Below are 72,089 nucleotides of genomic sequence, written 5' to 3'. Positions count from 1 at the left end.
GGATTCGGTTCCCAGAGAACCGAACCCTACCGTACTTTGCCTTCCGAGATCGGTTCCGAGCCAGGCTTGGGTTTTCCCGTCTGACTCGGAAACCCGAATGCGGCAAAACGTCATCATCCTGCTGTCGGATTCACGCAGGATTTGGATTCCATATAAGGAGACGCGCGTCACGGCCATTTTCACTACAGTCTCGGAGAGTGTATTGAGAGGACGTGTCCTCAGTGTTCAGATTCTGTGTGGGGGCGGGAAAGTGGGGTGGCGAGTCTTGTGCTGTGCTGTGCTTTGCTGCTCAGTCCAGTCCAGTGTAGTCAGTGTATTGTGCTGCATCAGTCCAGCCAGTCACAGTGTTGGTGTCCTCTGCTGCCATATGTTCAGTGCTGCTGTATAGGGTGCTGTGTTGTGCTGCATCAGTTCAGTGGTGGTGAATTGTGCTGCATCAGTCCAGTCACAGTGGTATCCTCTGCTGCCATATGTTCAGTGCTGCTGTATAGGGTGCTGTGTTGTGCTGCATCAGTTTAGCGGTGGTGTATTGTGCTGCATCAGTCCAGTCACAGTGGTATCCTCTGCTGCCATATGTCCAGTGCTGCTGTATAATAACTAGTGATGTGCACCGGAAATTTTTCGGGTTTTGTGTTTTGGTTTTGGGTTCAGTTCTGCGGCCGTGTTTTGGATTCGGACGCGTTTTGGCAAAACCTCACCGAAATTTTTTTGTCGGATTCGGGTGTGTTTTGGATTCGGGTGTTTTTTTCAAAAAACCCTAAAAAACAGCTTAAATCATAGAATTTGGGGGTCATTTTGGGGTCCTATAGTATTATTAACCTCAATAACCATAATTTCCACTCATTTCCAGTCTATTCTGAACACCTCACACCTCACAATATTATTTTTAGTCCTAAAATTTGCACCAAGGTCGCTGGATGGCTAAGCTAAGCGACACAAGTGGCCGACACAAACACCTGGCCCATCTAGGAGTGGCACTGCAGTGTCAGGCAGGATGGCCCTTCAAAAAAATTGTCCCCAAACAGCACACGGTGCAAAGAAAAAAAGAGGCGCACCAAGGTTGCTGTGTGACTAAGCTAAGCGACACAACTGGCCGACACAAACACCTGGCCCATCTAGGAGTGGCACTGCAGTGTCAATCAAGACAGGATGGCACTTCAAAAAAATTGTCCCTAAACAGCACATGATGCAAAGTAAAAAAGAGACGCACCAAGGTGGCTGTTTGACTAAGCTAAGCGACACAAGTGGCCGACACAAACACCTGGCCCATCTAGGAGTGGCACTGCAGTGTCAATCAAGACAGGATGGCACTTCCAAAAAATTGTCCCCAAACAGCACATGATGCAAAGAAAAAAAGAAGCGCACCAAGGTCGCTGTGTGACTAAGCTAAGCGACACAAGTGGCCGACACAAACACCTGGCCCATCTAGGAGTGGCACTGCAGTGTCAGGCAGGATGGCCCTTCAAAAAAATTGTCCCCAAACAGCACATGATGCAAAGAAAAATTAAAGAAAAAAGAGGTGCAAGATGGAATTGTCCTTGGGCCCTCCCACCCACCCTTATGTTGTATAAACAGGACATGCACACTTTAACGAACCCATCATTTCAGCGACAGGGTCTGCCACATGACTGTGACTGAAATGACTGGTTGGTTTGGGCCCCCACCAAAAAAGAAGCAATCAATCTCTCCTTGCACAAACTGGCTCTACAGAGGCAAGATGTCCACCTCATCATCATCCTCCGATTCCTCACCCCTTTCACTGTGTACATCCCCCTCCTCACAGATTATTAATTCGTCCCCACTGGAATCCACCATCTCAGGTCCCCGTGTACTTTCTGGAGGCAATTGCTGCTGGTGAATGTCTCCACGGAGGAATTGATTATAATTCATTTTGATGAACATCATCTTCTCCACATTTTCTGGAAGTAACCTTGTACGCCGATTGCTGACAAGGTGAGCGGCTGCACTAAACACTCTTTCGGAGTACACACTGGAGGGAGGGCAACTTAGGTAGAATAAAGCCAGTTTGTGCAAGGGCCTCCAAATTGCCTCTTTTTCCTGCCAGTATACGTACGGACTGTCTGATGTGCCTACTTGGATGCGGTCACTCATATAATCCTCCACCATTCTTTCCATGGTGAGAGAATCATATGCAGTGACAGTAGACGACATGTCAGTAATCATTGGCTGGTCCTTCAGTCCGGACCAGATGTCAGCAGTGGCACTAGCTCCAGACTGCCCTGCATCACCGCCAGCGGGTGGGCTCGGAATTCTTAGCCTTTTCCTCGCACCCCCAGTTGCGGGAGAATGTGAAGGAGGAGATGTTGACGGATCACGTTCCGCTTGACTTGACAATTTTCTCACCAGCAGGTCTTTGAACCTCTGCAGACTTGTGTCTGCCGGAAAGAGAGATACAACGTAGGTTTTAAATCTAGGATCGAGCACGGTGGCCAAAATGTAGTGCTCTGATTTCAACAGATTGACCACCCGTGAATCCTGGTTAAGCGAATTAAGGGCACCATCCACAAGTCCCACATGCCTAGCGGAATCGCTCTGTTTTAGCTCCTCCTTCAATGTCTCCAGCTTCTTCTGCAAAAGCCTGATGAGGAGAATGACCTGACTCAGGCTGGCAGTGTCTGAACTGACTTCACGTGTGGCAAGTTCAAAGGGTTGCAGAACCTTGCACAACGTTGAAATCATTCTCCACTGCGCTTGAGTCAGGTGCATTCCCCCTCCTTTGCCTATATCGTGGGCAGATGTATAGGCTTGAATGGCCTTTTGCTGCTCCTCCATCCTCTGAAGCGTATAGAGGGTTGAATTCCACCTCGTTACCACCTCTTGCTTCAGATGATGGCAGGGCAGGTTCAGGAATGTTTGGTGGTGCTCCAGTCTTCTGTACGCGGTGCCTGAATGCCGAAAGTGGCCCGCAATTCGTCGGGCCACCGACAGCATCTCTTGCACGCCCCTGTCGTTTTTTAAATAATTCTGCACCACCAAATTCAATGTATGTGCAAAACATGGGACGTGCTGGAATTTGCCCAGATATAATGCACGCACAATATTGCTGGTGTTGTTCGATGTCACAAATCCCCAGGAGAGTCCAATTGGGGTAAGCCATTCTGCGATGATCTTCCTCAGTTGCCGTAAGAGGCTGTCAGCTGTGTGCCTATTCTGGAAAGCGGTGATACAAAGCGTAGCCTGCCTAGGAATGAGTTGGCGTTTGCGAGATGCTGCTACTGGTGCCGCCGCTGCTGTTCTTGCTGCGGGAGGCAATACATCTACCCAGTGGGCTGTCACAGTCATATAGTCCTGAGTCTGCCCTGCTCCACTTGTCCAGTTGCCTCTGAATTAACGATGGATACCGGAACCACGTTTCTCACCGCCCAGGCTGCCAAGGCCTGAGTTATCTGCTTTGCAGCAGGATGACTGCTGTGATATTTCATCTTCCTCGCAAAGGACTGTTGGACAGTCAATTGCTTACTGGAAGTAGTACAAGTGGTCTTCCGACTTCCCCTCTTGGATGACGATCGACTCCCAGCAGCAACAACAGCAGCGCCAGCAGCAGTAGGCGTTACACTCAAGGATGCATCGGAGGAATCCCAGGCAGGAGAGGACTCGTCAGACTTGACAGTGACATGGCCTGTAGGACTATTGGCTTTCCTGGGTAAGGAGGAAATTGACACTGAGGGAGTTGGTGGTGTGGTTTGCAGGAGCTTGGTTACAACAAGAGGAAGGGATTTAGTGGTCAGTGGACTACTTCCGCTGTCACCCAAAGTTTTTGAACTTGTCACTGACTTATGATGAATGCGCTGCAGGTGACGTATAAGGGAGGATGTTCCGAGGTGGTTAACGTCCTTACCCCTACTTATTACAGCTTGACAAAGGCAACACACGGCTTGACACCTGTTGTCCGCATTTGTGTTGAAATAATTCCACACCGAAGAGCTGATTTTTTTTTGTATTTTGACCAGGCATGTCAATGGCCATATTCCTCCCACGGACAACAGGTGTCTCCCCGGGTGCCTGACTTAAACAAACCACCTCACCATCAGAATCCTCCTTGTCAATTTCCTCCCCAGCGCCAGCAACACCCATATCCTCATCCTGGTGTACTTCAACAGTGACATCTTCAATTTGACTATCAGGAACTGGACTGCGGGTGCTCCTTCCAGCACTTGCAGGGGGCGTGCAAATGGTGGAAGGCGCAAGCTCTTCCCGTCCAGTGTTGGGAAGGTCAGGCATCGCAACCGACACAATTGGACTCTCCTTGGGGATTTGTGATTTTGAAGAATGCACAGTTCTTTGCTGTGCTTTTGCCAGCTTAAGTCTTTTCTTTTTTCTAGCGAGAGGATGAGTGCTTCCATCCTCATGTGAAGCTGAACCACTAGCCATGAACATAGGCCAGGGCCTCAGCCGTTCCTTGCCACTCCGTGTCGTAAATGGCATATTGGCAAGTTTACGCTTCTCCTCAGACGCTTTTAATTTTGATTTTTGGGTCATTTTACTGAACTTTTGTGTTTTGGATTTTACATGCTCTCTACTATGACATTGGGCATCGGCCTTGGCAGACGACGTTGATGGCATTTCATCGTCTCGGCCATGACTAGTGGCAGCAGCTTCAGCACGAGGTGGAAGTGGATCTTGATCTTTCCCTTTAACCTCCACATTTTTGTTCTCCATTTTTTAATGTGTGGAATTATATGCCAGTATCAATAGCAATGGCCTACTACTATATTTACTGCGCAAAACTAAAATGCACCACAGGTATAGAATGTAGATGGATAGTATACTTAATGGATGACGAGTGACGACACAGAGGTAGGTAGTACAGCAGTGGCCTACCGTACTGCTATAAGTATATATATAGTATACTGGTGGACACTGTCAGCAAACTGCAAAACTGTCTAAAATGCACCACAGGTATAGAATGTAGATGGATAGTATACTTAATGGATGACGAGTGACGACACAGAGGTAGGTAGTACAGCAGTGGCCTACCGTACTGCTATAAGTATATATATAGTATACTGGTGGACACTGTCAGCAAACTGCAAAACTGTCTAAAATGCACCACAGGTATAGAATGTAGATGGATAGTATACTTAATGGATGACGAGTGACGACACAGAGGTAGGTAGTACAGCAGTGGCCTACCGTACTGCTATAAGTATATATATATAGTATACTGGTGGACACTGTCAGCAAACTGCAAAACTGTCTAAAATGCACCACAGGTATAGAATGTAGATGGATAGTATACTTAATGGATGACGAGTGACGACACAGAGGTAGGTAGTACAGCAGTGGCCTACCGTACTGCTATAAGTATATATATATAGTATACTGGTGGACACTGTCAGCAAACTGCAAAACTGTCTAAAATGCACCACAGGTATAGAATGTAGATGGATAGTATACTTAATGGATGACGAGTGACGACACAGAGGTAGGTAGTACAGCAGTGGCCTACCGTACTGCTATAAGTATATATATAGTATACTGGTGGACACTGTCAGCAAACTGCAAAACTGTCTAAAATGCACCACAGGTATAGAATGTAGATGGATAGTATACTTAATGGATGACGAGTGACGACACAGAGGTAGGTACAGCAGTGGCCTACCGTACTGCTATAAGTATATATATAGTATACTGGTGGACACTGTCAGCAAACTGCAAAACTGTCTAAAATGCACCACAGGTATAGAATGTAGATGGATAGTATACTTAATGGATGACGAGTGACGACACAGAGGTAGGTACAGCAGTGGCCTACCGTACTGCTATAAGTATATATATATAGTATACTGGTGGACACTGTCAGCAAACTGCAAAACTGTATAAAATGCACCACAGGTATAGAATGTAGATGGATAGTATACTTAATGGATGACGAGTGACGACACAGAGGCATACTTGCCTACTTTTTGGCAGCTCTCTCCGGGAGAGAGCTGCCAGGACGGCTCAATGGAGGGACTGGGCAAGAAAATGACGAGGAGTGGGCGGGGAGGAGGCAGAACGGGGCGGGGTGGAGGAGGGACAGAGGCGGAATGAGGGCGGGGTTACACCATTGAGCCACGCCCCCGCTCGGTAATGCCGCTATAACCGGCATTTTATAGCAGCGGGCGTGACTATGATGACGCGATTCAACAAGAATCGCGTCATCTACTGTCCGGACCGCCCACTTTACTCTCAAAGTGGGCGGCCGGGTAGGGGGTAAGTTAAAAACCGGGAGACTTGTCTGCTCTTCCGTGGGGCCGGGAGGGTCACCCAATTTTCGGGAGCCTCCCGGCCATTCCGGGAGAGTAGGCAAGTATGCACAGAGGTAGGTAGTACAGCAGTGGCCTACCGTACTGCTATAAGTATATATATAGTATACTGGTGGACACTGTCAGCAAACTGCAAAACTGTCTAAAATGCACCACAGGTATAGAATGTAGATGGATAGTATACTTAATGGATGACGAGTGACGACACAGAGGTAGGTAGTACAGCAGTGGCCTACCGTACTGCTATAAGTATATATATAGTAAACTGGTGGACACTGTCAGCAAACTGCAAAACTGTCTAAAATGCACCACAGGTATAGAATGTACATGGATAGTATACTTAATGGATGACGACACAGAGGTAGGTACAGCAGTGCACTCTGCACTGTACTCCTCCTATATAATATTAATTATACTGGTGGTCCCCAGTCCCCACAATAAAGCAGCACACTGAGCACAGATATGGAGTGTTTTTCAGGCAGACAACGTATACTGGTGGTCACTGTCAGCAAAACTCTGCACTGTACTCCTGCTATAGCTGCTCCCCAGTCCCCACAATTAAGCAGTGTGAGCACTCAGCACAGATATATTATGCAGCACACTGAGCACAGATATGGTATGGAGCGTTTTTTTCAGGCAGAGAACGGATAAAAAAAACTGGTGGTCACTTAAGTTATCAGCAAAACTCTGCACTGTACTCCTCCTCCTAACAGCTGCTCCCCAATCCTCCCCACAATTAAGCAAAAGCAATAAACCAATCAACTTCTCTAGTTCTACAATAAACGGAGAGGACGCCAGCCACGTCCTCTCCCTATCATCTCCAATGCACGAGTGAGAAAATGGCGGCGACGCGCGGCTGCTTATATAGAATCCGAATCTCGCGAGAATCCGACAGCGGGATGATGACGTTCAGGCACGCTCGGGTTAGCCGAGCAAGGCGGGAAGGTTCGAACCTGCCTCGGACCCGTGTAAACAAGGTGAAGTTCGGGGGGGTTCGGTTTCCGAGAAACCGAACCCGCTCATCACTAATAATAACTAGTGATGTGCACCGGAAATTTTTCGGGTTTTGTGTTTTGGTTTTGGGTTCGGTTCCGCGGCCGTGTTTTGGGTTCGAACGCGTTTTGGCAAAACCTCACCGAATATTTTTTGTCGGATTCGGGTGTGTTTTGGATTCGGGTGTTTTTTTCAAAAAACCCTAAAAAACAGCTTAAATCATTGAATTTGGGGGTCATTTTGATCCCATAGTATTATTAACCTCAATAACCATAATTTACACTCATTTCCAGTCTATTCTGAACACCTCACACCTGACAATATTATTTTTAGTCCTAAAATTTGCACCGAGGTCGCTGGATGGCTAAGCTAAGCAACACAAGTGGCCGACACAAACACCTGGCCCATCTAGGAGTGGCACTGCAGTGTCAGGCAGGATGGCCCTTCCAAAAAATACTCCCCAAACAGCACATGACGCAAAGAAAAAAAGAGGCGCAATGAGGTAGCTGTGTGAGTAAGCTAAGCGACCCTAGTGGCCGACACAAACACCTGGCCCATCTAGGAGTGGCACTGCAGTGTCACGCAGGATGGCCCTTCCAAAAAATACTCCCCAAACAGCACATGACGCAAAGAAAAAAAGAGGCGCAATGAGGTAGCTGTGTGAGTAAGCTATGCGACCCTAGTGGCCGACACAAACACCTGGCCCATCTAGGAGTGGCACTGCAGTGTCAGGCAGGATGGCCCTTCCAAAAAATACTCCCCAAATAGCACATGACGCAAAGAAAAAAAGAGGCGCAATGAGGTAGCTGTGTGAGTAAGCTAAGCGACCCTAGTGGCCGGCACAAACACCTGGCCCATCTCACGCAGGATGGCCCTTCCAAAAAATATTACCCAAACAGCACATGACGCAAAGAAAAAAAGAGGCGCAAGCTCTTCCCGTCCAGTGTTGGGAAGGTCAGGCATCGCAACCGACACAATTGGACTCTCCATTGGGATTTGTGATTTCGAAGAACGCACAGTTCTTTGCTGTGCTTTTGCCGCAAGTCTTTTCTTTTTTCTAGCGAGAGGATGAGTGCTTCCATCCTCATGTGAAGCTGAACCACTAGCCATGAACATAGGCCAGGGCCTCAGCCGTTCCTTGCCACTCCGTGTCGTAAATGGCATATTGGCAAGTTTACGCTTCTCCTCAGACGCTTTTAATTTTGATTTTTGGGTCATTTTTTTACTGATCTTTTGTGTTTTGGATTTTACATGCTCTGTACTATGACATTGGGCATCGGCCTTGGCAGACGACGTTGATGGCATTTCATCGTCTCGGCCATGACTAGTGGCAGCAGCTTCAGCACGAGGTGGAAGTGGATCTTGATCTTTCCCTATTTTTTTAACCTCCACATTTTTGTTCTCCATATTTTGCGCAGAACTAAAAGCCACCACAGGTATACAATGTAGATGGGTGGATAGTATAGTATTATATTACTTATGGACGACGAGTGACGACACAGAGGTAGGTACAGCCGTGGCCTACCGTACTGCTGCTTATATATATAATATACTGTATAACGGACCTGGTGGACACTGTCAGCAGACTGCTAAACTAGTATGAAGAAAAAAACAACAACACAGGTATACAATGTAGATGGATGGATAGTATAGTATTATATTACTTAAGGACGACGAGTGCACTGACGACACAGAGGTAGGTACAGCCATGGCCTACCGTACTGCTGCTTATATATATAATATACTGTATAACGGACCTGGTGGACACTGTCAGCAGACTGCTAAACTAGTATGAAGAAAGAAAAAAAAACACAGGAGTGTTTTTCAGGCAGACAAACGTATACTGGACTGGTGGTCACTGTCAGCAAAACTGTGCACTGTACTCCTGCTATAACTGCTCCCCAGTCCCCACAATTAGGCAGTGTGAGCAGAGCAGTGCACTCAGCACAGATATATCATGCAGCAGTGCAGCACACTGAGTGAGCACAGATATGGTGGTCGGAGCGTTTTTTTCAGGCAGAGAAACAAAGGATTAAACTCACTGGTGGTATAATCAAAACCCTGCACTGTACTCCCTAACAGCTGCTCCCCGTCCCCAATCCTCCCAACAATTATAACTAACTAAGTCACTCTATGTTCTACTATAACGGAGAGGACGCCAACCACGTCCTCTCCCTATCAATCTCAATGCACGTGTGAAAATGGCGGCGACGCGCGGCTCCTTATATAGAATCCGAGTCTCGCGAGAATCCGACAGCGGGATGATGACGTTCGGGCGCGCTCGGGTTAACCGAGCAAGGCGGGAGGATCCGAGTCGCTCGGACCCGTGAAGTTTGGGCAGGTCGGATTCCGAGGATCCGAACCCGCTCATCACTAATAATAACAAGTCCCTTACAGTGTTGCTGTGTTGTCCTGCATCAGTCCAGTGGTAGTGTCCTGTGCATCAGTCAGTCCAGTGACCAGTCACAGTGGTGTCCTCTGCTGCCATATGTCCAGTGCTGCTGTATAATAACAAGTCCCTTACAGTGTTGCTGTGTTGTCCTGCATCAGTCCAGTGGTAGTGTCCTGTGCATCAGTCAGTCCAGTGACCAGTCACAGTGGTGTCCTCTGCTGCCATATGTCCAGTGCTGCTGTATAATAACAAGTCCCTTACAGTGTTGCTGTGTTGTCCTGCATCAGACCAGTGGTAGTGTCCTGTGCATCAGTCAGTCCAGTGACCAGTTACAGTGATGTTCTCTGCTGCCATATGTCCAGTGCTGCTGTATAAGTCCAGTCCATTGCAGTGGTGCTGTGTTGTCCTGCATCAGTCCAGTGGTGGTGTCCCTGTGCGGTCGTATATTTCCAGTGTTACTGCTGTATATGTCCAGCGGTACTGCCGTATATGTCCAGCGGTACTGCCGTATATGTCCAGCGGTACTGCCATATAATTCCAGTGATCCTGCCATATAAGTCCAGTGATCCTGCCATATATGTCCAGTGATCCTGCCATATATGTCCAGTGATCCTGCCGTATATATGTCCAGTGATCCTGCCATATAGGTTCATTGATCCTGCTGTATATGTCCAGTGATACTGCAGTATATGTCCATTGATACTGCTGTATATGTCCAGCGGTACTGCCGTATAAATCCAGTGATCCTGCCGTATAATTCCAGTGATCCTGCCGTATAAATCCAGTCCAGTGATGCTGTCTTGTGCTGCATCAGTCCAGTGGTGGTGTCCTGTGCTGCCATAAGTCCAGTGGTGGTGTCCTGTGCTGTATATTATTTACTCCAAATAAAAGGGTTATATACATTACTTATATTATTATCCAAATAATTTTTACAGGGTTTGTCCTGTGTGGTGTAGGGGTATGCTCGCCTGTGCTGCAATTTATTATAATAGCTCCAAATAAAAGGGTTATTATTATACAAATTAATTTTACAAGCTTTGCCGTGTGTTTTGGTTGTTTTAGGGGTACGCTACCATGTGCCACCAATATTGTGCGTGTATTACATCTGGGCAAATTCCAGCACGTCCCATGTTGTTTGTGCCGCACACTTGTGTCGCTTATCTTAGTCATACAGCTACCTCATTGCACCTCTTTTTCGTCTTTGCATGATGTGCTGTTTGGGGCCTAGTTTTTTAAAGTGCCATCCTGTCTGCAACTGCAGTGACACTCCTAGATGGGCCAGGTGTTTGTGTCGCCCACTTGTGTCGCTTAGCTTAGTCATACAGCCACCTTGGTGCAACTTCTGGGCCTAAAAACAATATTGTGAGGTGTGAGGTGTTCAGAATAGACTGGAAATGAGTGGAAATGAATGTTATTGAGGTTAATAATACAGTAGGAGCAAAATTACCCCCAAATTCTGTGATTTTAGCTGTTTTTATGTTTTTTTCAAAAATCATCCAGATCCAAAACCAAAACACGAACGGGTGGTTTTGGCAAAACCAAGCCAAAACCAAAACACGAGCAGGGAATTAGAACCAAAACCAAAACACGAAAAGTGCCCACCGCACATCTCTAGTCCTCATACATCTAGCCTCAATACGCCACGCAGCAGGAGATGCCTGGTATGAGTGAGCTGACACGTCCCGTGCATCTCTGCTAACGTTGGACATCTTTTTGTGCCAGAAATGCGTCTAAGTCGCAACGCACTAAGGGACTGTGCTGATTCAACTTTATATGTGCCACTTGTCAGACTGTATATGAAGCACAATAGAACTTGGTATGGAAAAAACCTGCAGCTGCTGCATTGTAGCATTTCCTATGCAGATTATGACCAATGCACAGTCACAGGACACTACTACCACAGCACCCTACAGCAGCAAGATGCAGCACAAGAGAGACACTGTACTAGTATTACTGAGCAGCAATAAGCACTGATATTGAGCACTGATACTGAGAGAATGTAGCCATGTCCTCTCTGTACCCTCTACAATGCCCATGTGAAAATGGCGGCGACGCGCGGCTCTTTATATGGAATCCAAATCTCGCGAGAATCCGACAGCGGGATGATGACGTTTTGCCTCGTTCGGGTTTTCCGAGTTAGGCGGGAATAACCGAGCCTGGCTCGGACCCGTGTTTGACACGTGGAGTTCGGGGGGTGGGGGTGGGGGGTTCGGTTCTCGACGAACCAAACCCGCTCATCTCTAGTATGTATAGCTCTAGCTGCAATGAATATATTAAGATATATTGCTATACTGGTATAATAAGAGTTAATTAACATTAAAAACATTGTGATACCGCCTATGATTCTGTTTAACATTGATACATCAGTCAGATTACGGGAGTCATTCCGAGTTGTTCGCTAGCTAAAAATGTTCAATGCCCAGCTATGAAGCAAAAAAACGGCACTTCTGCGCATGTGGCGCAATGCTCATGCGCGACGTACTTTCACAATGGCCGATGCAGTTTTACACAAGGTCTAGCAAAGCTTTTCAGTCGCACTGCTCGCCGCAGAGTGATTGACATGAAGTGGGTGTTTCTGGGTGTCAACTGACCGTTTTCAGGGAGTGTTCGAAAAAACGCAGGAGTGCCAGGAAAAACGCAGGCGTGGCTGGGAGAATGCAGGGCGTGTTTGTGATGTCAAAACAGGAACTGAACAGTCTGAAGTGATCACAAGCGCTGAGTAGGTTTGAAGCTACTCTGAAACTGCTAAAAAAAAATTGTGACCGCTCTGCGATCCTTCCGTTTGCACTTCTGCTAAGCTACACTCCCAGAGGGCGGCGTCTTAGCGTTTGCACGGCTGCTAAAAACTGCTAGCGAGCGAACAACTCGGAATGACCCCCTATATACAGATATGTCCGAATACATATTTGCTACAGTCGCGCCAAACAGCCCCTTTTGGCACCGCAGGTCACGTGAGACAGTGCTAGTGTCAGGCGTCTTTTTTGCCAAAAATGCGTCTTAGGCGCAATGCAGCTAGGATGTATGGGGAGACTGTGCTGAGTAATGTGATATATGACACTTATCTGAGTGAGACTGAGTATAATCAGCCGTCCATTGATTTTATTAACGACCTCGCCGTTCACCCCCTACCCCCTTTTCTCCCCAATAAACACTCGGACAACTGAATTGCGATTTAAAAGGTTACAGCCAAATTTATTGATCGAATTAGAATTGGAACTCTATAAGTGGGTGGCGAGAAAGCAGTGCGTACCCCCGGCTACAGCCTACATATTAATTTCTCCTAAATTAAACAACGGGGCGGAACCTAAGTCCCGCCCTTGCGCAAGTTAGCTGAGCGGTACCACTTCCCACCATTGGCATAGCACCGGTCCACCCTTAAGATGACGACCGTGTCGGCCCTTGAGGCCACGACAAACTCGCCGAGTATCTGGGGGAAGTGCCGGCCAACCGACGTTGCGCTACTACAGACTGCCGAGGAGCACTGCTTGCCGCGCCTGCTGGACCTCTTTTGCCAGACCATAATTAAAGACCGAATTGGCCTGACGGTGCCTCCACCGGACGTAAACTTAATTTCAAATTCCAGTTACCTCACCTTTGCCCTGGTGATAATGAAAATTCTGGACTGGCCTACCGGTGCCACCACCGAAAATAACAAACAAATCTTAATTCCTAATCACCAGGGCCAATTGCCCTACCAACTGGGCGGGAGGGTGGGTGCCTTCTTGGATCCTTGATCAGCATGAAAAGAGGGAGCCTGCCTGGCATTCCTGGCCTTTTGTACCTCCCAGGTAACTCTCCTCCCCTTTTTCCTATAGGATGCTGCTATGCTACCTGCTCTATCCCCCCCCCTCCCCCTCCCCTCCCCCTTTCTCCCATTCCCTGTCCCAGGCTTCCTTCTTTTAAAAAACCCAGGACGCTTATTTATTCTCGGGCCTATTCGTCCCTCGAATTCTTTAAGCCGTCCATTGATTTTATTAACGACCTCGCCGTTCACCCCCTACCCCCTTTTCTCCCCAATAAACACTCGGACAACTGAATTGCGATTTAAAAGGTCACAGCCAAATTTATTGATCGAATTAGAATTGGAACTCTATAAGTGGGTGGCGAGAAAGCAGTGCGTACCCCCGGCTACAGCCTACATATTAATTTCTCCTAAATTAAACAACGGGGCGGAACCTAAGTCCCGCCCTTGCGCAAGTTAGCTGAGCGGTACCACTTCCCACCATTGGCATAGCACCGGTCCACCCTTAAGATGACGACCGTGTCGGCCCTTGAGGCCACGACAAACTCGCCGAGTATCTGGGGGAAGTGCCGGCCAACCGACGTTGCGCTACTACAGACTGCCGAGGAGCACTGCTTGCCGCCATAGCCTGGTTCCTAGAACCCAGGCCCGCCACCCGCTGCTACCTCCTGCCTCCCACTGACGCTTTCTGCTATGTCGCCCAAGAATAAAGCTAAACCCTTCTCTGTCAGGTGTACCCCGTCTTTCCTGAACAGCCCTTCCTCTCCGTACCTCAACAACGGGTGCCTGGCGATCGTATCGCCTTCTCCCGTTAAGAGACGGACTACCTTGTTCACCTTTCTTCTGACCCTTTGTAACCCCGGGCCCCCCTGTGCCCTTGGGACTATATCGGACCATGTGATCCGTGTATTAGGCCACCGGCCCTTCAGCCATTGTATGTCGGCTTGAATTGCCGTAATCAGCTCGCTCCCCTTGCTTTTTCCTAGATCGTTGCCCCCTAGACCTTTTGCACTCCTGAAAAGTAGAATTACACATAATCGTTACCCCCTGTTGTATGCGGACCTATGGTGCGAACTTTCGCGCGACCCATATGAAGGTGAAAACCACAAAACCTCTTTTTGTTTGAGGGCAAAATTGGAAAAAGTCCTTCATTCCCCCATTTATGGCGGGCAGCTTAAGGCCTTGGGTTTCGCGAAAGACGCCGAGCTGCCTTCTAGTCTTGCTTTTCCGCGCGTAAGTATACCTTGTACGCTCCTGGTTTCCACCTGCCCAGCTTTTTGATCTCGCCCGCTGGCAATCCCTTACGTGCCAATACTGCCATGTCTTGTCAGTTGATAATTACACTTTCAAATGGCCTGACGGTGCCTCCACCGAAAATAAAAATAAAATTTCTACATCCTAACGGTGCCACCACCGAAAATAAAAATAAAAAAAAATAAAAAATTTCTACATCCTGACGGTGCCTCCACCGAAAATAAAAAATTTCTACATCCTAACGGTGCCACCACCGAAAATAATAAATTTCTACATCCTAACGGTGCCACCACCGAAAATAAAAAATTTTTACATCCTAACGGTGCCACCGCCGAAAATAAAAAATTTCTACATCCTGATGGTGCCTCCACCGAAAAAAATAAAAAAAAAAAAGGAAAATTCTACATCCTAACGGGTTCAATCCGGTTAGGTATACTCATCATATAGCGCACTATGATCTATACCTAGCAACTATCATATGAAATAAGACACCCGAAAGTGCATATAAACTCCACAAAGAATGCTCTTAACTGGATTGAACCCATGACCTAAGCACTGTGAGGCCGTAATACTACCCATTGCCACATAACTGGTGCGTTTACGCTGAATTGATATTCATGCCTTGCGCCAGACTATAGTTGTCCTACGTTATCCCGTATACCGCTAAGGCACATGCAGCCTTGACCCCTACTTTATGCAGAGACTAGGTACTATTCAGCCCTTAAACCTTCGCTTTGCGCCTGGACCTTTGGCTTTCCTTTTCCTTCTGTCCTGTCTACCTTATTATGATACCATAAGTGACCATCATATTGCACGTTCACTAAAGTAGCTTTGATGGGTTATTACTGTGATCGCTACCGCTACTTGCTTTGCCTTGCATTTTGTATGACCGTTTGGTTATGGAACAAACTTATTCAGCGCTTAAAGACATAGCTAGTAAATGTAATATGAATTAAGAACTGGGATTGAACCCATGACCTCAGTGCTGCGAGGCCGCAATGCTAACCATTGCCCCATAAATGGTGCGTTTCTGCTATTCTGCTACCTAAGTGAACATAATACTGCGCATTCCCCAAAGCAGCTTTGATGGTTTTTCTATTGAGATCGCTATCGCTACTTGCTTTGTCTCCCAGGCCTGCCTTTTGTATGACACTCAGGTTATATAACAAGCTACTTTGTACTAAGCGGTTATCATTATAACTATATACCACATAATACAATGCCAGGGGATTAAACCCTGCGTTTAGCACCGTGGAAGTTGTACTGTGTAGCGCTGGGCTGTGCCGCACTATGCAAATCATGGCCTGTCTATTTTTTATTTATTTTTATTTATTTATTATTATTATTATTATTATTTTTGGTTTTTGTTACAGCCTAGTTATGCTCTGTGTACCCAGGCATTTTTCTAATGTATGGACTGTGCAAGGCATTGCAAATCGCCTGTGACGCCTTCCGACTAACTGCAATACAATAATAATGGAGCTAAGGCCACGGGTAATACCGAAAAATTTGCTAATATGAACGATATGGTGCGTGACTGTCCCACACTGATCTGTATTATACTGTTCTTATATACCTACTATCAATGCAATAATACCTGCTCACGGCAATGCGATGACTGTTCTGCCTTATATTTAAACATCCTAGTGATAATTGGTGGACCCCCTTATTAAAGTAAACCTTAGTTACCTTTTATACCAGTAAATAAAGACACGGAGACATGATTTTGGCAGAAAAATTGCTAGCTATTTATTTGACCCTAACCATAGCAAAACCTGTAATTGGGAAAAGTTTGTTAAGATGCCGAATCAGCCGGCATAATGGTGGCAGAAAAAAGAACGGCTCTATTAAACTATTGGTAAAATTAAATTGGTAAACTGACCGAAACCGTCCAGCACCCTATCAAAACCGGTAATAGGTGTCAACACAACCCCCACAGTGACTTCCCACCGCTCCTGGGTGCCCTGCCGCTGCCTCCCGGATAGGTGGTCGAGCGGCCATTAAGTCGATGGAGGTGAGTGCACCTAAACCATATAACACTGAAACTTACTACCTATAAAAAACCATACAACTACAAACTGCCGTTCTTTTCCGCCTATAAATAGCCAACGAATGAAAACAGCTAAGCAATTAAACGCCAATGCACTCCGCGTCAAAACAAACTTCAACCTCTACCCTTAGGGCGGGAGGGCGGGAAGGAAATTCAACAAGCAAAGAGACCCAAAATGGCCACTCCAGCCTATATATACCCTAACCCTCCCCCTTTTCCTAAGGCTGTACTACCTCACAGCTAGGTCCACCCCTCACAGGATGTTTAACTCATTACTCTCCTATGTAGTCAATTCTCTCTCCTAAACATCCTAGTGATAATTGGTGGACCCCCTTATTAAAGTAAACCTTAGTTACCTTTTATACCAGTAAATAAAGACACGGAGACATGATTTTGGCAGAAAAATTGCTAGCTATTTATTTGACCCTAACCATAGCAAAACCTGTAATTGGGAAAAGTTTGTTAAGATGCCGAATCAGCCGGCATAATGGTGGCAGAAAAAAGAACGGCTCTATTAAACTATTGGTAAAATGAAATTGGTAAACTGACCGAAACCGTCCAGCACCCTATCAAAACCGGTAATAGGTGTCAACACAACCCCCACAGTGACTTCCCACCGCTCCTGGGTGCCCTGCCGCTGCCTCCCGGATGGGTGGTCGAGCGGCCATTAAGTCGATGGAGGTGAGTGCACCTAAACCATATAACACTGAAACTTACTACCTATAAAAAACCATACAACTACAAACTGCCGTTCTTTTCCGCCAAAAGCGAAGGACTCCATCCCAGAGTCCTCGCACCGCCACCATAAACTACCCTAACTCCTGCAACACTAGGAACAGATCCTCCAGGAAAAACATCATCCCCTCATTGGATAGATGTACACCATCAGGCCGAAAAAGGTGTCTGTCTCGGAACCGAATCCTAGGGTGGTGAACCACTTTACCTCCGTGGGCCAAGACCCACTTCGCCACCGCCCCATTCACCTTTATCCTGGCCTCATCTATTACGCGTCCGTCCTTCACACCTCGCCAACTCAACCTTGGCACCATCATGGAAAATACCAATATACAATTGGTCCATGCTGCGGCCACCCTTGCCAGATCTTGTATCATGGCCCACCGTAGCTCCAAGGAAGTCCTCTTCCCTAGGTCGTTGCCACCTAAGTGGACAACCAAAACCTTGGGAACTCCATGCTTCCTGGCCTGACTGACCAGTCTACTCAATAGATCTGTCCACATCATTCCTTGCCAACCAAGCCATCTGATTCCCTGACCTCTAGGAAACCTCTGAGCAGTATCAGAGGCCAAAAACCTTGCTGCCCAAAAGACATACGAGTGGCCGACCACCCAAACGGACAAGCCATCAGCGAAACAACCTGAATGGAAGGAAAAAGGGGTAAAATGTGTTACTATAATTCTACGCCATAACATGTAATTGTGTTAACCTGAAGGATCTGCCAAAAAGAAAAAAATTTTATTGCTCCCTAATGCCGCAGCAGTCACGGCCTAGCCGATCTCCCGAGCTTCTAGCCAATTTGAAGTAAAAGTATTAAGACATTAAGGGAAAGGCAAAAGAAACAAAACGAAATTAAACAGGGGGGGGGGTATAAAAAAGAGGGTAAAACATGAAATAACTCAGCTGGAGGTGAAAGCATAAAACCTGCTCAGGGACTTTGATTAGAACAGATTAGCCGAATTAATGATTGGAATTCAGTCCGTCAAGTCAGGCAAAAATCGCAAAATAACTCCAGACCCCCGCTGCCGGCTCACGCCCGCAGCGGCAAGTGGCTAATCCCTGAGTAGGATCACACACGGGTAAACGAACCAACATACAGCGAACATAACATATGCATAAACACCAAGCAAACATTATCTTACTCTAACTTATTGATGCAAGCTACGCTTAAGCAAGTATCTCAGGCGACGGGGCGAATGTACCGCTTATAACAGGACGACTTCCATCGTCCCACCGCCTGGATTTGGGCCCCCGAAAAACCCGCGGCCGCTGCCGCCGTAGCAGCCCCTATGCGGAAGGAGTGTGTACCGAAGTGGGAGGGGGAAAGGCCCAAGCTCGTCAGACAGCGACCCATCATCCACCGAAATTGGAACTTCGTTACTGGCAGCCCGTCATAGTGCAGCAACCACGACCCCCGACAGTCGGGCCTCACTGCCTCATATTGTACTGCCAACCGTACTGGGCATATGCTCTCCTCAAGTGCCGGAACCAGGGTGACCCATCGGCCCTTCCCCACCTGGTCCGTCTTAGAGCGTCGCAATCTGCACAGCAAGGACCTCCCACTCACCACTACGTCCTCTACCAGCATGCGCGAATCAGTTTGCTTAGAAGGCGCTACCAACTCCGATATCCTAAAGGCGCCGTGGTAAGCCATAGAGAACGCCAATCTAAAAAGCAGCGATTCAAACATAGACGATGCGATGGCTCCAACCGACCCAATGATGCCTGGCAGCAACGCCGCATCAATGGGCCGCCTTCTGTCAGGCGGCGTAGGCGCTACGCGCGCCCATCCTTTCATAGCCTTAAGCAGAATCCCACTTTTCGTCAAATCGGGAACACCCTTAATTCTGCAGAAGAACGCAATGCCAGCCAAGTACCGGGACACCACCGCTCTAGACCTACCCGAAACATAAAGCTGCCAAATAAAAGAAAGCATCATCCGGTGCCCGCTCTTACCTCGTTGCCTCCGTCCTCTAGCAAATTCTTCCCATTCGCTCCAGGCCTGTTCGTAAGCCTTAAGCGTGGATGGCGCGACCGATCGCAGTGCTAGACCTTCCAGTCCGGCTCGATGACCTGCCAGACATAACCGGGACAATGAAAACCCCGTTCGTCGGCCTCGGGAGCCAACAAGTAAAACCTATCCCATTGCCCTCGTGATAGCGCATCAGCGACCCCATTCTCCAGACCCGGTACATGTTGTGCCCGGAACCACACGTTCCTGCGCAGGCAAGTAAGCAGCAGCTGCCCTAGCACCCGAAGCACTACCAGCGATTTTGCCCTCTGGTTGTTAATCGCGTGCACCACGCCCAGATTGTCGCATCTGAACAGGATGCTGCGATGTGCTAGCCGCTCGCCCCAAATTTCCAGCGCAACCATGATGGGAAAAAGTTCCAGGAGCAGAAGGTCCTTAGTCAAACCCGCCTGGCGCCAGTCCGCCGGCCATGATGCCGCGCACCAAGATCCCTCAAGATAACAACCAAAACCTGAGGCTCCAGCCGCGTCGGTGAACAGCTGCAATCTAGCGCTGTCGACCGTTGGAGCCTGCCATATGCGCACCCCGTTGAAATCCTCCAGGAACGAGGCCCATACTGCCAGATCCCTTTTTAACTCCGCGGACAAGCGTACAAAGTGGTGCGGCCTGGCTCACCCCGCAGTCGCTCTCTCAAGCTTCCGGAAAAAAACCCTGCCCATCGGGATGACCCGACATGCAAAGTTAAACATGCCCAGCAAGGATTGTGCCTGCCGCAGCTTAACCTTGCGCGAACCCATGAAATGGCCAATGGCTTCGCGAAGCTTAGCCACTTTGTCCAAAGGAAGGCGACACTCGCCTGACACCGTGTCAATCTCGATTCCCAGGAATGACCGGCAAGAAACCGGCCCCTCTGTTTTGTCCTCGGCCACTGGCACTCCGAAATGCCAAAACAATGCTCGTATACTGAAAAGCAAGTTGCCGCACCGCGGCGAATCTGCCGGTCCCGTACAAAGGAAATCATCGAGGTAGTGGGCAACCCCGTGCCCACCCGACGAAGACTCCACGCACCAATGCAGGAAGGTACTAAAACGTTCGAAATACGAGCATGAGACGGAACATCCCATCGGCAAACATTTGTCGATGAAATATTCCGATCCAATCCGGAAACCCATAAAACGGAATGAGTCCGGATGGAGTGGCAGCAACCTAAAAGCGGATTCGACGTCGATCTTTGCCATGAGGGCCCCAGCGCCGTAGCTGCGGACCAAATCAAGCGCCTCGTCAAACGACTGATACACTACCGAGCAATGAGCCGGAGGTATGGCGTCATTGACCGAGGCCCCCGCTGGGTAGGAAAGGTGTTGAATCAGGCGAAAAGAACCGGGTGTTTTCTTGGGGACCACCCCCACCGGGGAGATGACGAGGTCCTCCACTGGGGGTGTTGCAAACGGTCCCTCCATCCTGCCCAGCCTGACCTCTTTATCGACCTTTTCCCGCAACACTAGAGGCAAGGCCCGAGCAGACTGGAGGTTCCTCTGTGCTCGCACCGTAACATCGCTCGCAACAGGCAAGCGGAAACCAAAACTAAAACCTGAATACAAAAACATGGCATCCTCCCTATTCGGATACCAATCCAACCATCTACCCATAGCCTCTAACCTAATGGGCGTCGGCACCCTGTGGAGCGTTCCCACCGGATGCCGCTCTTGTGAAGGGTTGCTTAGCCCGGGGGCCCTGTCGACTACTCTTGAAGCAGGATGAGCCCTGGTGGGAACCCCCGCAATGACGGCAAGCGTGCCGGAATCGACACTGCTTGCCGTAGGAACATGCCGCGTTATTAAAAGCGAAACATAGTCCCTTCGTTGCAGGCTGCCTCCCTGCCCGGACGGCCGACCTACCTGACTTGGCTGGCCCGCCATCCGCGCCGGGCACTTGGGCGGACGACCCAGCGCGGTGTCCGTCCGCCCCCGTGCCCCGGGGCTCCTTGGCCTGCTGCGAGGCTTTGGTGACCTTAAGCCAGACCTCCACGTCCTTGAACCCGAAGTCCATAACGTACAACCCGTCCTGCTTCTCCCGGAATTCTTCATCATACCTACGCCATTCGTTACCCGCCGACGTGCGTTGCATATCGTGCACGAGATGCAGGTACCGAATGACATTCATGTGTTCTTCCGGCCTGTCCTCAAGGTAACACGCCGCGAAAACCCAGAAACCCGCCAGCCAGTTATCAAACGTACGGAACGCCTCGGCCCCTATGCCCGTCTTAGAGGTCGCCTCCTTAAACTCCTTTTTAGCGGCTTTGGTCAGGACGAAGATATCAACGTAGTCCCCATTACGAATCTGCCTGCTGCAGCTATCCCTAAGTCCCCGCATGACTGCGGTATACTCACAGCGGACCACGCCTGGCAGGTCGCGCCGTTTCTTGGCCCTGCGAGATTCCCTGCTAAGCCGCCTTCGCCTCTTACGCCTCTCCTGCTGCCCAGCCGCCTTCTTGGCGTATTTAATCGCCCTTTTCTTCGCCTTTTTCGTACTACTGACGTCGGACGTTGCCGAAGAAAGGAAGAGGAGGAAGAAGAGGAAGAAGAGGAGGAAGGGGAAGAGCTGCGCGAACCCGAGGGCGTACTAGAAACCGACCCCAATTGCTCCGCCTCACCTGAAGCTGTAGATTGGTCAGATCCAGACTCCTCAGTCGCGACATACGTAACATCCTCGTCCTCCGATTCCGACACCCTTGTATCCGCTTGAACATCTGTGGGCAGAAGAGGGGGAGAGGACCCGGACAACAAAAATGGCGTGCGCCCAGCCCGACCTAGAGCAGGCGTGCGAGGTGACTGCAAACGCTCGTCCTGCCTTGGCTGTAGATGCAGCTGTGCTGCGGCCGCCCCCAGCTCCCGGCACGCGCGCGCAACCCTCTGGGCGGCTGAAAAGGCACCCGTGCCCGAGCCGCCCTCCGCCCCCCTGGACCCGCCCTCGGGCTCCGGGGCCGCGGCGAGCGGACCCAATGCCGCCACCACCGTGGCAAGGGCCGCCGCAAACGCCCCGGGCGGTTCAGCGTGACCCCGGGACGCCGTGTCGTCGCCTGATGGATGCCTTGCCGGGGGCACGCGGCGATTAGAGCCACCGCTGGGCATAGGCAACCCAGACCCATCTGGACCGCGGCCAGGCCGGCCCCGGGGGGGGGGCAAATAACGCCGGGGTCTCTAAAACCGGATATACTTCCGGAACCAACTCGCCCCCGTCCCCCTGGAGTGATGTCTGACGCCTGCTCTAATACCTCACGGAGGCCCACCCCCCGCCGGACGGAGCCAGCACCGCCAGCAGGGTTGGCCCCGCGCCGTGAGGAACTAAGTGCCCGTGGTACTGGGTCCCCAGCACCACTGCGATCGCTCACCCCAAAACCTGGTTGATCCCTGCCAGGCCTCCTCCCCCCCCTCGTCGCGCCGGACTCCGGCCGTAACGAAGAGGGCTGGGGGGACACAGAGGGCTGCGGCGCCGCTGCGCGCACTCGTGCGTGAGAGGCGCCGCCGGAGCCTCGCGTGGGCGCGCGCGCACGCTGTGCGCGCGCCCCACCACTTGCAGCCCGGGCGCCCTCAGCTGAGGTCTCTCCCAGCGCACCCGCCAGCAGGCCCAGGCTCCTGGTCGATCTCGCGCTGGGCACCGCAACAGGCCCAGCCCGGATCGTCGCGCTCTCCCGCCCGGTTCCCACCCCCCGCCTGAGGCCTCTACCCGGCCCCGGCAAGAGAGCGGGTGCGGGAGCTACCGGTGCGGATGCCGAAAGGCGCCCGGCGGGGTGTGCCGACGTGCGCCCGCCGGCGCCCGTGTACCCGGCACCCCTGGCCGACCCCGGAGGTGAGGGCTGTTGATCGCCCCTCTCCGTGCGGCAAGACCGCCCAGCCGCCCCGGACCACCGAACGCGCCCTCTCGCAGAGGGTGACCCGTCCATCTCACCAGCGGAGCGGGTTCTACGCTCTGTACCCCTCGCTATCTGAGGGGCCCCAGGGGAAGAAATGGCCACATCAGAGCCGGACACCCCTGCCCCGGGGCCAGCCTCACCAGACAGGTAACGGGCTGGGGCGCCAGCGGACCGGCGTGGGCGGCTGGAGGCCATGCTATACAATTAAATAAACTTTTTAAAGTGTGTAAACTGTAAGGGTGAAAAATCTGCAAAGCAGAACTCACCCAAGGAAATTCAACAAGCAAAGAGACCCAAAATGGCCACTCCAGCCTATATATACCCTAACCCTCCCCCTTTTCCTAAGGCTGTACTACCTCACAGCTAGGTCCACCCCTCACAGGATGTTTAACTCATTACTCTCCTATGTAGTCAATTCTCTCTCCGTATAATTTATCGCTATTCCCCTCTATAATCTGCAAAATACCCCCCGGCCATTCGATCAGGTATTAAGCTTTATATTAGCCCGCTAGTATACCTATGATGCTGAAATATGCTCTTGCCGCAATGCCCTTAGTAATCATTACGCTGTATACCTAGTACGACCCGTACCCTGTAATATACCCGTGCGGCAATGACATTGCTGATTTGCTTTATCTCGTATACTATACTCCTTTCACACCGCAGCCCGTACCCGGTATTTTGCCGTTTTAACTGGCTTCCTAAACGGGTCAAGCTGCGATGTGAAAGGGTCCCCTTCAATTTACCGCTCCAAAACTACAGGTATTTTGAAACGGTGAAAAAGCAGGGTCCTACTCGTTTCAGTCCCATTTCACTGTGCAGTGTGAAAGGGTCTGAAACGGTATTTGCAAGCCCCCACAGGTCATAGGCTGTCTCCATGTGTGATGTCAGCAGACACAACCAGGAAACAGCTTGGACGACACAGGAGACACATGTGAGAGTGGCTTTATAAACTTTTAGACTGCAAAGCCATTATAAAATGTCTAATTGGAGTGATGAAGAGGTGAGGGAGCTGCTTTAGGATCAGAGGGGATAAGGAAATCTGCTGCCAAATTACTGGGACAGTCAAGGATACCCTCATATATAAAAACATAGCAAAAATGCTTCAAGCTGCTGGGTTCCATCGTACTACTATCCAAAATTATTAATAATTAATTAATTAATTAATACTTATTAATAATGTGTGGGCTAGAAAAGTCCATTTATAATGACAACCACTGTTTTCTATGGGTGAAACGGGTTCAGTGTGAAAGGTACCAAAAAAGGTAATGAAATGGTAATTTACTGGTTACAACATGAGATGTGAAGGGGGTTTAACTGCTCAGACCCGTTTTAAGAACCGTTTCAATTACCATTTCAAAAGCAGGTTTTGCGATGTGAAAGCAGCATTACTAGTACCTATTCTACCTGCAATATATACATTTCCGTTGCACTTCTGCGATCCTTGCATCACTCGCATACTATAACCCTATCATACTTTATACGCTGTAATTTAATACTGACTCTGCAATGTAACCACTGAACCATGTTATACTGTCTACTATGACACTATTACACACTAGAGATGAGCGGGTTCGGTTTCTCTGAATCCGAACCCGCACGAACTTCATGTTTTTTTTCACGGGTCCGAGCGACTCGGATCTTCCCGCCTTGCTCGGTTAACCCGAGCGCGCCCGAACGTCATCATGACGCTGTCGGATTCTCGCGAGACTCGGGTTCTATATAAGGAGCCGCGCGTCGCCGCCATTTTCACACGTGCATTGAGATTGATAGGGAGAGGACGTGGCTGGCGTCCTCTCCATTTAGATTAGGAGAGAGAGAGAGAGATTGACCTGAGGCTGATACTGTAGAAGAGAGTGCAGAGTTTAGTGACTGACCACAGTGACCACCAGCAGTGCAGTTGTTTTATTTAATATATCCGTTCTCTGCCTGAAAAAAACGGTACACACAGTGACTCAGTCACATACCATATCTGTGTGCACTGCTCAGCCCAGTGTGCTGCATGCCTGCATCATCTATGTATATATTATATATCTGACTGTGCTCAGCTCACACAGCTTATAATTGTGGGGGAGACTGGGGAGCACTGCAGTGCCAGTTATAGGTTATAGCAGGAGCCAGGAGTACAAGACAGTCACATACCATATCTGTGTGCACTGCTCAGCCCAGTGTGCTGCATCATCTATGTATATATTATATATCTGACTGTGCTCAGCTCACACAGCTTATAATTGTGGGGGAGACTGGGGAGCACTGCAGTGCCAGTTATAGGTTATAGCAGGAGCCAGGAGTACATATTATATTAAAATTAAACAGTGCACACTTTTGCTGCAGGAGTGCCACTGCCAGTGTGACTGACCAGTGACCTGACCACACTGACCACCAGTATAGTTAGTAGTATACTATATTGTGATTGCCTGAAAAAGTTAAACACTCGTCGTGTGACTTCACTTGTGTGGTGTTTTTTTTTTTATTCTATAAAAAACTCATTCTGCTGACAGACAGTGTCCAGCAGGTCCGTCATTATATAATATATATACCTGTCCGGCTGCAGTAGTGATATATATATATTTTTTATATCATTATTTATCATCCAGTCGCAGCAGACACAGTACGGTAGTTCACGGCTGTAGCTACCTCTGTGTCGGCACTCGGCAGTCCATCCATAATTGTATACCACCTACCCGTGGTTTTTTTTCTTTCTTCTTTATACATACATACTACTACATCTCTTTATCAACCAGTCTATATTAGCAGCAGACACAGTACAGTACGGTAGTTCACGGCTGTGGCTACCTCTGTGTCGGCACTCGGCAGTCCGTCCATAATTGTATACCACCTAACCGTGGTTTTTTTTTCTTTCTTCTTTATACATACATACTACGACATCTCTTTATCAACCAGTCTATATTAGCAGCAGACACAGTACAGTACGGTAGTTCACGGCTGTGGCTACCTCTGTGTCGGCACTCGGCAGTCCGTCCATAATTGTATACCACCTAACCGTGGTTTTTTTTTCTTTCTTCTTCATACATACATACTACGACATCTCTTTATCAACCAGTCTATATTAGCAGCAGACACAGTACAGTACGGTAGTTCACGGCTGTGGCTACCTCTGTGTCGGCACTCGGCAGTCCGTCCATAATTGTATACCACCTAACCGTGTTTTTTTTTTTTTCTTCTTTATACATACATACTACGACATCTCTTTATCAACCAGTCTATATTAGCAGCAGACACAGTACAGTACGGTAGTTCACGGCTGTGGCTACCTCTGTGTCGGCACTCGGCAGTCCGTCCATAATTGTATACCACCTAACCGTGGTTTTTTTTTCTTTCTTCTTCATACATACATACTACGACATCTCTTTATCAACCAGTCTATATTAGCAGCAGACACAGTACAGTACGGTAGTTCACGGCTGTGGCTACCTCTGTGTCGGCACTCGGCAGTCCGTCCATAATTGTATACCACCTAACCGTGTTTTTTTTTTCTTTCTTCTTCATACATACATACTACGACATCTCTTTATCAACCAGTCTATATTAGCAGCAGACACAGTACGGTAGTTCACGGCTGTAGCTACCTCTGTGTCGGCACTCGGCAGTCCGTCCATAATTGTATACTAGTATCCATCCATCTCCATTGTTTACCTGAGGTGCCTTTTAGTTGTGCCTATTAAAATATGGAGAACAAAAATGTTGAGGTTCCAAAATTAGGGAAAGATCAAGATCCACTTCCACCTCGTGCTGAAGCTGCTGCCACTAGTCATGGCCGAGACGATGAAATGCCAGCAACGTCGTCTGCCAAGGCCGATGCCCAATGTCATAGTACAGAGCATGTCAAATCCAAAACACCAAATATCAGTAAAAAAAGGACTCCAAAACCTAAAATAAAATTGTCGGAGGAGAAGCGTAAACTTGCCAATATGCCATTTACCACACGGAGTGGCAAGGAACGGCTGAGGCCCTGGCCTATGTTCATGGCTAGTGGTTCAGCTTCACATGAGGATGGAGGCACTCAGCCTCTCGCTAGAAAAATGAAAAGACTCAAGCTGGCAAAAGCAGTAGCACCGCAAAGAACTGTGCGTTCTTCGAAATCCCAAATCCACAAGGAGAGTCCAATTGTGTCGGTTGCGATGCCTGACCTTCCCAACACTGGACGTGAAGAGCATGCGCCTTCCACCATTTGCACGCCCCCTGCAAGTGCTGGAAGGAGCACCCGCAGTCCAGTTCCTGATAGTCAGATTGAAGATGTCAGTGTTGAAGTACACCAGGATGAGGAGGATATGGGTGTTGCTGGCGCTGGGGAGGAAATTGACCAGGAGGATTCTGATGGTGAGGTGGTTTGTTTAAGTCAGGCACCCGGGGAGACACCTGTTGTCCGTGGGAGGAATATGGCCGTTGACATGCCTGGTGAAAATACCAAAAAAATCAGCTCTTCGGTGTGGAACTATTTCAACAGAAATGCGGACAACAGGTGTCAAGCCGTGTGTTGCCTTTGTCAAGCTGTAATAAGTAGGGGTAAGGACGTTAACCACCTCGGAACATCCTCCCTTATACGTCACCTGCAGCGCATTCATAATAAGTCAGTGACAAGTTCAAAAACTTTGGGTGACAGCGGAAGCAGTCCACTGACCAGTAAATCCCTTCCTCTTGTAACCAAGCTCACGCAAACCACCCCACCAACTCCCTCAGTGTCAATTTCCTCCTTCCCCAGGAATGCCAATAGTCCTGCAGGCCATGTCACTGGCAATTCTGACGAGTCCTCTCCTGCCTGGGATTCCTCCGATGCATCCTTGCGTGTAACGCCTACTGCTGCTGGCGCTGCTGTTGTTGCTGCTGGGAGTCGATGGTCATCCCAGAGGGGAAGTCGTAAGCCCACTTGTACTACTTCCAGTAAGCAATTGACTGTTCAACAGTCCTTTGCGAGGAAGATGAAATATCACAGCAGTCATCCTGCTGCAAAGCGGATAACTGAGGCCTTGACAACTATGTTGGTGTTAGACGTGCGTCCGGTATCCGCCGTTAGTTCACAGGGAACTAGACAATTTATTGAGGCAGTGTGCCCCCGTTACCAAATACCATCTAGGTTCCACTTCTCTAGGCAGGCGATACCGAAAATGTACACAGACCTCAGAAAAAGACTCACCAGTGTCCTAAAAAATGCAGTTGTACCCAATGTCCACTTAACCACGGACATGTGGACAAGTGGAGCAGGGCAGGGTCAGGACTATATGACTGTGACAGCCCACTGGGTAGATGTATGGACTCCCGCCGCAAGAACAGCAGCGGCGGCACCAGTAGCAGCATCTCGCAAACGCCAACTCTTTCCTAGGCAGGCTACGCTTTGTATCACCGGTTTCCAGAATACGCACACAGCTGAAAACCTCTTACGGCAACTGAGGAAGATCATCGCGGAATGGCTTACCCCAATTGGACTCTCCTGTGGATTTGTGGCATCGGACAACGCCAGCAATATTGTGTGTGCATTAAATATGGGCAAATTCCAGCACGTCCCATGTTTTGCACATACCTTGAATTTGGTGGTGCAGAATTATTTAAAAAACGACAGGGGCGTGCAAGAGATGCTGTCGGTGGCCAGAAAAATTGCGGGACACTTTCGGCGTACAGGCACCACGTACAGAAGACTGGAGCACCACCAAAAACTACTGAACCTGCCCTGCCATCATCTGAAGCAAGAAGTGGTAACGAGGTGGAATTCAACCCTCTATATGCTTCAGAGGTTGGAGGAGCAGCAAAAGGCCATTCAAGCCTATACAATTGAGCACGATATAGGAGGTGGAATGCACCTGTCTCAAGCGCAGTGGAGAATGATTTCAACGTTGTGCAAGGTTCTGATGCCCTTTGAACTTGCCACACGTGAAGTCAGTTCAGACACTGCCAGCCTGAGTCAGGTCATTCCCCTCATCAGGCTTTTGCAGAAGAAGCTGGAGACATTGAAGGAGGAGCTAACACGGAGCGATTCCGCTAGGCATGTGGGACTTGTGGATGGAGCCCTTAATTCGCTTAACAAGGATTCACGGGTGGTCAATCTGTTGAAATCAGAGCACTACATTTTGGCCACCGTGCTCGATCCTAGATTTAAAGCCTACCTTGGATCTCTCTTTCCGGCAGACACAAGTCTGCTGGGGTTGAAAGACCTGCTGGTGACAAAATTGTCAAGTCAAGCGGAACGCGACCTGTCAACATCTCCTCCTTCACATTCTCCCGCAACTGGGGGTGCGAGGAAAAGGCTCAGAATTCCGAGCCCACCCACTGGCGGTGATGCAGGGCAGTCTGGAGCGACTGCTGATGCTGACATCTGGTCCGGACTGAAGGACCTGACAACGATTACGGACATGTCGTCTACTGTCACTGCATATGATTCTCTCACCATTGAAAGAATGGTGGAGGATTATATGAGTGACCGCATCCAAGTAGGCACGTCACACAGTCCATACTTATACTGGCAGGAAAAAGAGGCAATTTGGAGGCCATTGCACAAACTGGCTTTATTCTACCTAAGTTGCCCTCCCACAAGTGTGTACTCCGAAAGAGTGTTTAGTGCCGCCGCTCACCTTGTCAGCAATCTGCGTACGAGGTTACATCCAGAAAATGTGGAGAAGATGATGTTCATTAAAATGAATTATAATCAATTCCTCCGCGGAGACATTGACCAGCAGCAATTGCCTCCACAAAGTACACAGGGAGCTGAGATGGTGGATTCCAGTGGGGACGAATTGATAATCTGTGAGGAGGGGGATGTACACGGTGATATATCGGAGGGTGATGATGAGGTGGACATCTTGCCTCTGTAGAGCCAGTTTGTGCAAGGAGAGATTAATTGCTTCTTTTTTGGGGGGGGTCCAAACCAACCCGTCATATCAGTCACAGTCGTGTGGCAGACCCTGTCACTGAAATGATGGGTTGGTTAAAGTGTGCATGTCCTGTTTTGTTTATACAACATAAGGGTGGGTGGGAGGGCCCAAGGACAATTCCATCTTGCACCTCTTTTTTCTTTTATTTTTCTTTGCGTCATGTGCTGTTTGGGGAGGGTTTTTTGGAAGGGACATCCTGCGTGACACTGCAGTGCCACTCCTAAATGGGCCCGGTGTTTGTGTCGGCCACTAGGGTCGCTAATCTTACTCACACAGTCAGCTACCTCATTGCGCCTCTTTTTTTCTTTGCGTCATGTGCTGATTGGGGAGGGTTTTTTGGAAGGGACATCCTGCGTGACACTGCAGTGCCACTCCTAAATGGGCCCGGTGTTTGTGTCGGCCACTAGGGTCGCTAATCTTACTCACACAGTCAGCTACCTCATTGCGCCTCTTTTTTTCTTTGCGTCATGTGCTGATTGGGGAGGGTTTTTTGGAAGGGACATCCTGCGTGACACTGCAGTGCCACTCCTAAATGGGCCCGGTGTTTGTGTCGGCCACTAGGGTCGCTAATCTTACTCACACAGTCAGCTACCTCATTGCGCCTCTTTTTTTCTTTGCGTCATGTGCTGATTGGGGAGGGTTTTTTGGAAGGGACATCCTGCGTGACACTGCAGTGCCACTCCTAAATGGGCCCGGTGTTTGTGTCGGCCACTAGGGTCGCTAATCTTACTCACACAGTCAGCTACCTCATTGCGCCTCTTTTTTTCTTTGCGTCATGTGCTGATTGGGGAGGGTTTTTTGGAAGGGACATCCTGCGTGACACTGCAGTGCCACTCCTAAATGGGCCCGGTGTTTGTGTCGGCCACTAGGGTCGCTAATCTTACTCACACAGTCAGCTACCTCATTGCGCCTCTTTTTTTCTTTGCGTCATGTGCTGATTGGGGAGGGTTTTTTGGAAGGGACATCCTGCGTGACACTGCAGTGCCACTCCTAAATGGGCCCGGTGTTTGTGTCGGCCACTAGGGTCGCTAATCTTACTCACACAGTCAGCTACCTCATTGCGCCTCTTTTTTTCTTTGCGTCATGTGCTGATTGGGGAGGGTTTTTTGGAAGGGACATCCTGCGTGACACTGCAGTGCCACTCCTAAATGGGCCCGGTGTTTGTGTCGGCCACTAGGGTCGCTTATCTTACTCACACAGTCAGCTACCTCATTGCGCCTCTTTTTTTCTTTGCGTCATGTGCTGATTGGGGAGGGTTTTTTGGAAGGGACATCCTGCGTGACACTGCAGTGCCACTCCTAGATGGGCCAGGTGTTTGTGTCGGCCACTAGTGTCGCTTAGCTTAGTCATCCAGCGACCTTGGTGCAAATTTTAGGACTAAAAATAATATTGTGAGGTGTGAGGTATTCAGAATAGACTGAAAATGAGTGGAAATTATGGTTTTTGAGGTTAATAATAATATGGGATCAAAATGACCCCCAAATTCTATGATTTAAGCTGTTTTTTAGGGTTTTTTGAAAAAAACACCCGAATCCAAAACACACCCGAATCCGACAAAAAAAATTCGGTGAGGTTTTGCCAAAACGCGGTCGAACCCAAAACACGGCCGCGGAACCGAACACAAAACCAAAACACAAAACCCGAAAAATTTCAGGCGCTCATCTCTATTACACACTATGCGCTGCAATAACTCCCACAACCCTGTAATTCTACCCAGCACCCCCCTGCCCTTTTATTTCATTTATTTATGTATTTTTATTTTTACACCCCCTCCCTCGTATACCGTACACTGGTCACACTGCTGGGAGGGGTTATGTGCAGGGAAGAAGATGAAAGGGAACCACCACCATTGTTGGAGGAGGGGAGATAAGATAACCCCCAGCCAGATAGCGTGCTATCAGTAATTAAGAAGGGGGGAAGCTAGTGTATTACTGTGAGAGCAAAGATTTTATGCGGGAAGCCTTAGCAACGGGGAAGGGGAGGGTTGCTTAGATGTGGGGTTTGCTATCCCTGCAGCAGCTGAATGTCCCATCCTGCTATTATATGATCTGCTTCCCATGCGTTTGTCTTTTAAAACCAACTCCAAGGCTGGAGTGATTATCTTATGTTTTCTTACCAGACAGTCGCTTTAACCCACTAAGCCACAGCGCAGAAGCCATACCCCTAGCCTGTAAATACATGATACTTATCTGGGTGGTCCCTCTGCGTGCATCCTAAGGAATCATTAGATTGCAAAGTTTCGCGTGGGCTCCCCCCGAAGCTAAGCCGTAAGGAGAAACGAGACGAGTAGTCTGATCATCTGTAAGTAAGTACAGTAAGTGAGAGGGAAAAGTACCATATTACAAAGTAACATGACAGAAAAGGGAACATTTATGGAAATAATTAATTAACTAACAACCCAATAAATTGAATTAATAAATAGGCTGGCTGATTGATATGGGTATTGGTACTGGCTAGCGCCCGCGCAGCCTGGCGGATATGGCGGGGCTGATACCCGGTGGCGTGGGCTGCGGTGGGCCAGCAGCTTGCCCACTGCGGATATTGGGATGTGGGGAAGTGCTGTCCTGCATGCCACCCGGGGGGGGGGGGGGGGCAGCGCTGCAAGCTGCTGCCCCCATCCTACTTGCTCTGGCTGTGCAAACACAGCCTGTGATGCCTGCGTGTGGGAGGTGGGGGGTGGATGCCTCGTGTAAGCTGTGGGGGGAAAGTTTGGCTGGGCTGCGCTGGGCGGCGTGGGAAGAGGATGCACGGGCTCCGGCGGGGGGCCAGCCCGGCCGGAGCTATGGTATGCAGTTGCTGCGGGTGTGTGGCGATCGCCGGGCACTAGGCGGGAGGAGGCCGCGGTATTCGGCTGGAGCTGGCCGGCGCCGGGCGTGACGTGATCGCCGGCGCTGGGGGGAGGGGGACCGCAGTATTTGGATGGCGCTGTCCGGCGCCGGGCGTGACGTGATCTCCCGGCGCCGTGGGGGGCGGGCCGCGGCATCCGGTGGATTTTGGCCTAGCGCTTCGGAGCCCAGCACAGGGCCGCCGCGCGCTAGCCAAGTGTAGAGGGAGGATCCGTGCCCTGGTCCAGCCGAGGCAGGCCGGAGCCCGCGAGGGGGAGCAGAGCCGCGCGTTGGCGTGGACGGCCCTGTGCCCGCCTGCATGAGCCGCCGGGGGGGGGGGAACAAACCTACTAGGCCTGGGCATAGTGGGGGTTAGCCGCTGCTATTAATAAGACGGAGTGTGCGGGGATGCTGGGCCTGCAGATGACCGAGGGTGCCGTAAAAGGTGGACTAAAGGGGGGATGGATAATAAAAAGTAAAATGGTACTTAATCCTTCCTTGGATCCCGGTGCTGAGGTGGCTTCTTGGATCCTTGATCAGCATGAAAAGAGGGAGCCTGCCTGGCATTCCTGGTCTTTTGTACCTCCCAGGTAACTCTCCTCCCCTTTTTCCTATAGGATGCTGCTATGCTACCTGCTCTATCCCCCCCCCCCTCCCCCTCCCCTCCCCCTTTCTCCCATTCCCTGTCCCAGGCTTCCTTCTTTTAAAAAACCCAGGACGCTTATTTATTCTCGGGCCTATTCGTCCCTCGAATTCTTTACTCAGTCTCACTCAGATAAGTGTCATATATCACATTACTCAGCACAGTCTCCCCATACATCCTAGCTGCATTGCGCCTAAGACGCATTTTTGGCAAAAAAGACGCCTGACACTAGCACTGTCTCACGTGACCTGCGGTGCCAAAAGGGGCTGTTTGGCGCGACTGTAGCAAATATGTATTCGGACATATCTGTATATAGGGGGTCATTCCGAGTTGTTCGCTCACTAGCAGTTTTTAGCAGCCGTGCAAACGCTAAGACGCCGCCCTCTGGGAGTGTAGCTTAGCAGAAGTGCAAACGGAAGGATCGCAGAGCGGTTACAATTTTTTTTAGCCGTTTCAGAGTAGCTTCAAACCTACTCAGCGCTTGTGATCACTTCAGACTGTTCAGTTCCTGTTTTGACATCACAAACACGCCCTGCATTCTCCCAGCCACGCCTGCGTTTTTCCTGGCACTCCTGCGTTTTTTCGAACACTCCCTGAAAACGGTCAGTTGACACCCAGAAACACCCACTTCATGTCAATCACTCTGCGGCGAGCAGTGCGACTGAAAAGCTTTGCTAGACCTTGTGTAAAACTGCATCGGCCATTGTGAAAGTACGTCGCGCATGCGCATTGCGCCACATGCGCAGAAGTGCCGTTTTTTTGCTTCATAGCTGGGCATCGAACATTTTTAGCTAGCGATCAACTCGGAATGACTCCCGTAATCTGACTGATATATCAATGTTAAACAGAATCATAGGCGGTATCACAATGTTTTTAATGTTAATTAACTCTTATTATACCAGTATAGCAATATATCTTAATATATTCATTGCAGCTAGAGCTATACATACTAGAGATGAGCGGGTTTGGTTCGTCGAGAACCGAACCCCCCACCCCCTTCCCCCCCCCACCCCCAAACTCCACGTGTCAAACACGGGTCCGAGCCAGGCTCGGTTATTCCCGCCTAACTCGGAAAACCCGAACGAGGCAAAACGTCATCATCCCGCTGTCGGATTCTCGCGAGATTCGGATTCCATATAAAGAGCCGCGCGTCGCCGCCATTTTCACATGGGCATTGTAGAGGGTACAGAGAGGACATGGCTACATTCTCTCAGTATCAGTGCTCAATATCAGTGCTTATTGCTGCTCAGTAATACTAGTACAGTGTCTCTCTTGTGCTGCATCTTGCTGCTGTAGGGTGCTGTGGTAGTAGTGTCCTGTGACTGTGCATTGGTCATCATCATTCCAGTCACAGTGGTATCCGGGGGGTGACAATTCCAGAGTGCTTTTGTGCTGCTCATTAATACTAGTACAGTGTCTTGTGCTGCATCGTGCTGCTCAGTATCAGTTCTCAGTAGTATCATCAGTGCTCAGTATCACTGCTCATTGTCTTGTAATACTACATTACAAATACTAGTACAGTGTCTTGCGCTAATTGTGCTGCTCAGTGTCAGTAGTATCATCAGTGCTCAGTGTCAGTTCTCAGTAGTATCATCAGTGCTCAGTATCATCAGTGCTCAGTATCAGTGCTCAGTATCATCAGTGCTCAGTATCGCTGCTCATTGTCTTGTGGTGCTCAGTAATACTACATCACTAATACTAGTACAGTGCCTTGTACTAATCCTCCTGCTCAGTGTCAGTGCTCAGTAGTATCATCAGTGCTCAGTATCAGTGCTCAGTATCATCAGTGCTCAGTATCACTGCTCATTGTCTTGTGGTGCTCAGTAATACTACATTACTAAAACTAGTACAGTGTCTTGTGCTAATCGTCCTGCTCAGTGTCAGTGCTCAGTAGTATCAACAGTGCTCAGTATCACTGCTCATTGTCTTGTGGTGCTCAGTAATACTACATTACTAATACTAGTACAGTATCTTGTGCTAATCGTGCTGCTCAGTGTCAGTGCTCAGTAGAATCATCAGTGCTCAGTATCAGTGCTCAGTATCATCAGTGCTCAGTATCACTGCTCATTGTCTTGTGGTGCTCAGTAATACTACATTGCTAATACTAGTACAGTGTCTTGTGCTAATCGTGCTGCTCAGTGTCAGTGCTCAGTAGTATCATCAGTGCTCAGTATCAGTGCTCAGTATCATCAGTGCTCAGTATCACTGCTCATTGTCTTGTGATGCTCACCAATACTACATTACTAATACTAGTACAGTGTCTTGTGCTAATCGTCCTGATCAGTGTCAGTGCTCAGTAGTATCATCAGTGCTCAGTATCACTGCTCATTGTCTGGTGGTGCTCAGTAATACTACATTACTAATACTAGTACAGTATCTTGTGCTAATCGTGCTGCTCAGTGTCAGTGCTCAGTAGAATCATCAGTGCTCAGTATCAGTGCTCAGTATCATCAGTGCTCAGTACCACTGCTCATTGTCTTGTGGTGCTCAGTAATACTACATTACTAATACTAGTACAGTGTCTAGTGCTAATCGTGCTGCTCAGTGTCAGTGCTCAGTAGTATTATCAGTGCTCAGTATCACTGTTCATTGTTTTGTGGTGCTCAGTAATGCTACATTACTAATACTAGTACAATGTCTTGTGCTGCATCTTGCTGCTGTAGGGTGCTGTGGTAGTGTCCTCTCACTGTGCATAAGTCATCATCATTCCAGTCACAGTGGTATCTGGTATCTATTTAGTGGTATCTAATTCCAGACATTACTGCCGTCTAATTCCAGATATATTACTGGCATATAATTCCACACATTAAAAAAATGGAGAACAAAAATTTGGAGGGTAAAATAGGGAAAGATCAAGATCCACTTCCACCTAGTCATGGCAGAGACGATTTAATGCCATCAACGTCATCTGCCAAGGCCGATGCCCAATGTCTTAGTAGAGAGCATGTAAAATCCAAAAAGCAAAAGTTCAGTAAAATGACCCAAAAATCTAAATTAAAATCGTCTGAGGAGAAGCGTAAACCCTCCAATATGCCATTTACAACATGGAGTGGCAAGGAACGGCTAAAGCCCTCTCCTATGTTCCTCATGACGTGTGGTTCAGCTTCACATGACGATGGAAGCACTCATCCTCCCGCTAGAAAAATGAAAAGAATTAAGCTGGCAAAAGCACAGCAAAGAATTGTGCGTTCTAAATCACAAATCCCCAAGGAGAGTCCAATTGTGTTGGTTGCGATGCCTGACCTTCCCAACACTGGACGGGAAGAGGTGGCTCCTTCCACCATTTGCACGCCCCATGCAAGTGCTGGAAGGAGCACCCACAGTCCAGTTCCTGATATTCAAATTTAAGATGTCACTTTTGAAGTACACCAGGATGAGGATATGGGTGTTGCTGGCACTGAGGAGGAAGTTGACGAAAAGGATTCTGATGGAGATGTGGTTTGTTTAAATCAGTCACCCGGGGAGACAGTTGTTGTTTGTGGGATGAATAAGGCCATTGACATGCCTGGTCAAAATACAAAAAAAAAAAAAATCACCTCTTCGTGTGGAATTATTTCAACAGAAATGCGGACAACAGGTGTCAAGCCGTGTGTTGCCTTTGTCAAGCTGTAATAAGTAAGGGTAAGGACGTTAACCACCTAGGAACATCCTCCTTATACGTCACCTGGAGCACATTCATCAGAAGTCATTGACAAGTTCAAAAACTTTGGGTAACAGCGGAAGCAGTCCACTGACAACTAAATTCCTTCTTCCTCTTGTACCCAAGCTCCTGCAAACCACACCACCAACTCCCTCAATGTCAATTTCCTCCTTAGACAGGAACGCCAATAGTCCTGCAGGCCATGTCACTGGCAAGTCTGACGAGTCCACTCCTAACTGGGATTCCTCCGATGGATCCTTGAGTGGAACGCATACTGCTGCTTTTGCTGCTGGCGCTGCTGTTGTTGCTGCTGGGTGTCGGTCGTCATCCCAGAGGGGAAGTCGGAAGACCACTTGTACTACTTCCATTAAGCAATTGACTGTCCAACAGTCCTTTGCAAGGAAGATGAAATATCACAGCAGTCATCCTGTTGCAAAGTGGATAACTCAGGCCTTGACATCTATGTTGGTGTTAGACGTGCGTCCGGTATCCACCGTTAGTTCACAGGGACTTAGAGAATTGCTTCAGGTAGTGTGTCCCCGGTACCAAATCCCATCTAGGTTCCACTTCTCTAGGCAGGCGATACCGAGAATGTACACAGACGTCAGAAAAAGTGTCCTCAGTGTCCTAAAAAATGAAGTTGTACCCACTGTCCACTTAACCACGAACATGTGGACAAATCGAGCAGGGCAGACTAAGGACTATATGACTGTGACAGCCCACTGGGTAGATGTATTGCCTCCCGCAGCAACAACAGCAGCGGCGGCACCAGTAGCAGCATCTCGCAAACGCCAACTCTTTCCTAGGCAGGCTACGCTTTGTATCACCACTTTCCATAAGAGGCACACAGCTGACAACCTCTTACGGAAACTGAGGAACATCTTCGCAGATTGGCTTACCCCAATTTGGACTCTCCTGGGGATTTGTGATATCAAACAATGCCACCGATATTGTGCGTGCATTACATGTGGGCAAATTCCAGCACGTCCCATGTTTTGCACATACAATTAATTTGGTGGTGCAGAATTTTTTGAAAAATTACAGGGGCGTGTAGGAGATGCTGTGTGTGGCCCAAAAAATTGCGGCCCACTTTTGGCATTCAGCGTCCGTGTGCCAAAGACTGGAGCGCCAGCAAACACTCATGAACATACCCTGCCATCAGTTGAAGCAAGAGGTGGTAACGAGGTGGAATTCAACCCTCTATATGCTTCAGAGGATGGAGGAGCAGCAAAAGGCTATTCAAGCCTTTACATCTGCCTACGATAAAGGCAAAGGAGGGGGAATGCACCTGACTCAAGCACAGTGGAGAATGATTTCCATGTTGTGCAAGGTTCTGCAACCCTTTGAACTTGCCACACGTGAAGTCAGTTCAGACACTGCTAGCCTAAGTCAGGTCATTCTCCTCATCAGGCTTTTGCAGACGCAGCTGGAGAGATTGAAGGAGGAGCTAAAACGGAGCGATTCTGCTAGGCATGTGGGACTTGTGGATGGAGCCCTTCATTTGCTTATCAAGGATTCACGGGTGGTCAATCTGTTGAAATCAGAGCACTACATTTTGACCACCGTGACGTATCTCTCTTTCCGGCAGACACAAGTCTGCAGATGTTCAAAGACCTGCTGGTGAGACAACTGTCAAGTCAAGCGGAACGTGACCCGCCAACAGCTCCTCCTTCATTTTCTACCGCCACTGGAGCTGCCAGGAAAAGGATAAAAGTTTCTAAAACCACCCGCTGGCAGTGATGCAGGGCAGTCAGGAGCGAGTGCTGACATCTGGTCTGGACTGAAGGACCTGCCAACAATTACTGACATGTCATCTACTGTCACTGCATATGATTCTGTCACCATTGAAAGAATGGTGGAGGATTATATGAGTGACAGCATCCAAGTAGGCATGTCAAACAGTCTGTACGTATACTGGTAGGAAAAAGAGGCAATTTGGAGGCCCTTGCACAACTGGCTTTATTTTACCTAAGTTGCCCCCCTCCAGTGTGTACTCCAAAAGAGTGTTTAGTGCAGCCGGTCACCTTGTCAGAGATCGGCATAGGAGGTTACTTCCACTAAATGTGGAGAAGATGATGTTCATCAAAATTAATTATAAATTCCTCCGTGGAGACATTTACCAGCAATTGCCTCCAGAAAGTACACAGGGACCTGTGATGGTGGATTCCAGTGGGGACGAATTAATATTCTGTGAGGAGGAGGATGTACACAGTGAAAGGGGTGAGGAATAGGAGGATGAGGTGGACGTATTGCCTCTGTAGAGCCAGTTTGTGCAAGGAGAGATTGATTGCTTCTTTTTTGGTGGGAGCCCAAGCCAACCAGTCATTTCAGCCACAGTCGTGTGGCAGACCCCTGTCGCTGAAATGATTGGTTTGTTAAAGTGTGCATGTCCTGTTTATACACCATAAGGGTGAGTGGGAGGGCCCAAGGACAATTCCATCTTGCACCTTTTATTTATCTTTGCATCATGTGCTGACTGGGGACTATTTTTTTAAGTGCCGTCCTGTCTGACACTGCAGTGCCACTCCTAGATGGGCCAGGTGTTTGTGCCGCCCACTTGGGTCACTTAGCTTAGTCATCCAGCGACCTCGGTGCAAATTTTAGGACTAAAAATAATATTCTGAGGTATGAGGTATTAAGAATAGACTGGAAATGAGTGGAAAGTTTAATAATACTATAGGATCAAAATGACCTCCAAATTCTATGATTTTAGCTGTTTTTGAGGATTTTTAAAAAAAACACCCGAATCCAAAACGCATCCGAATCCAAAACCCCAAAAGGTGGTTTTGCCAAAACGCGTCCGAATCCAAAACACGACCGCGGACCCGTTCCAAAACCAAAACACAAAACACGAAAAATGCCCGCTGCACATCTCTACATACTGTCACTATCTGCATACATAAAGGATCTTTAATATAGAACATTACAGGTAGGAGTATAGTGTCTTCCTCGCAAATACAGAGGTAGTCACGGTCATCGTGGCTGCGAAGCGGGCGCACGGACACTCCCAACGTGACAAGTCGCACCCACAACTTGGTACGCTGGGCTGCGACTTTGGCCACTTAGTGCAATGTTAATGGTTGCGGGCGCGTTTGAGACACACACATGCATCACAGCAAACATGTAGCACCCGCGCCTGGTCGCAGCCATGATGAGCGTGCCTACATCTGTATATAGAAAGCACCAATTTGACCAGGATCACGACTACTCAGAGTATACTTTCATTGAATAAGCTCCTCTAATTCATAATACACTATATTTGAAAAGCCAATATTAAAATAACCACGTCAAAGACAGATCATTTATAATGCAGGTTAGTATTCTGTAAAAGCCTATGTAAATGGAGCATTACAATTTCCTTGAAAATAAACCAAAGGAATCATAATTGGCTGAAGTGAAAGTACTGAGTGAAAGAGCTGAGTACATACATAATGCATAGAACACAGTATGTGGTGATTAGCTAGGAAAGCGCTAGCGTTATAGATGTAGTCGCACTACTTTCATTCACAGAAGAAAAGACCAGGCAGGCCTGCTGTGCTAAGTGTCTGGTCTCTGCACTCTATAGAAAATGTTCACCCACCTGCTTTAATAACAGATGATGGAAGACTCTGAATTGGCAGCATCCAGTTTGGGAGAACATATTTCCTCTGCGAAGATTTCTCTTGTTCTTCATCATCTTTACTGCCGACAGCAGAAGACCGAAATAAACCATATTAGAATTATATAAGATGATTTCCTATGGCTTGCAGGTCACCATTAGACAGATGTACCCAGCTTCATAACATACGGAGCAAACATGCATGCAGCACCCAACTTCTAGCTGTACAGGAAGCGAACATCTTCAGATTTATAGCGTTCCCACTATTACCCTGCACTTAATCAGTGAGAGAATATTTTCAGTTTAAAGAGTAAGAGAATCCTTTACGGGGCAGATTTATTATTATTATTATTATTATTATATTATCATTACACTTTATTTATACGGTGCCACAAGGGATATGCAGCGCCATAAACAAATAAGCAAACAAGAAAACAGTGAGTTACAGTACAAGACAATGCAGTATAAGCATTTGGTTCATAAACATTTTAGCACCAGTGGTCATAACAATCAAATAAGCAGCACGGAAAAACCAAGACTTAGGTGATGTTGCAGGGAATATGGAGCAGTAGATGATAGTGGGCTGTTGTTAATATAAAAGTACACTGGCCCTGGTATGCTGTAAAATTAAAGGGGTGCTGTTGTTAAAATAAAAGTACACTAATTACAGGGGTGCTGTTGTTAAAATAAATGTACACTGGTCCTGTATGCTGTAAAAATACAGGGCTGCTGTGAAAATAAAGGGGCACCGTTCTGTTTTCTGTAAATAATAAAGGGGTGCTGTCCTGTGAAATGGAGTACAAAAATTTGGAGGAAGAAATAATGGAAGATCAGGAACTACCTCCAGTTCCTAGTACTAGTGCTGAAGCTGCTACTGCCACCAGTCATGACATTGATGCTGCAATTCCATCAACGTCATCTGCAAGGCCGATACCCAATGTTATAGAGGGCATGTAAAATCCAAGAAGCAAAAATTAAAAATCAGGGGGGGAAAATAAATTATCTGATGAGAAACATAAAATTGGTAATATGCCATTCACGAAAAGAAGTGGCAAGGAAAGGCTAAGGCCATGGCCTATGTTCATGACTGGTGGCTCAGCTTCTCATGAGAATGAAAGCCCTCCTCTCTCTTGAAAAATTAAAAAAAATTAAGCTTGTTAAAGCATAGGAAAAAACAACTGTGCATTCAGAGATATCACAAATCCCCAAGGAGAGTACAAGTATGTCAGCAGTTGCGATATCTAGGCCTGACCTTCCCAAGACTGTATGGAAAAAGGAGGCTCCTACCACCATTTGCATGCCCCCTGCAAGTGCTGGGAGGAGCACCGCCACTCCAGTTGGTGATATTGAGATTGAGGATGTCACTGTAGAAGTACACCAGGATGAGGAGGATATTGGTGTAGCTGGCGCTGAGGAGGAAGTTGACAAAAAGGATTCTGATGGTGATGTGGTTTGTTTGAATAAGGCACCAGTGTCCATGGGATGAAAAAGCCCATTGTCATGCCTGGGCAAAATGCCCCCAAAAAACCCACCTCTTCGGTGTGAAATTATTTGTCCACAAATCCAGACAACAGGTGCCAAGCTGTGTGTTGCCTTTGTCAATCCATAATAAGTAGGGGTAAGGACGTTAACCTAAATGAAGGGACAATGCGCTTGCTTTGAGGAAAGAGTACAAAACCAATGAAATAATATAATATGTATATTTATTACCATATATACTCGAGTATAAGTCGACCCGAATATAAGCCGAGGCACCTAATTTTACCACAAAAACCTGGGAAAACTTATTGACTCGAGTATAAGCCTAGGGTGGGAAATGCAGCTCTACCCGTACACAGACCTCATAGTACCAGATATGCCCCACAGTGCCAGATGTGCCAGATATGCCCCACAGTGCCAGATATGCCCCACAGTGCCAGATATGCCAGATATGCCCCACAGTGCCAGATGTGCCAGATATGCCCCACAGTGCCAGATATGCCCCACAATATGCCCCACAGTGCCAGATATGTCCCACAGTGCCAGATGTGCCAGATATGCCCCACAGTGCCAGATATGCCCCACAGTGCCAAATGTGCCAGATATGCCCCACAGTGCCAGATATGCCCCACAGTGCCAGATGTGCCAGGTATGCCCCACAGTGCCAGATGTGCCCCGAAGTGCCAGATGTGCCCCACAGTGCCAGATATGCCCCACAGTGCCAGGTGTGCCAGATATGCCCCACAGTGCCAGGTGTGCCAGACATGCCCCACAGTACCAGGTGTGCCAGATATGCCCCACAGTGCTAGATACTTACCCTCCGTCGCTCCCGCGCTGTCTTCTGAAGGAAGGACACGGAGAGCGCAGCGCGCAGCTCTCCTGTGTCCCTCCTGCGTCTCCGGCGGCAGCGGCATGTGATAAAGGAAGTGCCGGTTCGTGCACTTCCTTTACCACACAGACGCCGCTGCCGCTGGAGATGCAGGAGGGACACAGGAGAGCCACGCGCTGCGCTCTCCATGTCCCTCCTAAAGCTGACTCGAGTATAAGCCGAGGTGGCTTTTTCAGCACAAAAAAAAGTGCTGAAAAAGTCGGCTTATACTCGAGTATATATGGTACTAAAAATGTTTAATAAAATATTTTCTTATAAAATTATCTCAAAGTACAATTCATAAAAAATACATATGTAATATCTGACAACTGCAGTTAGAGCATGAATTAGAATGGAATAGTCACCCCTTTGGAATTCTGGATTCCACATCCATGATGAAATGGTAATATAAAAGCGATGTGTCCTGTTCCTTGAATGTGACCTATTTGGAAAAGTTCAATCACGAGTTGGATCTGGTGGGTTCTGGCCGTATGTTGCTGTCCAGGCTAGGCAAATGTGGGGTCCTGGTATTGGCAGACGGCACTGCTGTGGCAAAGCGAGTCCCCTGTAGCCGGATTCACAGCTCCATATGAATGGCCCAGAAATGCATATCCATACGTGGTAAAATGATGAGGTCTGGTCCAGATTACATAAGTCAAAGATGGAATCCAAATGCAGGATGTGGAAGATGTATAGTCCAATTGTGTCCAAGGAGTGCAGGTAGCCTGACGCATTTCGCTGGGGGGGTTCCCAGCTTTTTCAACGGTATCATGCTGTTGTGAATGCTCAGTTATTTATACCTGAATCAATATGGCTGCTGATTATTGCACCTGTGATTCAATTGCACTTTAATCTGCATTAACACATTTCAATTACATGTTTCTAAGTAAGTGTATGAAGGCAAACATTTCTATAAAATAAAGAACGATAATAAACAAAAGAAATTCACAAACTCTTTTATTTTACTGAGTTATTTATTAGTTAGTCTCATTATAATAATTGTCATGTGTCAAACATAGTGATCATGTGACTCCAAAACTCCGGTCACATGATGCAGGTAATGAACTCTTTATTTCATATATACTCCTTTATAGGTGGGGAGAACTAAAAATACATATATATACATATAAATATAAAATTTATTTTTTATATTTTATAAATATCTATGGAAATAAATATTTTCTAAAGTTTAAAGAGATCATTCATATATAATTATTATAATATGGTAAAATCAAAAAAATGTTGTCTGCGCTTATGTAAAAGCAGCTCAGATAAAATGGATAATTGTAGGTTTAAAACGAGCGCTAAATTATGCGTGTAGTGTGGCACCTGTAAAAAAGAATAAAGATTAATACTTAAAAACTTCTGTTTACAGCTCTTTTGAGAAATGGTTAGGTTGGTGGTATCCAGATATAGATGTAAAAGTCCGGAATCTAACTGTCCCTAACTTACCCACGGGGATTCCTCAGCCGTTGGTTGTCCGTGGCCGGCTTTGTGAGTCGCGGCTCTTACCGCTGCGTCCAGACCTTGAAAAAGTGCTCTGAACAGCACGAAACGCGTTGGTGGATAAGTGGTATCACAGACAAGAACATCTACGCCGCTTTGCGGACTCGAACTGACGTCGCTATTTCCGGCTTCTCTACAACATCCTTCTCCCGCTGGACGCAGCGGTGAGAGCCGCGACTCACAAAGCCGGCCACGGACAGCCCTCACAGCGATACCAACGGCTGAGGAATCCCCGTGGGTAAGTTAGGGACAGTTAGATTCCGGACTTTTACATCTATATCTGGATACCACCAACCTAACCATTTCTCAAAAGAGCTGTAAACAGAAGTTTTTAAGTATTAATCATTATTCTTTGTTACAGGTGCCACACTCACTTTCTACACGCATTATTATAATATGGTATTCGCGAAGTGCCCACTGAATTTCTCTTATGGTGTTCATATAATCAGCTGATAAGGTCAATGAAATAAAATATATTCTTATATATTTATAACCTACCCGTATCTTGGGATCTCCGCTGCTTAGTTTGTCAAATAAGCTGTATTTATATGAGCGTCCCCTATATGGTTACACACTTTTTTTACCCAAGCGGAAGGAGGGTGTGCTTTACCCCGACCTCCGCCCGCATATCCATGGCAGCCAATAATATATACGGAGACCGTATTAGTTTGGTCTCCGTTGCTGGTTGTCATGGAGATCCTGGAGGACGGAAGTGACTCATAACAGAGTTACGTCTGCAATAAGCTCCCGTCCTCGTCTCCACGGCAACATACTAAGGATAGGAGATCCCCTTTGTCACAATGCACATGCACAGCTTGGTCAGTAGAGGAGATAGTACCAATTTGGCCTCCGCCTTTAGTAGTTCTGGAGATCGTAGGGGGCGGAAATGACTCATAGCAGTCCCAATAGACTTCCGCCCTCATCTCACCTACTGTCCACTTAACCACGGACATGTGGACAATTGGAGCAGGGCAAACTAAGGACTATACAACTGTGACAACCCACTGGGTAGATGTATTGCCTTCCGCAGCAACAACAGCAGCAGCACCAGTAGCAGCATCTCACAAACGCCAACGCGTTCCTAGGCTGGCTACGCTGTATATCACTGGTTTCCATAAGAGGCACACCGCTGACAACCTCTTACGGAAACTGAGGGATATCATCGCACAATGGCTTACCCCACTTAGACTCTCCTGGGGATTTGTGATATCTGACAATGCCACCAATATTGTGCGTGCATTACATCTGGGCAAATTCCAGCAGGTCCCATGTTTTGCACATACAATTAACTTGGTGGTGCTGAATTTTTTGAAAAATGACAGGGGCATGCAGGAGATGCTGTCGGTGGCCTGAAAAATTGTGGGCCACTTTTGACATTTAGCGACTGCATGCAAAGACTGAAGCACCAGCAAACACTCCAGAACCTGCCCTGCCATCACATTAAGCAAGAGGTGGTAAAGAGGAGGCATTCAACATTCTATGGGAGTAATTCAGAACTGATCGAGGCAGCAAATTGGTTAGCAGTTGGGCAAAACCATGTGTCTTGCAGGTGGGGCAGATATAACATTTGCAGAGAGAGTTAGATTTAGGTGGGTTATTTTGTTTCTGAGACGGGTAAATACTGGCTGCTTTATTTTTACACTGCAATTTAGATTTCAGATTGAACACCCCCGCCTAGAGATGTGCACCGGAAATTTTTCCGGTTTTGTGTTTTGGTTTTGGATTTGGTTCCGTGGCCGTGTTTTGGATTCGGACGCTTTTTGGCAAAACCTCCCTGAAAAATTTTTGTCGGATTCGGGTGTGTTTTGGATTCGGGTGTTTTTTTACAAAAACCCTCAAAAACAGATTAAATCATAGAATTTGGGGGTAATTTTGATCCCATAGTATTATTAACCTCAATAACCATAATTTCCACTCATTTCCAGTCTATTCTGAACACCTCACACCTCACAATATTATTTTTAGTCCTAAAATTTGCACCGAGATCGCTGGATGACTAAGCTAAGTGACCCAAGTGGCTGACACAAACACCTGGCCCATCTAGGAGTGGCACTGCAGTGTCAGACAGGATGGCAGGTTTAAAAAATAGTCCCCAAACAGCACATGATGCAAAGAAAAAAAGAGGTGCAATGAGGTAGCTGTGTGACTAAGCTAAGCGACCCAAGTGGCCGACACAAATACCTGGCCCATCTAGGAGTGGCCCTGCAGTGTCAGACAGGAAGGCAGATTAAAAAAATAGTCCCCAAACAGCACATGATGCAAAGAAAAAAAGAGGTGCACCAAGGTCGCTGTGTGACTAAGCTAAGCGACCCAAGTGGCCGACACAAACACCTGGCCCATCTAGGAGTGGCACTGCAGTGTCAGACAGGATGGCAGATTTAAAAAATAGTCCCAAAACAGCACATGATGCAAAGATAAATTAAAGAAAAAAGAGGTGCAAGATGGAATTGTCCTTGGGCCCTCCCACCCACCCTTATGTTGTATAAACAGGACATGCACACTTTAACAAACCCATCATTTCAGCGACAGGGTCTGCCACACGACTGTGACTGAAATGACTGGTTGGTTTGCGCCCCCACCAAAAAAGAAGCAATCAATCTCTCCTTGCACAAACTGGCTCTACAGAGGCAAGATGTCCACCTCCTCCTCATCGTCCGATTCCTCACCCCTTTCACTAAGTACATCCCCCTCCTCACAGATTATTGATTCGTACCCACTGGAATCCACCATCTCAGGTCCCTGTGTACTTTCTGGAGGCAATTGCTGCTGGTGTATGTCTCCACGGAGGAATTGATTATAATTCATTTTGATGAACATCATCTTCTCCACATTTTGTGGAAGTAACCTCGTACGCCGATTGCTGACAAGGTGACCGGCTGCACTAAACACTCTTTCGGAGTACACACTGGAGGGGGGGCAACTTAGGTAAAATAAAGCCAGTTTGTGCAAGGGCCTCCAAATTGCCTCTTTTTCCTGCCAGTATACGTACGGACTGTCTGACGTGCCTACTTGGATGCGGTCACTCTTATAATCCTCCACCATTCTTTCAATGGTGACAGAATCATATGCAGTGACAGTAGACGACATGTCAGTAATCGTTGGCAGGTCCTTCAGTCCGGACCAGATGTCAGCACTCTCTCCAGACTGCCCTGCATCACCACCAGCGGGTGGGCTCGGAATTCTTAGCCTTTTCCTCGCAGCCCCAGTTGCGGGAGAATGTGAAGGAGGAGCTGTTGACGGGTCACGTTCCGCTTGACTTGACAATTTTCTCACCAGCAGGTCTTTGAACCTCTGCAGACTTGTGTCTGCCGGAAAGAGAGATACAACATAGGTTTTAAATCTAGGATCGAGCACGGTGGCCAAAATGTAGTGCTCTGATTTCAACAGATTGACCACCCATGAATCCTGGTTAAGCGAATGAAGGGCTCCATCCACAAGTCCCACATGCCTAGTGGAATCGCTCCATTTTAGCTCCTCCTTCAGTCTCTCCAGCTTCTTCTGCAAAAGCCTGATGAGGGGAATGACCTGACTAAGGCTGGCAGTGTCTGAACTGACTTCACGTGTGGCAAGTTCAAAGGGTTGCAGAACCTTGCACAACGTTGAAATCATTCTCCACTGTGCTTGAGTCAGGTGCATTCCCCCTCCTTTGCCTATATCATAGCTAGCTGTATAGGCTTGAATGGCCTTTTGCTGTTCCGCCATCCTCTGAAGCATATAGGATAGTTGTCTACGCCCGTAATGAAGATTGTCGACATCGCTACCGCGTGCCTTTCTGCCCAGAGGAGGATTTTTGACACCTCTGACATGGCAGCCTTGCTCTTCTTTCCGCCTTGTCGGTTTATGTAGGCCACTGTGGTCACGTTGTCCGACTGCACCTGAACAGCCTGATCTTGTAGAAGGTTGCTGCTTGCAGAAGGGCGTTGTACACGGCCCTGAGTTCCAGGATGTTTATTGGGAGAAGTGATTCTTGATCCGACCATTGTCCCTGAAATGTTTCCCCCAGAGCGACTGCTCCCCAAACTCTTAGACTTGCATCTGTGTTTAAAAGGATCCAGTCTTGAATTCCAAACCTTCATCCTTCCAGAAGGTGCAGAAGTTGTAGCCACCAGAGGAGTGAAATCCGGGCTTTCGGAGACAGGCGTATCCTCTTGTGCATGTGTAGGTGAGAGCCCGACCACTGGTCCAAGAAGTCCAGCTGAAAAGGTTGAGCATGAAACCTGCCGTACCACAGAGCCTCGTAGGCGGAAACCATCTTCCCCAGAAGGCGTATGCTTTGATGAACCGATACCCGGGTAGGCTTCAGGACATCCTGGACCATTGTGAATCACCACCGGGAGAAATACCCTCTGCACTTCCATGTTGAGGATCATTCCCAAGAAAGACCTCCGCCTTGTTGGCTCCAGATGAGACTTCGGAAGGTTCAGGATCCAACCGTGCTTCCTGAGCAGCTGTGTCGTGAACGCGATGGATCGCAACAACCTCTCCCTGGACGACGCCTTGATCAGGAGATCGTCCAGATATGAAATTATGTTCACCCCTTCTTTGCGAAGGAGAACCATAATTTCCGCCATCACCTTGGTGAAGATCCTTGGTGCTGTGGAGAGGCCAAACTGCAGCGCCTGGAACTGATAGTGATCATCCAACAGTGCAAACCCGAGATATGCCTGATGCGGCGACCAAATGGGAATGTGGAGGTAAGCATCCTTGATGTCTAGAGACACCAGGGACTCTCCCTCCGTCAGTCCTGAGATGACAGCTCTCAGAGATTCCATCTTGAATTTGAACTCCCGGAGATAAGGGTTCAAAGACTTTAAGTTTAGAATAGGCTGGACCGAACCATCCGGTTTCGGTACCACAAAAAGGTTCAAATAATAACCCTTGTTCCACTGCTGGGGTGGAACTGGAACAATGACCTCTGACACCACAAGTTTTCTGATGGCCTCCAGAAGAACTGTTCTGTCTGCCGGCAGAGCTGACAAGCCTGACTTGAAGAAACGGTGAGGTGGGGAACTTTGGAACTCCAGTCTGTACGCCCTAGACACTATATCCAGTACCCAGGGTCCAGGCCAGACGACACCCAGACGTGGCTGAACTGCCGTAGTCTTGCCCCCATCTGACCCTCCTCCAGGCCTAGCTGTCCACCATCATGCGGAGGACTTAGGGGTATGAGAAGCGGGCTTCTGGGTTTGGGATAAAAAAGATACGTGGAATACCGCTTAACCAGCGCCCATAGGCGTGCGCAGCACATTTTATTAGGGGGTGCACCATCGGAGGGGTGTGTCTAGCACCGCCTTTTGGGTATGTCTAGCACCATCTATTGACAGTCAACACAATATAAATATCCACCCTTGTACCAATCCTAATAAAGCAGATACATTGTCAGATGTTGTGGTGTGCACCAAACAAACACCCCTGATGGCACTCACTGCAATTACACTGCTCCTCCTCAGCCTGGTCTGGCTCACCCTCTCCTTTCCCTGCAAGCTGCAGCAGCTTACTTACAAGTCAGTCACTCACTGTCACTGACAGTCGCAGACTAGTACTGCTGCAAAAACAAGTGACGTGTCAATGCTGCTGCCGGCCGCCTGCCAGTATTGAATTTGTGTTCCTAAGAGGAACGCTGGCTGCATGCTGCTCCTCATCAGTGGCTGGCATTGGAATAGCATAGAAGGAGAGAGATGGGCGTTTGATGGGTAGGTGTGCGAGCAGCATGACATCATCACGTCACAGCACGCTGTTTTTGTACATGGAAGTGGAGCCGGAAATCTGAAAGCCGGTGTAAGTGGCACCCTTGATTAACCCAGGCGTCCGGTCAGTAATGCAGTCCTGACAGGGTGCAGCACAGAGGGGACAGTAATCAGCCTGCTCGGCAATCGCTGCATCAGGCATGTGAGATCAGGGTGCCAGACATTAGGGGGTGCCTGTGCGCACCAGGCACCCCCCCTGCGCACGCCTATGCCAGCGCCTTACTACAATATGACAGTATGTTTTTTCAATCTGTAGAATCCATACACCTCCTTCCGGTTTTCCTGTATATGAAGAGGCTCTCAGACCTCAAACACGTTATTGGTACCGGAAAGAGAAATAGTGGGCAAAATAGTATAATACTGTTTAAAAATTTAATGACATACAAAACATGTGTTAAAACAGATTTCCAACACAGTATCACACAATTAAGGTGGAGACTTAAAATGCTGCAACTGACACCCTCAGTGTCGGTGGAAGTATTGGCTAATTACCGGATCTTTGAAGAAAACGGGCTCATAAGATCGTGATAGACGTGATACGCTCCGCTACCGCTTCGCTCGGCATAGATTACCGTTCCAATCGTAGTCCACGTGGATCGTTAAGTATGAAAAAATTCAAAAAAAGAAAAAAAATGTATAAAACTCATGTCGACCTTTAGACCTGTCGACCTAGCACATGTCGACCTAGAAACCCTGTCGACCTTCCATCCATGTCGACCTAGTGACTGTCTACCTATAGTGGTCGACCTAAACATTGTCGACCTAGACAGTGTCGATCTTCAGACCGGATCCCCTCACAAGTCAGGGGCATTAAAGCATGTCGGAGGGAGTTCAACGGACAGTGTGCATCTATTTGAAAAATGTAAACAGCAGTGTATACAAGTACTGATTGAATACATTTAGAAAGTAACAGTTAGTTTGCAGACTGTCCCACCCAGCATGAGATACTGCAGGGACATGCTTGGATGCCCCTAGACATGCTTGGATGCCCTAGGTAAATGCCTAGCCTGCCTATAGCTAAGGCCGGCTCTGCTGCTGGGGGGGTATTACTTGTGTATCTGGCACTGCTGGGGGGCATTATTTGTATCTGGCACTGCTAGGGGGCATTACTTGTGTATCTGGCACTGCTGGGGGGCATTACTTGTGTATCTGGCACTGCGAGGGGCATTACTTGTGTATCTGGCACTGCAGGAGGGAATTGCTTGTGTATCTGGTACTATGCTGGGAGGACATTACTTGTGTATCTGGCACTATGCTGGAGGCATTACTTGTAGTTGTGAGGCCACACCCACTTTTTGCAGGAATGAGCACGTGTTAAGGGGGAAGGGTAACTCTTTCCGAGGTTCTATTTTCTGAAAGTAGCTCAACCCCAATTAAGGTTGGAGACCACTGTATTAGACTATACAATAAGTCTAAACAAATGTAACCATATAAAGCACCTTATCCTAGGCTTAATAGCCTGTATTAACCCTTTATATGCATGGCCACTTCCCCTTATATGAGGGGAAATGCTGGACTAGGGACCACCATTACATCTCCCCCACCACTTTTACCTGTATGTGATCCGCATTGCTTCCTGCTGCAGGAAGCCCCAACTATCTACCAAGCACGGTCTTTCACTAAGAGCTATGGCCAATCAGGGGAGTGGTGACAGGTGGCTCGCGGCAGTGTACTCTCCCTGTGGGAGCTGACCGCAGCTGGGAGCGGTGGGTGCCCAGTGGCGGAAGTGTGGCTGACTGTAGCTGGGAGCTGGGGAGCGGCGGGCGCTATGCAGCGACAGTGAGTCTGACTGCAGCTGGGAGCTGGGGAGCAGGCGCAGGGCAGTTAAAACATTAAGTCCCACACATGTCAGGGCGGCAGCATGAGCTGACCGCCCTGCTCCCCATAGTAACAAACTGGCTCAACGGAGTGGCGGCAGTGTGAGCTGCCTGCCCACTCCTTACATCTGTTTAATGTGGAGGCTCTGGTGGGGCTTCTCTCTTAAGCTCAGTCCAGCTCCTGCAGTCAAGGCTAAATCAGCTAGCGCTGATTAAAGGTCTATGGTGGGGCTCCTCTGTTTGAGCGCCGACAAGTCTGGAGACAAATTTAAAGTCTGGAGACTTCCAGAACGTACCTTTCCCTGGTAAAGGCACAAAAAACACTGAAGCATCTTGGGAGTATGGAGGGGAAGGAGGGTTACTAATTTAAATATTTAAATGTGCCTGTACCTGCTAACACCCCGTACATATCCCAAGAGTACTCCAGTGACCCCTAGTGAATGAGAAAGAAAAAGGGCAAGTCTGGGCTGTGATTCACCATTACATACCCCCCCCCCCCTCCACACACACACACACACACACACACACACACACCACTCCAGGATGAGTTTTGGGCAATAAGCAGAGCAAGGGAAAAAGGGTGTGCTTTCCGGCCCTCCCATCTGCTCCAGGATGAATTCTGGGAAGTCAGCAGAGCAAGGGAATGGTGTGCTTTCTGGCTCTCCCCTCTGCTCCAGGATGGGTTTTGGCCAATCAGCAGAGCTACGGAAAGAGGGTATGCTTTCCCGCTCTCCCCCCTGCTCCAGAATGAGTTCTGTCCAATCAACAGAACAAGGGGAGAAGAGTGTGATTTCCTGTACTCCACTCTGCTCCACTAGATAATGTGTGGCTTTTCAAAACTTCGGAGATGTACTAAGCAGTGATAAAAGTGGAGAAGTGAGCCAGTGGAGAAGTTGCCTATGGCAACCAATCAGCATTGAGGTAACATTTATAATTTGCATACTATAAAAGTATACAAAGCAGCTGATTGGTTGCCATGGGCAACATATCAACTGGCTCACTTCTCCACTTTTATCACTGCTTAGTACATGTCCCCCAAAGTCCCATCCAGCCTCTGAACCATGCATCATCAGAGAGGAGCTAAGAGTAGGCAGGCAGCCAGCCTCAGCAGTGCAGCTATCTCAGCATCATGTCACGGAGTGTAGCCGGGATCAAGCAGCTGAAAACTTAGTAGAATGGAAAACTAAGGAGTCTTAAGGTAAGTAAACAAAATGGTTAAAGAGAAGGGAAGGCAGGGAAGGGGTGTTTGGTATGTAAAGAATAACTGAGTGTGTGCATTGGGTACAATAAGGTTAAATTACAATTCTTTTTAGATCTTTAAAATTCTATCTCACATATGTAGAGGCCAGGGTGTCACAGTGGATTCAGTAGGTATTACCGGCGCATGGGAACCCGGCATGCATAATACCGACGCTGGGATCCCGATGATCTCAATCCCGACAGGGGTGAGTTAATGGTATAGCCCCTCTCCCATATCCCGTAAACCTCTGGGCCCACAGTCTAAACCTAACTTTCCCCTTTAGTGCCTGACCCTAATCACCGCCCCGGAGGTGCCTAAACCTAACCCCCCTCGCTGTCTAAAACTAACCCTCGCTCCCCCGCAGCCTGACCCTAACTTCCCCGGGGGTGCCTAACCCTAAACCTCCCTCCCGCAGCCTAACCCTAACCCCCACACACACACGCACAGCCTAACCCTAACCCCCCAGGTGGTGCCTAAACCTAATCCCTCCTTCCTGTCCCTAAACCTTACCCGCTGCGGCTGTTCCTATGGTCAGGGTGCCAGCTGTCAGAGTTCCGGCATCAGTCTCCTGATCCTTTCGGCGTTCTGACATCAGATTTCCAATGGGTCTCGGGATTACACCGTTGGTATTTTGATTGCCGGGATCCGGACAGCTGGCATATTGACCGCATACCGTCACGGCAGAACAAAGTTTGAAAAGCTTAAATCAGGCTTTTTCAACCAGTTGCAAGGTGTGCCGCGGAGCCAGAGCAGCTTCCTGCACCTACAGAGTGAACTGTTGGCCCGGGCTCTTCTTAGAGGATTAGTCATGCTCCAGCCGTGACCTATGCCTTGAAGACGCGGCGGTGTGATATCATAGGTCACGGCCACCGCATCTCACGACCCAGCCAGCCCACCCGCCTGCATACACATCTTCAAGTTCCCGCCTGCATACACAGCTTTCCTTGCCCACCCACATCCACACCTGCCCGACTGCCCGCTGCTCAGTATTCGCAGCACTCCACTATGAACAACCCCCGCCACTGAGGGACAGGAAGGAGGACAGCTGAACGTTAGGGGCTAATATTTGTTATATTATTTCTCCTGTGGTGAACAATAGGATTTATGTGGGGAGAATAAGGATTTATGGGGGGAACAATGTGAATAATTCATGTGGGGAGCAATAGGATTTATGTGGGGAGAAATGTGATTGATTTATGTGTGAGCAGCATGATTTATGTGGGGAGTAATGTGATTGTTTTTTCTGTGTAGGCCAATGTATGTGTGGATTTTTTTTTACTGTGAAGGCCAATGTGTGTGTTTTGTTTTTTTCTGTGGGTAACTGATGGTGTGCCTTGCCAATTTTAAATATTGTGTTTGGTGTGCCGCGAGTAAAAAAAGGTTGAAAATCATTGCCTTAGATGATGACATATTAAACAGAGAGTCCTAATTAAAAGAGTGATATGTATGGGGCAATGACTATACAAGAATAGAAAATTTAATTACATATTGAAAAGTAGATCTATTTTCTTTTAAGTGTGTTGCTTGTTAATATTTTTCTTTTAAACTGGAGAGCAAAGTGGTATAGTAATTTGTTATACTAACGTGAGATTGGTGTATTATGATACAGTGGTTAATTAAGCATAGATTAAATGTTCCTCTATAATTAAGTTCTCTCATCCACTGCTAATCACCGCTTGGCAAATGATCTGCACAGAACGTGCATGTTCTTAGTGCTGTGATTATGGCAAGTCACGGTAATTAGTGAAAGTGTTTCTCTGGGAATATAAAATGATTAACAGAAAACAATGAAAGAATAATAAAAGGTATTTAAAAAATAAAAGTACTTACCAATTGCACTTTTATTAATTACCCAAATGTTTTATTATATTTATAATGTTGTTGCTGTATGGCTTTTTAAGAAATGACTAATACATGGGATATCTTTTTGAGATAATTAAACAATCTATTATCAAGTATCAATGGCGCTATGAATTTTATTCTATTGTGTACTTACAGAGAATCATTTCTTGACAATGGGATTAAAAAAAAAAAGTCTAATTTCCATAAAAAATATTTCAATACAAACAAAAAAAATAGAAATGTAATTAACTTAAATTAAATACTAACATCTGTTATTTTCAACTTGCAAACAAATGGGATTTTATTTTTCCAGCTACAGTCTAAATGGAGATGTCAATTAAGTCAAGTGACTTTTATATAGTATACTCTAGTGATTCCCAAACTGTGTGCCTCGGGGCTCTTGCAGGGGTGCTCTGAGTTGGTGGCCCAGCACCAATTTAAATTATGTATGGTGACTTTTAGAGGCAAAACCAGTGCTTGTGGTTTCACATCATAAAATATGGACAAACAGAAGCAAATCATGTCCCTCTCCACATAACTGAACCTAAGGATGACATATTAACACAATTTATTTCATGTTTTTCTGAATTTCACAGTGAGAAACTTGTGGCCCAGGGGTGCCGTGAAGAACATTATGATACTCTAGGGTGCCATGATTCAAATAAAGTTTGGTAACCACCACCGCTCTACACCAATGTAATACCAGCTAGAGTGTTCAATCCTCAATCAGCAGTTACTGGTCATCATCGCACCAGTGATCCAGAACCTGGAAGAGATATGGCTCCTGACAGGAATACGTGCACCAGCGCCCAGTCACCATTATATGACACACTTATTGTACAAGCCTTATGCCGTCCAGCTGTCCTTACGTGACACAATCTCACTGTACGTGGCATACGCTTGCCATCTCTCAACTCCCCTGTTCCACCTCATTATGTTATATGGAGTCCAGAGCAACATGCAACAAAATCTGCACACAGACATATGCAGACTTATTTACAGTGTGCTTAGGCAGAACGTATATATATTTAGAAACTTGCACTGTGAGGTAGGCACTCATTCCACAATCTGTATCCATGGGGTGCCAATGGAGAAACTAATACAGACACAAAAGATGCCGCAGGAATCCAAGAGTTGATGCTAAAACTGAGTTTTGTTTGCTAGCCTAAAGCAATGTTTCAGGTCTGTGTAGGACCTTTGGCCCTCATTCCCAGTTGATCGCTCGCTAGCTACTTGTAGCAGCCGTGCAAACGCATAGTTGCCGCCCACGGGGGGAGTGTATTTTAGCATAGCAAGAGTGCGAACGCCTGTGCAGCAGAGCGGCAGCAAACACATTTTGTGCAGAACAAGACCAGCCCTGTACTTACTTATTCTGTGCGATGATTGCTGCGACGAATGACACGGTAATGACGTCAGATACCCGCCCAGCAGACGCCCGGCCACGCCTGCGTTTTTCCAAACACTCCCAGAAAGCGGTCAGTTGCCACCCAGAAACTCCCATTTCCTGTCAATCTCCCTGCGTTCGCCAGTGCGACTGAAAGCGTCACTAGAACCTGTGCAAAACCATGATGCTCTTTGTACCCGTACGCCGCGCGTGCGAATTGCGGTGCATGCGCAGTTTTGATGTTTTTTTAAATGATCACTACGCAGCGAACAACGGCAGCTAGCGATCAACTGGGAATGAGGGCCTTTGTGCAAGCACATATGTGTTTGACTATTAAGGTCTCTTACAGACGTGAGACCTTGCTTTATGCTAATAAACAAATCCATTACTCCTGGTGTAACGTATGACTCAAGATACAGGGTTCTGGTATGAATGGTCGACAGTCATTAGGTTGACCACTATTAGTCGAAATTGACATAGTCGACATGAACAAATAGTTGACACGTGAAAATGGTCACCATGGGACATGTTGACACATGAAAAGGTCGACATGGATTTTTGAAGTGTTTTTTGGTGTAATTTTTTCCGTAACATGACCAGAAATCCCAGTTAGTGTACCGCGTCCCCTTTCATGCAGGTAAGGTTACTATTCCCAATCGTACTCCACGTGGATGGTAAGTATGAAAAAGTAAAAAATAATAAAAAAAAAAAAAAAAGCCATGTTGACCTTTTCATGTGTCAACCATTTTCCTGTGTCGACCATGTAAATGTCAACCAATAGTAGTCGACCTAAGTAGGGTCAACCTGCCAAACGGATACCAAGATACAGACCATTGTAAAGCCTTTACTTTCCCACAAATACCACCAGGATTTAAAAGTAATTATAGTCCCTTCTTTAATTTTTGCAGACACAAAATAAACCTCATATTAAATGTAACTAATAAATGTAAAATATAAACAAAGACAGATAGGGAGTTGCCTGCAAATTAACGTAAGGATCTTGCTCACTTGCTTTTGCACACTGCACATGCTCCGTATTCGCTGTCTTCCAACGACCAAATGAGCTCCAAAATCTCCAACGAAAAATAAATGTTTAGGTGCAGGAAAGGAAGACTACAAGTACAATTTAATTTACACTTCTGGAAGGGTTATGTATTTTGTATTAAGCATCTCTTATAATCCCATGGACTGTGTGAGTCACATTTGAGTCCAATTCCAGTGTAACAGTGACCTGTGCTAAAAGTGTCAAAAGCCATATTCCTCCCATGCTGCTATATTTGTAATGGAAAATTGAAGGAAACAACATGGTGTACCATTACAGAGATCAGAGTACCTACATGAGGGTGTGGTTCGTTTTATCGACAGTATCTAGGTCGACAATGTTTAGGTCGCCCACTATAGGTCGACAGTCACTAGGTCGACATGGATGGAAGGTCGACAGGGTTTCTAGGTCGACATGTGCTAGGTCGACAGGTCTAAAGGTCGACATGAGGGGGGGGGAATTTGGTGTCATTTTCTTTGTAGAGTGACCGGGATCCCAAATTAGTGCACCGCGTCCCCTCGCATGGCACGCTTCGCTCGCCATGCTTCGGGCATGGTGCCTTCGCTCCGCTACCGCTTCGCTCGGCACACTTTACCGTTCCAATCGTAGTCCACGTGGATCGTTAAGTATGAAAAAATCCAAAAAAAAATGTGAAAAACTCATGTCGACCTTTAGACCTGTCGACCTAGCACATGTCGACCTAGAAACCCTGTCAACCTCCCATCCATGTCGACCTAGTGACTGTCGACCTATAGTGGTCGACCTAAACATTGTCGACCTAGACACTGTCGATCTTCAGACGGGATCCCCTACATGAAGCCTAGCGATGGCAGAGCCATTATCTGGACAAATATTGACCTATGCTCCAATACTGATTTTTTTCGCACAAAGCTAATAAGCTGAAGCAGCAGTAATGCCTCTCCTTACAAAGTTCTGGACAGCAGGCAGCGGTATACAGTAGGAGCCACCATACTGATGTATGCATAGGGGAATCATGTAATCTGCCGTTCACAAAACACCATGCTCAGTGGAAATGTCAAGCAGTGAAAAGGGTGGAGAAGTGGGCCAATGTACTTGATAAATACTAGCTCGCGCTCATGTTGCTATGGGCAACGTCTCAACTGGTACATTTCTCCAACCTTTTCACTGCTTGATATATCAATCTCAATACCACTAAGTAAGGGTTATGGATGTGAAATGCAGTGAACAGCCATGTGCAGCAACGTGCAATAAAGGGGTGTGAGGCTTCTGCAATGGCACTATAATCAGAGCTGCTGAGTCATACAGCGGGTCTGGATGATAGGGGGCGTGTCATATCCAGGAGGCATGGCCGTGACCTCTCTGGGGGGGGGGGGGGAAATACTAGTGAGTACCAAAGCCGCAGGGTATGCCAAAGACGCGGGGCATTTCTTTTCATCCACACTTAGACAAGCCTGGCCTGGGTAATAAGTACTCACTATTCCTGCTGGAAGTAGTCATAAATATAAAATGGTAGCTGGAAGTAGTCATTAGAATGTGGCTATACTCAAGCAGACTATGGCATATAATGATGAACAATTAGTATTAAAGGCCTAATGTGTGCTCTGAAAACATTCCTCACACCATCATAGCCTCATTCCAGCCGCCAGCCTGAACTATTCACTCAAGGCAGGAAAGAGGCATTAAGGTTGTGTACACCAAACTCTGGCCTATATGTCACAGAGACACCTGTTCAAGTAGAATAAGTAATGCAGCAGTGAGGAGTTACAGTGGGGTCAATATGAGAAACAGAGCACTCCCCCTTTAGCGGTGCCTCTAGTGGTTGTACATAACAATACTACATTACAGGCCTCTAGCACTGCATTCCCCTGATGGGCCCATTATGCTTCTGTCTTACATTACCACCCACTTAAACACCCAGAATATTATAACTGGAGAAGGCATTTTGTTGTGTGTTTTCAATAGAGATAAAATAATTCCAATACTAGACAGTGGTGAGTGTGTTGAAGAACTGTACAAAAAGATTTTATGGTAGGTAAATATGCAATGGGCAGGGCCCGAAACAGAGATCTTGGGGCCCGGTACACTGATAACTCGGCACCCACCCCTTGACCTCAGACCCACACATCCCTCCCTGTATGTGCCAATAGGGAGGGCATGCTGGGTCCTGTGGTGCCATTTGGAGAATACAGGGGTGCCTCCAGGTAAGCTAGCTCTCAATCTGGATATGTTTTGTATGTGCCATTATCATGTGGCCGTACATTAAGCAATTGTATGACCCATAGTGATTATTATTATTATTATTATTATTATTATTATTATTATGCTGTGTGTGAGTTTGGGGAGTGGTACCCCTCAGGTCTGGTGTGACTGGGCTACCTTGGGGCAGCATGCCATATTATTTATTTAGCACTTTTGTAACACTCCTATTTTTTCACTAATATTACTCTTTTGAGTATTTTATTAACACCCTTATTTCTGTAGCACTTTCTAACCCATAGCTTCTGCTTCTTTCTTAACACATATTAACACTTTAGTATTTCAATGGTGTGCTGCCCTAGGGTGGGCGGGCCTGAGCCGACTTTGTGGGGTCCAAGCCCTGGACTTATGCTTAGTTAGGGACCTCCAGTAATAGAGCAGCCGTGAAGTGGCCTGGAGGCTTATCATATTTTTTGCAAAACATATGTAACGAAGAGCTCTACATTTTCTATTATTACATAGTATATAGTTCTTCTTACTAACAGCCAGCAGAGTGCGTGGGTAAAATCCCTTTTGTTTTTCTTGTCTAGAGTAACCCCCTCCCGCAGCACCTGAGGATTGTTACCAGCTTGATTAGAGCAGTTTGCCACCATTTATTGCAGTTCAGTGAGGCATAGATGGAGCCAGCATTAGGAGGGCATGCTGGGTCCTGTGGTGCCATTTGGTAGATACAGGGGTGCCTCCAGGTAAGCTAGCTCTCAATCTGGATATGTTTTGTATGTGCCATTATCATGTGGCCGTACATTAAGCAATTGTATGACCCATAGTGATTATTATTATTATTATTATTATTATTATTATGCTGTGTGTGAGTTTGGGGAGTGGTACCCCTCAGGTCTGGTGTGACTGGGCTACCTTGGGGCAGCACGCCATATTATTTATTTAGCACTTATGTAACACTCCTATTTTTTCACTAATATTACTCTTTTGAGTATTTTATTAACACCCTTATTTCTGTAGCACTTTCTAACCCATGGCTTCTGCTCCTTTCTTAACACATATTAACACTTTAGTATTTCAATGGTGTGCTGCCCTAGGGTGGTCGGGCCTAAGCCGACTTTGTGGGGTCCAAGCCCTGGACTTATGCTTAGTTAGGGACCTCCAGTAATAGAGCAGCCGTGAAGTGGCCTGGAGGCTTATCATATTTTTTGCAAAACATATGTAATGAAGAGCTCTACATTTTCTATTATTACATAGTATATAGTTCTTCTTACTAACAGCCAGCAGAGTGCGTGGGAAAAATCCCTTTTGGTTTTTTTGTGCCAATAAATGTACTGACAAATATTTGACACCATGATTGTGCAAATACAGGGAGATGTACAATTTGGGGTCAATGGGCGCTTACGCACATTACGCCAGGTACAGACCCTTACGCACATTATGCCAGGTACAGCCCCTTACGCACATTATGCCAGGTACAGCCGCTTACACACATTACACCAGGTACAGCCACTTACACATATTACACCAGGTACAGCCGCTTACACATATTATGCAAGGTACAGCCGCTTGTACATATTACGCCAGGTACAACCCATTATACACATTATGCTAGAGCAGGCGCGTGTGGATGTGATGCTGCTACTCCATCTGTGTACTCCAGGACAAGGAGTTGTGCAAAAGCCTGACCACTGTTTCCAGTACCTGTCCAGTCTGCCTATGCCCAATCAAGCCATTCTTCTCCGGTACCATCTGTCTCTAAGAAGAAAACCGTTATCCTCCCACTGGATGTAGACTCCAACTTGGATTACGATTCTGAAGCCAATGGGTTTCCTTTGCTGGAGGGTACCATCAGTTTGGATATTGTATGGGGACTTACCTTGGTCAGACCGCTAGAATCCCGCAGGAAGAAGAAGTCACGATGGAAATCTTGATCTACCTTGCCTGTCTGTCTGTCTATTCTTGGCAAGTTCTCAGTTTCCTTTGGTCCTGATAGGGCTGAAACACACTCGCCGGCTTTTTCTGGCCGGGAAAAAGCCAGATGGCTTTTTCCCGTGCCGGTATTGTAATTAACAGTGTGAGGGGTAGGGTCCTTTCACACTGCACGGCCCCGGCCTGGCTGCCGGGTTGCAGCCGGAAATATCCACTGGAAGGTCCGGCTGCCGGGCCGGGGCCATGTCGTCTTTGTAGGCAGTGGACCGTGTGTGTGAAGGGGAGATTTCACACACAACATTTTTTTTTTCAAGCCGTGTCTGCTGCTGCGCAGGCACACAGCATTACATACGGCTCAAAGCCGATGTGTGTGAAAGACTCTGCCGGATGGCAAAAAGCCGGACAAAGTTTGTCCGGCTTTCTGCCATCCGGGAAAAACTGGGTAGTGTGTTACAGCCCTTAGGGTGTCTTGTCCACCCTCAGGGGGAAGGGGGGTGTACTGTTATGATCTGACTCTATTGGGTCGGCTTGCCATGTTTTCCTGCATTCCCAGTTCATTTCAGATTCCTGCATGTTCCTGTGTGTTCAGCTTCAGCTGCAGTATAATGAGGAGTTTTGTCTGTGTAGCTGAACAGGTGCATTGAGTCTCCTCATCAGAGGGCCTGGTCTTCCTGGCTGCTCTGATTAGGAATTGTCTCCTATATATGTGTTTCCTGTCCCTGATTCCGTGCTGGTCATAGATCCTAGTTGCCGTGGGAGCCTTTTTCTCAAGGTTCTAGCTGAGGATACCTTTATCTGGACTAATTTCTACCGTCCTTTTCATTACTTCTGTGTCCAGTTCTGAGTTCATTGTGTAATTGTCAGCATTCAACCCAGTTATTCCTGTATTATGTTCAATGTCAGTTACAGTATGTAATCATCAGCATCCTACTCAGCTATACCTGTGTCTAGCTCTGTGTCAGTTATATAGTTTCCAGCATCCAACTCTGTATTCCTGTGTCCAGCCCAGTGTCAGTACATAATCTTCAGCATTTTACTCCTCGTCATCTTGCTCTACTGTCTTGTGTTTCCTTAGCTATCTACCTCACCTACATACCCTCAGTACTCTCTATGCCAGTGACTCTGTCTCTTCATTGTCTTGGTCTAACTTCTTTCTGTAGTGTAATGTCTGTGTATGTATTTTATATTCTCTCCTCGCCCGAAAGCAGTCCAGAGTTTGGGAGAGTTCTGTGTTTAAGTGTCTCTTGTTAGTTCTCCAGTCTCTTGTCTTAGTCCTCGTTCAGTCCTTCATTCCGTTGGCTTTGATTCAGGTCACCCGGGGGTTGAGCTCATACTACTGCCAGTGGTGTAAGTCCTGGTGGGCATACCAGTACCGGTAGACTCATAAACTCTTATGGGAAAAGCGGCTCTTATAGGCAAGAAGACCTGCTGAGTGCGTTCTATGAGACTCAACCCCGTGTGTACAGGGGTCACTGCCAGAAGATCTGCAAACAACACCGAATCTTTGAAGAAGGCGTCCACTCCATCGTAACAGTTTCCCCCTGACTATATGGAATACATACCAATCTACAGAATTGGTCATACTGTAGAACTCAGTAACTTGTACTATGTCACCATAGTAACATAGTACCTAAGGTTGAAAAAAGACAATTTGTCCATCGAGTTCAACCTATTTGTGGTCTCCTATGCAGGAGTATTTTGGTCTAAATTTTGTCTGATGCTGATGTCAGTCGTTGTGTTATATTCCTCTTTTTATAGTAACTATATCACGTGACTACGCACCATAACCCTGGATATCCTTATCCATTAGGAATTTATCTAACCCATTCTTAAAGGTGTTGACTGAGTCCGCCATTACAACTCCCTCAGGCAGGGAATTCCAAACATGTATTGTCCTTACTGTGAAAAAACCTTTACGCCGTATTGTGCGGAATCTCCTCTCTATCATAGGATGCCAACTTTCCAAGGGATGGAATTCAATTGTTTTCCCCCCAGCCACAACTAGATGGCACCCATCAGAGATATTCAATTGTTGCTCAGTTCAGGATCGATTAACCGCGGGGAAACACATTTCTTTTGTAGCCTCATCCACCCCACTCCACCCCCATGCTGGTGAGAGGAAACATGTGAAAAGTGACCCCAAAAAGCACTTTAACATGGCTAAACCCAGGCACTTCTGGGAGCAAACAGTACGATATAAAGAAGACAATTGAATAGAGCCCTCTGATCTCCCGTCACTTTAGACAAGAGATCGACATAAACAATTGAATCCCCCCCTACAATTCAATTTATTTCTGCCTGCTAGAGCTGACCCAGTCAACATGTAAGTGCTGTTATTGTGAAGTGAGATCTTCTATGAGCAAAAACAGTACAGCCACAGAGTGACAGACCACGCAACCTCACAGAATGGGATTGCCAAGTTCTGAGATGTGTAGTGTGTATATCACATGTCCTTGTTTATAATACTCACTACTAAGCTACAAGCTGCATCTGAAAGCAATGTCACCATAAGTACACCTGGCTGAGCAGGTGTGCAGGCAAGCCTCATGTCACCATGGACATGATACTTGTCTGGCAGGCTGTGGTGTATAGTACACTGCCATTGTATTCTAAAACACTGTCAATCAGACTCTGGAATGGCAACTCATTCTTCACTATTTGGCCATCTGACGAACAAGCCAAATGCTGTTCGGGTGTACTTAAACGTTTAGCTATGAAATGGAAACAGCAGCATATTGTGCAGTACTACACAGGAAGAAACTTAGAAATACACAATACAAAAACTGTTTGACAGGATATGGATTACAGCACATTACACTATAGACTCTATATCTAATTGTTTATTGGGCCTAATTCAAGGTTGATTGCAAAATAACATTTTCCTCTAACGGGCAAAACCACGTGCACTGCAGGTGAGGCAGATATAACATGTGCACAGAGAGTTAGATTTGGGTGAGGTGTGTTCAAACTGAAATATAAATTCCAGTGTAAAAATAAAGCAGGCAGTATTTACCCGGCACAGAAACAAAATAACCCACCCAAATCTAACTCTCTCTGCACATGTTATATCTGTCCCCGCCCCCTCCTGCACTGCACATGGTTTTACCCATTAGAGGAAAATTTTATTTTGCAATCAACCTTGAATTATGCCCATAGTACAGAGGGGAAAACGGTAAAATCTGCAACTGTTCTCAAATAATGGTCTAAAGAGCCCTACACACTGGCAGATAACACTGCACGATATGAACATTCTCGTTCATTAATGAATGAGAACTCGTTCATATCGTGCAGTATGTAGGCACAAAGATTAATGATGCGCGGCCCCGTACTCGTTCATCGTTGGTGCCCCGTCGCTCATGCATGCAGGCCAATATGGACGAGATTGTCCATATTAGCATGCATTGCTATGGTGCCAGGTGACGTGGGCAGTGAAGAAACTTCACTCCCCCCGTCACCTCCCCCCGCCGCCGGGTCTCCTGTCTGCCGTATCGGCGGTCGGCAGCTCGGCGGCGGGTCGCCCAGGCTGTAGGGCTCTTAAGGTTTAGAAGTTGATGTAGTCAGCCTATACGAGAAGAATTTCAGATTTAATTATGCTACTACTTAAGTAGGAAATACAGTAAATACTGTAGCACTTATGAATGCAAAATAAGCCCCATTTAGAAAAAAATACATTGAAAGAACATAAGCATAAACAAAAGCTTAACACAAAATAGACAAATGTTGAATTACAAAAATGTTCAATTTGTTTTACAGTGCAAGATTACGATAAAGAAAAGAAATTCTGTAGCATAACGCTGGGGTCATTTCTGTACCTTGCGGTTTCCTCTTTTGAAAGATCCTCTATGATGACCTGGAAAGAATACTTGTATGGACAAAGGGAAAAGCAGTCACCAGGGTGCAGGCGGCTCCATTCATTCCTCTCCAAAGGTACAAATTCGCTTTTGTTGCTGGCTTGATAAAAACAAGGGTTCACATGTCCCTGCAATTAGCACAGAAAGAAGGCACATGAAATAAGAACGATTATGGAAATACCATGGATATATGCCTTCTAAATGCTGAAATATAAGAAGTGGAAATTTTACATAATTGTCATTTATTCTACAGCATTGAGTCACGATATTAGGCATTTTCTAAGCATTCTCTGTACAGTACACACTAGGAATGATTTAGGAACCTGAAGAGCAGATCAAAAGCACAGACAGTGCTATTATTATACCTCAAAATCTCTTTGCGTAAAACTGTACAGGGATGTGGCTGCAATTTACCGAGCAAGTAAAGATTTCCTCAGTGCACAATGATGTGCTTAAAGGGCCTTATTCAAGTTAGCAAACCCAAAAAGTTAGAAAATGGGCAAAACCATGTGAGAACGTGTGCAGAAGATAGATTTGGGTGGGGTGTGTTCAAACTGAAATCTAAATTGCAGTGTAAAAATAAAGCAGCCAGTATTTACCATGCATAGAAACAATATAACCCATCTAAATCTAACTCTCTCTGCACATGTTCCATCTGCCCCCCCCCTGCAGTTCAACAGGGTTTTACCCAATTACTATCCCCAATATGTGTAAGACACACACAAACAAGATTCTGTTACAGGACGAGGTATGTAAATGACATGGAAGGGGTAGAGACTGTGCATATATCAAAGCTATCAATTATGTGTTGCAGAAATTTAAAGCCAAGAAAGACATCACCTAGCACAGTGTTTATCAACCTAGGGAACTAGAACCCCAGGGGTACTTGTTGTACCCTTAAGACAATAATCAGATGCATAGGGAAAGCAGTGTCCTAGGGGGTATGAGTCATGGGGTCGACATGCATTAGGTCAACAGTCATTAGGTCATTAGGTCGACCATTATTGGTCGACAGTGACTAGGTCGACACCTGAAATAGGTCAACACTGTCTTTAGGTCGACATGATCAAGGTCGACATGGAAAAATGTCGACATGGGTGTTTGTTTGTTTTTGGGGTGCCTTTTCATCGTAAAGTGATGGGGAACCCCAATTAATGCACCGTGTCCCCTTCGCTCACCCTGTTTCGGGCAAGGTTACTATTCCCAATCGTAGTCCACGTGGATTGTAAAGTTTGAAAAAGTTCAAAAAATTTGAAAAATGCATGTCGACCTTTTTCCATGTCGACCAAGTACATGTCAACCTAGTGACCATGTCGACCAATAGTGGTCGACCTAATGACCATGTCCCGTCGTAGGTATCTCTAACCCCATGCATCAATGTAGAACCCTAATAGCAAAATGAAAGCATCTATCCCAACAGCATATCGAGGCCCTCATTCCGAGTTGATCGCTAGCTGCTTTCGGTCGCAGCGCACCGATCAGGCAAAAAAACGGCACTTCTGCACATGCGTATGGTGCGCAATGCGCACGTGCGACGTACTTTCACAACAGCCGATGCAGTTTCACACAAGGTCTAGCGACGCTTTTCAGTCGCACTGCTGGCCGCAGAGTGATTGACAGGAAGTGGGTGTTTCTGGGAGGTAACTGACCGTTTTCGGGGAGTGTGTGTAAAAACGCAGGCGTGTCAGATACAAACGCGGGCGTGCCTGGGGTAATGCAGTCGTGGCTGGCCGAACGCAGGGCGTCTTCGTGACGTCAAAACAGGAACTAAATATTCTGTAGTGATCGCAAGCTAGGAGTAGGTCTGGAGCTACTCTGAAGCTGCACAAAATTATTTTGTAACCGCTGTGCGATCCTTTCGTACGCACTCCTGATAAGCTAAAATACACTCCAAGAGGGTGGCGGCTTAGTGTTTGCACGGCTGCTAAAAGCAGCTAGCGAGCGAACAACTTGGAATGAGGGCCCTAGAGAGGAGGGGACCCATGTGCAGTCTCTGTGTGTGGGCCCCCTCCTCTCCATCCAGTAGCCATTGCTAAAGACTCTGGAACAGTGCTCCGCCTAGCAGCGACCAGTCTGGCTCCCCTAAGCACCCGCGCAAGATGGCTAGGTTGGTGTCTCGGGCGGTTGCGAAGGAGCTAGGTGGGACCAAGTGTCTATGGAGAGTCAAGACCACGCCCGAGACGCCTGGTTTTTCTGACATGGTACACTGCGCTAAAACAGCGGTTACATGGGGTTTGAGGAAAAGTTTGAAGGATAGGTTTAAAAAGGGCAAATTTGTAGATGTCTTTACCATCATGGCAGAGATGGAACAGGGTTAAGCTGAGGCTAAGAAGGAGGGGGCCGCCAGCGAAAATTCCTTTCGTAACCATCAACACTGGTTACTCGATTTCTTGATTTTTTTGGCCTGCTACTTAGACAGCCGAATACAAGAATGTCCTCAAGTATTTGTTTTTGGTCAACAAAACCCTCATCAAGTATATAAAGGTCACGTGTGAAGGGATTACGATACCAAGTTCAGGGAAAAGCACGACGGGACCAAGGTCCTGTCTTTGGGTTTTAAGGATGTGGAGGTTTGGTTAGAGGTCACCAACCAGGACAAGCAGCAGGTCGAGGCCCCTGTCAAAAAGTTTTTTGCTGGTGGCAGGAGGAGTACGGGCTCGTCCGCTAAGGGTAAATGTTTCGCATTTAATGACTCCAAGTGTGACTGGGGAGAGAAATACCGTTTTCCCCACTCCTGTAGACTTTGTGGAGCAGGCCACCCTGCCAAGGACTGTAAGTCCAATCCCGGCGGCCACCACACCGATCAGGGAGACCCCACCAATAGTGCTAAGTAAAGCCCCTTCACCCATACTCATGCCAGAACTGTCGAAGTGGTTGGCGCGTTACCCTCATCCTGTCGATGCTGGGTTTTTATTTGATGGTTTCTGTTACGGTTTCAGGTTGCCCATTCCCAACTCAGTTTTGGTAGTGTCCCGCAGGAATTTGTAGTCTGCTCTGGATTTGCCACAAGTGGTTAGGCAGAAGGTAGATGTGGAGGTGGAAAAAACCAAGTATATGTGTAGCGCTGCTGATTGAAAATTTGCACGTGAATTATAAATAAAAACTAGATGTATTTATTATACATTATAACATATACAATGCAATCGGCCGATGCTATATATAGACAATTGACACTCTAAAATAGTATTAGCTAAAAAGGAGATGAATCCTTCAAACAATCACAACATTATTAATGCTTGTTTATAATTCATACTTCTCAAACCACATGATGGAAACTTTGTATCCAGCCTTGACACTGTATAAATTGTAGTAGGTGTCCTTTTATATGTAAAAAGTTCCTGCTATAGTTATTATGTCGGGGATAAATGAACAGTCTCTTTCTTAATGTCCAGTGACAATTAATTAAATCCCCCTTTCAATGACAGGTAACAATGTAGCCAAGTGATCTTGCTTGAAGTGCAGAGTGATGTCGTGACCGCAGAACGATCACTAATGATGAGTTCCACTATTATAGCTTGTAGGTGGCAAATTCAGCCAATATAGGAATTCCCTCAGAGACAATCGTATTAATTGTAGAATATGTGCTCCAATTAGTATGGGTAATTATGGCAGACTCCGATATATCCTCACCATCTGTAGAGAACTTTCGGCACGGTGATGGGTCCCCTCTTCCCAATAGGCAGCACACTTATCCACAGTGCAGTCTCTCTCTGGTGCATTAGCTGATACACCAATGAGCCGGTATCTTTACGCGTTTCTCTGCCTTAATACCATCGGCGGTTTCATCAGAAGAATGGCTCACATTGATTATCCAGTGTTTAAATAGGGCGGGGACACTCCCCTTCTTATGACCTCATATGTACATACTCCAATGCGCCCTCCATATACGTTCCAACTTAATTTGGCCACCTGCGGGGTCACCTTCGGAATCATTAGCACCTCAATTAAACGTCTGTGGGACAATCCCATAAAACCACGGAATATTATCCGCATTTAGAATATATATACTATACAGACAACCTATAATCAACACATAAAGATATATAAAATATATCTATTTTATACTTTATACAGAATCCATCTTTAAAAAGACTAAATAGAGCACAACTAAACGGCATTAATGCATCAATTATATAGCACAATATAGACTATAATTATAACTATTATAAATAGTGGTATGATTTAATCCCCACAATCACCTATATTTCAACTATATTTCAAAAATATTTCAAATGCAGATAGAGATCCACAACGGGACCGAGACGGGAAATAGCAGCAAAACAAAACATAAAAGGAGAGACTTTTTCACATCTCAAAAGACTATGTAGATATACTTAAAATTATAATCATAACCTAACCCACACTCATAGCCATTATAGATAATGGTATTAAATTTGTAAAATGCAGTTTAATCCCAACAGTCACTTGTATCTCAAATACAGATAAAGATCCCAACAATCACCTGTATCTCAGATCCAGCTAAAGATCCACAACGGGACCAAAAAAAAAGGGTGGGGTGGGGGGGGGTGGTAACAAAACTAGAAGGAACCTTCCACATCTATTAGTATGACATCAATGGAACACCTATAGCTCAAATGTAGGGCATCCACAAAAATTTGTTTTATTTTATTATATTATTATTATTATTATTATTATTATTTTATATTTAATTTATAATTCTAAATTTAGAAATATATCAATCAAGATATACAGTACAGCCTAGATGTTATTAAGCTCCACCGTATCATTAAGCCCAAATGGACTCAGGGTCTGCAGACGAAAGATCCAATATGCCTCTCTCTTACAACCTATAGCGATCACCCCCTCTCTTGGTGGTCTTGATCTGTTCATTCGCCTTCATATTTACATTCTCTAATTTCCCCACATCACATCTGGTCAAATGCAAAGATAGACAATGTGTTTTGACTTTATTAATAACATTTCTTTTATGTTCCATGAACCGAATATGAACTTTTCTTGTGGTACGCCCTACATACTGCATGCCACATTTGCATTGCAGTAAATAGATAACAAAACTTGAACTAAAATTCATAAAATCCTTGATTACAAACTTTTCCCCTGTTACTGAGGAGGAAAATTCTGTCTCTTTTCTTTCACACAAGCTACAGGTATTACAACTAATTTTCCCACATCTATGAAACCCTGATAGTTTCGGAGGCAGCCAGCTTGGTCTAGAGTCTATCATAACCTGATTCTCACAAAAATGACTGGGTGCTAGCCTGACCTTCAAATTATCAGACCTACGAAAAATAACCTTATCATCAAAACTTCCTAGCCCCCCTAATACATCATCCATTTTTAATATGAAACTATTTCTGCTAATAATATTTCTAATATTCATGGCATGTGAATTGTATTTAGTAACAAATCTAACTGGTCTATTCTTTTGTTCATTAGTCAGTCCACCCCCCTTTTGTCTATATTTCAACAAAACACTCCTATCCATGATGCTCACTTCTTGATAAGCACGTTCAATCACCTCTTCTGGATACCCCTGCTTACGAAAAGATTCCCATTATCTTTTAGCATGTTGCTCATATGTTACCCCACTGGAACAGTTCCGCTTCATATGGATAAACTGCCCCTTGGGGATATTATCCCTCCATCTCTGGAGATGACTACTATTGTAATTAAGAAATTTATTTTGATCTACCTCCTTCACATATGTTTGGGTGGTCAAAACATTATCCCTTACTTCAAGTGCGATATCCAAATATGTGATATTATATTTATGATAATTATATGTGAACCGTAACCCAAATTGATTATCATTTAATCCATCCAAAAACCAAATAAGTGATCCTTCACTACCACCCCAAACGAAAAAAAATGTCGTCAATGAAACGACGATAGAGGACCAGGTCCGCCCCCAGCCCCGCCCCCCACACATGTCACTGCTCAAACAGCCCCATGTAGAGATTCACGAAGCTGGGGGCGAACCTGCTCCCCATCGCCGTTCCCCGCAACTGTAAATAATACTGGGAATTAAAAATAAAATAATTATAGTGCAATATAAATTCAATTGCCTCCAAAATAAATTCCCTAGTGTCATAGTCCAAAGAATCATCACTCCTCAAATATTCACCAATGGCCTCTACTCCCAACCCTTGTGGAATATTAGAATACAAAGATTCTACGTCACAAGTGACCAAAAAATAATTGTCCCTCCATTCTATATCCTTAAGTGTATTTAAAAAGTGTGTGGTGTCCTGAACATAAGATTACAATTCTTTAACATACTTCTGTAAAAAAAATCAACGTAGTGAGAAAGA

The sequence above is a fragment of the Pseudophryne corroboree genome, chromosome 4, assembly GCF_028390025.1.
Source record: "Pseudophryne corroboree isolate aPseCor3 chromosome 4, aPseCor3.hap2, whole genome shotgun sequence".
NCBI classification, from domain to species: domain Eukaryota; kingdom Metazoa; phylum Chordata; class Amphibia; order Anura; family Myobatrachidae; genus Pseudophryne; species Pseudophryne corroboree.
The sequence above is the reverse complement of the archived record's forward strand: the minus strand, read 5'-3'. Positions refer to the sequence as shown.